The sequence below is a fragment of the Triticum aestivum genome, chromosome 1D (assembly GCF_018294505.1).
Source record: "Triticum aestivum cultivar Chinese Spring chromosome 1D, IWGSC CS RefSeq v2.1, whole genome shotgun sequence".
In the NCBI taxonomy this organism is placed as follows: domain Eukaryota; kingdom Viridiplantae; phylum Streptophyta; class Magnoliopsida; order Poales; family Poaceae; genus Triticum; species Triticum aestivum.
The window spans coordinates 225,547,050-225,618,818 of NC_057796.1; the positions used below are offsets into that span (position 1 = coordinate 225,547,050).

At 46.4% G+C, this 71,769-nt stretch overlaps 2 protein-coding genes, 1 long non-coding RNA gene and 1 pseudogene across 7 annotated transcripts; 3 read left to right on the top strand and 1 right to left on the bottom strand.

Annotated features, from left to right (window-relative positions):
• Positions 1-13,259: 13,259 nt before the first annotated feature.
• Positions 13,260-16,026, top strand: LOC123158581 (uncharacterized). The gene is made up of 3 exons (XM_044576501.1): positions 13,260-13,526; positions 13,694-13,830; positions 14,991-16,026. The coding sequence occupies exons 1-3, from the start codon at positions 13,260-13,262 to the stop codon at positions 15,667-15,669; spliced, it is 1,083 nt and encodes a 360-aa protein (XP_044432436.1). The 3' UTR covers positions 15,670-16,026.
• Positions 16,027-17,584: 1,558 nt separating this feature from the next.
• On the top strand, positions 17,585-29,979 carry LOC123181121 (endoribonuclease Dicer homolog 3b). Of its 3 annotated transcripts, XM_044593348.1 has the most exons (26): positions 17,586-17,827; positions 17,915-18,098; positions 18,219-18,332; positions 18,909-19,043; positions 19,203-19,272; positions 19,781-19,845; positions 19,930-20,061; positions 20,215-20,367; positions 22,045-22,180; positions 22,861-22,966; positions 23,060-23,252; positions 23,327-23,487; positions 23,848-24,069; positions 24,341-24,606; positions 25,103-25,377; positions 25,459-25,961; positions 26,059-26,156; positions 26,278-26,486; positions 26,570-26,779; positions 27,243-27,719; positions 27,865-28,146; positions 28,302-28,628; positions 28,878-28,964; positions 29,051-29,126; positions 29,289-29,400; positions 29,541-29,979. In XM_044593348.1, exons 1-26 carry the CDS (start codon positions 17,733-17,735, stop codon positions 29,737-29,739), a joined length of 4,887 nt encoding a protein of 1,628 aa, XP_044449283.1. In that variant the 5' UTR covers positions 17,586-17,732; the 3' UTR covers positions 29,740-29,979. The 3 variants fall into 3 exon arrangements, with proteins under 3 accessions (XP_044449282.1, XP_044449284.1, XP_044449283.1); XM_044593347.1 differs by having other exon boundaries at positions 17,585-17,827; positions 19,781-20,061; XM_044593349.1 differs by lacking the exon at positions 20,215-20,367 and having other exon boundaries at positions 17,585-17,827.
• Positions 29,980-30,208: 229 nt separating this feature from the next.
• On the bottom strand, positions 30,209-35,114 carry LOC123181122 (uncharacterized; annotated as a pseudogene).
• Positions 35,115-35,549: 435 nt separating this feature from the next.
• Positions 35,550-37,386, top strand: LOC123181125 (uncharacterized). Of its 3 annotated transcripts, none has more exons than XR_006491501.1 (4): positions 35,550-35,818; positions 35,908-35,994; positions 36,203-36,503; positions 36,992-37,386. It is a non-coding gene; the product is annotated as an uncharacterized lncRNA (long non-coding RNA). The 3 variants fall into 3 exon arrangements; XR_006491502.1 differs by having other exon boundaries at positions 36,209-36,503; XR_006491500.1 differs by having other exon boundaries at positions 36,257-36,503.
• The last annotated feature ends 34,383 nt before the right edge of the window (positions 37,387-71,769 follow it).

The following is a 71,769-nucleotide window of genomic DNA, read 5'->3' on the forward strand; positions in this document are numbered from 1 at the left end:
AGTTTGTAGTAATCTGAACATCTACCATACTTCTGTAACTCCAAAAATTCTGAAAAATTAGGACAAAATAAACAATTTGTATAGAATTACCGTGTAAAAATTTCAGAAACTTTTGGCATTCCAGTAAAAAATGTAAATTCACGCACTACAGCTAAAGTTTCCTTTTTTGCACTGCACAAACCAAACAAGCAATCTAATCATCCTAAAGGAAAATCTTGGCACATTATTTTTATAATACAATGGATTTGTACAAGTGGATAGTTATTTTTGTTGAAAAGTTTCTGTAATCAAGGTTTGCAAAGTTTCCATGGGCATGAACAAAGTTCAAGGAGCTCCCCCACTTCAACGGTGCTCGTCTTTCTTACTTTCACTTTCCTTTTTGAAAAGTTTTAGGTTCCCCAATTTATTTTTTTATTTTTAAACTTTTTAAAAGTTCTCAACAGAAATAAATGAATCTCTAAAACTTCCGTGTTGTCTCCCTCGATGCGCTTTCTTTAAAGCCATTAAGCTAGGCATATAGTGCTCAAGTAATGGATCCACCCGGATCCCAAGGTATATCAAAGCCAATTTTAATTAACAATGATTTGTAAATTAGTAGTGAGCACAAAGCAACATATATCATGCAATAACGAAGTCTAACTCTCTTCCTATGCATCGGCATGTCATAAAAGAACAACTCATGCACATCAAGTAAAGGGCAATGTATAGTATAAACAGTTTCTTGCAATTTTATCGTATTGGAAACATAGAGAGGCGGAGATGTAGTTCCTCTCTCATAATAATTGCAAGTAGGAGCAGCAAGCACATGCATATTATATTTCTCAAAATCATCACGTGTAATGGTAAAACACAACCCATCAATATAATCCTTACTAAGTGCAAATTTCTCCGATATAGTGTAGTTGGGAGAATTCAAAAAGATAATAGGACTATCATGCGTGGGTGCAATAGCAACAATTTCATTATTAACATAAGGAACTATAACAAGTTCATCTCCATAAGAATAATTCATATTGGCATCATGGCCACAAGCATAGCAAGCATCAAGTTCATCAGAAAGGAATATTTCAAACGAATTCAAGGGATCATAGCAATCATCATAGCATTCATCCTTCGGTGAGCATGAAGGAAAATTAAACAATGTATGGGATAAAGAGCTACTCTCATTAGAAGGTGGGCACAGGTGATCAATCCGCTCTTCCTCATTTTGTTCTTCGTTCTCCTCCTCATCTTTTTCATCTAATGAGCACACAGTCTCATCAATTTCTTCTTCCATAGATTCCTGCAAAATATTAGTCTCTTCTTGGACAGCGGAGACTTTCTCAATAAACTCATTAATATCGGCATTATATTCATAATTCTCATAGCAATATTTAAATATAACATAATTTTCAGGTCTGTAAACAGCATCATCAAATTTTTCACACTTTTCAAACAAAGATTCAATTTCATAAGCACCCTTAAAAGCAACAACTTCTTCTATTTGTTCCACATCATAGTAATCATATATACCATTAGCATAAGAATCCAAGGTTTCATTATCACTAAATTTACATGAATGGGGAAGGTGTGGAGCCTTCATCCTAGAGAAACAAGTATAATCATATCTCCGGCATAAATCCCAAGCATACCAATGCAACATATGAATTTGATCCCATAACAGTTTCCCTTTTAGAGTCAAGTGATAATCCCTTTTCTCGGGATTATCAAAGTAGTGTTTAATACTTTCCACATAGCGAGCATCGAGGATTTTAGGAGGTTCCCCATCTCCATGAGTAGCTAGTACACCTAATTTTTTTGGTATTTCGTGTTCCATATCCATAACTAAAGATAGAGAACAACTTAGAACAGAAAATAAAATCTACTAAGTGATAAAGCAAACAAGCACACACGAGAATATTCACCCCACGCTATTGCTCCTCGACAACGGAGCCAGAAAAAGGTCTTGATAACCCACAAGTGTAGGGGATCAGTTGTAGCCTCTTTCGATAAGTAAGAGTGTCGAACCCAACGAGGAGCTAAAGGTAGAACAAATATTCCCTCAAGTTCTATCGACCACCGATACAACTCTACGCACGCTTAACGTTCGCTTTACCTAGAACAAGTATGAAACTAGAAGTACTTTGTAGGTGTTGTGGAATAGGTTTGCAAGATAATAAAGAGCACGTAAATAAAAACTAGGAGCTGTTTAGATAAATAAACAATTAAATTAGTATAGCGAGTGTGGAAAAGTGGTGGTAGGAGTTGCGGAATTGTCCCTAAGCAATTGACTACGTTACTAGACCGATAGCACGTTTTATGTGGAGAGGCCACTGCTAGCATGTCATCCCTTACATGGAATTCTATGCACTTATGATTGGAACTATTAGCAAGCATCTGCAACTACTAACATTCATTAAGGTAAAACCCAACCATAGCATTAAGATATATTGGTCCCCCTTCAATCCCGTATGCATCAATTTCTATGCATGCTAGGCTGAAGTTGCTATCACCCTTGCCCTCCAATACATAGTCCTATCAACATACAACTAACCCTATGGTGTGATCCACACGCGCACTCATATGATGGGAACCAAAGGACAACAACATAACCACAAGCAAATTAAACCAATCATAGCAATTCACCAATCACTGATAGGACAACAGAAATCTACTCAAGCATCATAGGATGGCAACACATCATTGGATACTAATATGAAGCATAAAGCACCATGTTCAAGTAGAGGGTACAACGGGTTGCGGGAGAGTGGACCGCTGAATATAGATGGGGGAAGGTGATGAAGATGTTGGGGAAGATGATGGAGGTGTTGGTGTAGATCACCGTCACACGATGATTGCCCCAGCGGTGTTCCGGCGCCACCGGGAGAGAGGGGGAGAGACCCCATCCTTCTTTTTATTCCTTGACCTCCCCCTATGATCGGAGGAGGGTTTCCCCTCTAGTCCTTGGCCTCCATGGCGGCGGATGGGCGGGAGCCCCTCCGAGATTGGATCTCTCTCTCTCTGTTTTCTTCTGTTTCCGCATTCCCAGATTCTGGCCTTTCACCATTTCTTAAATTCCCAAAGATCCATAACTCCGATTGGGCTGAAATTTTAACATGAATTTTATCCGGATATTATCTTTCTTGCGGCGAAAGAAAGGACCAACCGCCTTACGGGGTGGCCACAAGCTCCCTGGTCGCGCCTCCAGGGCTTGTGGGCCCCTCAGGCATCGTCTCGCGTTGATTCCAATTCCCAAAAATCATATATATTCCAAAAAAATCTTCGTATGTTTTTATCATGTTTGGACTTCGTTTGGTATGGATATTGCGAAACAAAAAAATGAAACAAACAGGAACTGGCACTGGGTATTGGATCAATATGTTAGTCCAAAAAATAGTATAAAAAGTTGCCAAAAGTATATGAAAGTTGTAGAATATTGGCATGAAACAATCAAAAATTATAGATACGATGGAGACGTATCAGTGAGCATAAATTGCAAGATAGGATCGAGAACACAAATATATTCATGAAAACATAAAGGGTTCAGATCTGGAATCATGGCACTCGGGCCCTAGTGACAAGCATTAAGCATAACAAAGTCATAGCAACATCAATCTCAGAACATAGTGGATACTAGGGATCAAGCCCTAACAAATTGACTCGATTACATGATAAATCTCATCCAACCCCATCACCGTCAAGCAAGCCTATGAAAGAATTACTCACTCCTGGTGGTGAGCATCATGGAATTGGTGATGAAGAAGGGTTGGTGATGATGATTGATACGTCTCCGTCGTATCTACTTTTCCTAACGCTTTTGCTCTTGTTTTGGACTCTAATTTGCATGATTTGAATGAAACTAACCCGGACTGACGTTGTTTCAGGAGAACTACCATGGTGTTTTTTTTGTGCAGAAATAAAAGTTCTCAGATTTGGATGAAACTTTTTGGAGAATTATTTTGGAATATATAATAAATTATGGAGCCAAGACCCACTGGAGGGGGCACAGGTGCCCAAAAGACACCAGGGCGCGCCCACCCCCTCTGGCACGCCCTGGTGGGTGGTGGGCCCCTCGGGCTTCGCTGACCCTAACTCCGATGCTATAAAATCCTATTTTTCCAAAAAAAATAGGGGAGGAAGTTTCATCACATTTTATGACACGGAGCCGCCGCCACCTCCTGTTCTTCATTGGGAGGCCAGATCTGGAGCCCGTTTGGGGCTCCGGAGAGGGGAATCTTCGGTCTTCGTCATCACCAACCCTCCTTCATCACCAATTCCCTGATGCTCCCCACCGGGAGTGAGTAATTCCTTCGTAGGTTCGCTGGTCGGTGAGGAGTTGGATGAGATTCATCATGTAATCGAGTTAGTTTTGTTAGGGCTTGATCCCTAGTATCCACTATGTTCTGAGATTGATGTTGCTATGACTTTCTATGCTTAATGCTTGTCACTAGGGTCCAAGTGCCATGATTTCAGATCTAAACCGTTTATGTTTTCACCATTATATCTATGTTTTAGATCCGATCTTGCAAGCCATATGCACCTATTACGTGTTATGATCCGTAAACCCCGGGGTGACAGTAATTGGGATACTTTCCGGTGATGACCGTAGTTTGAGGAGTTCATGTATTTACTATGTGTTAATGCTTTGTTCCAGTTCTCTATTGAAAGGAGGCCTTAATATCCCTTAGTTTCCTTATGGACCCCGCTGCCACGGGAGGGTAGGACAGAAGATGTCATGCAAATTCTTTTCCATAAGCATGTAAGACTATTTACGGAATACATGCCTACATTATATTTATGAACTAGAGCTAGTTCTGTGTCGCCCTAGGTTATGATTGTTATAGGAAATCTAACGAATTCACCGATCCAATGCCTACGAGTTTTCCACATATTGTTTTTGTTGCGTTACTATTGCTCTTGCCACCATTACAACTGCTACAAAACTGTTACTGCTGTTACCATTACCATTGCTACTGTTAGCACTGCTATCGAAACTATCATATTACTGTGCTACTGATCACTTTGCTGCAGATATTAAATCTGCAGGTGTGGTTGAATTAACAACTCAACTGCTAATACTTGCAAATATTCTTTGGCTCCCCTTGTGTCGAATCAATAAATTTAGGTTGAATACTCTACCCTTGAAAACTGTTGCGATCCCCTATACTTGTGGGTTATCAATGATGCCGATGAATCTCCCTCTCTGGAGCCCCGAACGGACTCCATATTTGGCCTCCCGGTGAAGAACTAGGCATTATGCTACTGTTATGATTGTGTTTTAGTGTTCAAATTAGTTTTGTGCCAAGCAAAGCCTTTGGCATGATTTGGTTGATAGTTGCTTTGATTCTGTGCATAAACAGAAACTTTTGTGCTTAGTAGCAGAATTAATGTGATTTGCTGGAGCGTGATAAATTTCTGAAGTTTTACACATGATTGATATACAAATTGCCCACGTTGTCCTAATTTTTCAGAAATTTTGGAGTTACAGAAGTATGGTCAATGTTCAGATTGCTACAAACTGTTCTGTTTTTGACACATTCTATTTTTGATGCATTGTTTTGCTTGTTTTGATGAAACTATGGATTGTATCGGGTGGTATAAGCCATGGAGAAGTTAGAATACAATAGCTATAATGCAAAAATAAAATATGAATGGTTTGCAACAATAATTAAAGTAGTGATTTGCTTTATTATACTAACGGATCTCACGAGGTTTCGTTGAGTTTTGTGTGGTTGAAGTTTTTCAAGTTTTGGGTGAGATCACGATGGATGAAGGAATAAGGAGTGGCAAGAGCCTAAGCTTGGGGATGCCCGAGGCTCCCCAAGGTAATATTCAAGGACTCCCAAGCAACTAAGCTTGGGGATGCCCCAAAAGGCACCCCCTCTTTCTTCTACCAACCATCGGTAATTTTACTTGGAGCTATATTTTTATTCGTCACATATCATGAGTTTTGCTTGGAGCATCATGTATTATATGAGTCTTTTCTTTGTTTGCTTTTTAGTTTGTCACAATCATCCTTGCTGAACACACTTATTTGAGAGAGCCACATGTTTATCATGATTTGTTAGAATACTCTATGTGCTTCACTTAAATCTTTTGAGCTAGGCAGTTGCTCTAGTGCTTCACTTATATCATTTCGAGCACGACGGTGGTTATATTTTGAAGAAATATTTGCACTCTCATGCTTCACTTATATTATTTTGAGAGTTTACAAGATTAAATTCTGAAGAAATATTTGCACTCTCATGCTTCACTTATATTATTTTGAGAGTTGATAAGATTAAATTTTGAAGAAATGTTTGCACTCTCATGCTTCACTTATATCCTTTTGAGAGTTGATAATAGTGATGGTAATTTGCACAAGATATGAATTTGGTCCCAATGTGATGAATATCCAAGAGGGATGTAATAAAAACTTTCATATAGATCATTAGATGTGATAAGCTTGATTCCTTGCAATAGTTTTGCGATATGAAGATGATAATATGTGAGTTATGCTAGTGAGTAATTGTGCTTTAGTAAGAATATTGGTGTTAAGGTTTGTGATTCCCTATGCATGCACGTAAAGTATATAGTTATGCAACAAAATTACATCCTGCTTATGGTGCATTATTCAGTGTTAGTAATGTTCAATGCATGTTTATGACTGTTTTGGTTTTTTGGTTGGTCGCTTCTCAATCTATTTTCTAGCCTCCACTTGTACTAAGCGGAAATACTGCTTGTGCATCCAATTCCTTAAACCTAAAGTTGGGCCAAATGAGTCCACCATACCTACCTATATGCGGTATTTACATGCCGTTCCAAGTAAATTTGCATGTACCAGCTCTAATCATTCAAAGAAATTTTCCGTTTTGTGTGCCCGTACCGCTCATGAAGCGGCATAGAGTGGCCAATATTTTCCATGCTAGGTATGTTATTCTCATGGTGAGTGTTTATTCACTTGTCATTACACGAGAGTGTGGCAGGTAATAGGAATGCCCAGTCCCGAAATGAATAATAATAATAATAATAATAATAATAATAATAATAATAATAATTTCCTTGCGAAGTGTTGGTATGGAAGGCACCCATGGATACGGCTAGCCATGGATTGTGAAAGAATGGTGGAAAGGAAATAAACTTTACTTTTTGTTTGGGAACCGCCTATAATTTGTCTAGCATGGAAGATATTCGGAATTCTCGGTCGTTTTCGTTGACAGAAAAAGCATGCCTATCTCAAAAACAATTTTATCTCTATTTTAAACCTTGAGCTCTGGCGCCTCTGCAAATCTTTGCTTCCTTGTGCGAAGGGCCTATATATTTACTTTTATGCAATTTTTATTTTTATTTTGAGCCTTCATCTTCTCTTATAAAGCACCAACTAGAGAACACTATTGTCGTACTTGTGCATTGGATGTAGCTAATGTTGAGTGTGTTTCATGAATGGATCAATGACTGAGCATAATGGGCTAGGGATAACTTTCTTTAGTGTTGATATTTTGAAAGATATGGTTGCTTGTTGGTATACTTGAGTATTGATGTTTTCATGTGAAATTATAGATTATTGCTTTGAATCACTCAAGTACAAATATCCATGCTGCAAAAGAAAAGATTATATCATGAATGTGATAGGTAGCATTCCACATAATTTTTTTTATCATCTACCTACTCGAGGATGAGCAAGAATTACGCTTGGGGATGCTGGATACGTCTTCAACGTATCTATAATTTTTTTATTGTTCCATGCTATTATAGTATCAATTTTGGATGTTTTATATGTCATTATATGCAATTATATATCATTTTTTTGGGACTAACCTATTAACTTAGTGCCCAGTGCCAATTGCTGTTTTTTTTGCATGTTTTTGGCTTTTCAGAAAATCAATATCAAACAAAGTCCAAACAGAGAAAAACCTTTGGATTAATTTTTTCCGGACCAGAAGAGACCCTAGAAGGTTCGGGAGAAGGCCAAAAGAACCAGGAGGGAGCGACAAGTCCTAGGGGCGCGCCCCTAGGCTTGTGGGCCCCTCGTGGCACATCAAACCCTAATTCCACCTCTATAAATACTCAAATATTCCCCTGACATTAGAGAGACGGCCGAAATACTTTTTCAGTCGCCGCAAGTTTTTGTTCTCGCGAGATCCCATCTGGAGGCCTCCCCCGGTACTCTGCTCGAGGGGGAATCGATCACGGAGGGGCTCTACATCAACCTTGCCACCCTTGCGATGATGCGTGAGTAGTTTACCATAGACCTACAAGTCCATAGTTAGTAGCTAGATGGCTTCTTCTCTCTCTTTGATTTTCAATACAATGTTATCCTTGATGTTCTTGGAGATCTATTCGATGTAATGACTTTTTGCGGTGTGTTTGTTGGGATCCGATGAATTGCGAGTTTATGATCAGATCTATCCATGAATATTATTTGAGTTTTCTCTGAACTCTTTTATGCATGATTACTATAGCTTCGTATTTCTCTCCGATCTATTGATTTGGTTTGGCCAACTAGATTGATTTTTCTTGCTATGGGAGAGGTGCTTTGTAATGGGTTGGATCTTGCGGTGCTCAATCCTAGTGACAGAAGGGGACATGACATGTATGCATCATTGCTATTAAGGGTAAAAAGGTGGGGTTTATTCATACGTGAGTTTATCTTGTCTACATCATGTCATCTTGCTTAAGGCGTTACTCTGTTTTCCATGAACTTAATACACTAGATGCATGCTGGATAGTGCTCGATGTGTGGAGTAATAGTAGTAGATGCAAAATCATTTGGGTCTACTTGTCTCGGACGTGATGCCTATATATGATCATTGCCTTGGATAACATCATAATTATTTGCTTTTCTATCAATTGCCCAACAGTAATTTCTTTACCCACCGTATGCTATTTTCAAGAGAGAAGCCTCTAGTGAAAACTATGGCCCCCGGCTCTATCTTTTATCATATATTAAAACCAAAAATACCTTGCTATGTTTTTCTTTTATTTATTTTAGTTTGTATTTTTGTCTGATCTATCTATCAATCAAAAACTATACAATTTAATCTTGCTCATAACCGTCAAGGGATTAACAACCCCTTGTTCGCGTTGGGTTGCAAGGATTTGTTGTTTGCGAGCAGGTGCTGCTAACGAGTTGTTGGTTGTTCCTCCTACTGGATTGATAACCTTGGTTCTTAACCGAGGGAAATACTTATCTCTAATGTACTGCGTGATCCTCTCCTCTTCGGGGAAATCCCAACGCAGTTCACAAGTAGCACTAGGGTATAAGGAATACCCAAGTTATAGTCTGATATTGCCTCCATCCATCTTTGTTGATGAAGGTTCATATCTGGCTGAGTGAATAAGTACTCCAGACTTTGATGATTCGTGTAGATCTCGCAACGATTACCAAGAAGGTAATGTCGCCATAACTTCAGAGCATAGATAACTCCTGCAAGTTCAATATTATGCGTTGGATAGTTCTCTTCATGCTGACTCAACTGGTGAGAGCCATAAGCAATCACTTTACACTCTTGCATCAGGACACAGCCTAATCCTTGACGAGAGGTGTCGCAATAGATCACGAAGTCCTTGTGAGTATCTGGGGGAGCAAGCACTGGGGCAGAAGTCAACTTTTCTTTCAGAGTTTGGAAACTTTCCTGACATTTAGGTGTCAACTCAAAATTCTTGCCTTTGTGGAGCAGGTTAGTCAATGGCTTTGCAATCTTGGAGAAGTTCTCAACAAAACGATGACAATAACTGGCTAGTCCGAGAAAACTTATAACTTGCTTGACAGTTTGAGGAGGATTCCAGTCAAGAATAGCCTGAACTTGTTCTGGATTAACAGCAATGCTTGCTGTGGAAATTACATGGTCTAGATAGGCCACTTTAGGTTACCAGAACTCGCACTTGGAGTATTTGGCATAAAGCTGATGTTCCCGAAGCTTCTTTAGTACGGATAAAAGATGCTCGACATGTTCTTCTTCATTCTTGGAATAGACCAGAATATCATCAAGATAAACCACGACGAATTTGTCAAGGTATTCCATGAAGATGTAGTTCATCAATCGAGAAAAGGTGGCTGGAGCATTGGTTAAGCCAAAGGACATGACAGTGTACTCGTATGAACCGTAGCGAGTAACAAAGGTAGTTTTTGGAATGTCCTCTTTGCGAACCCTGATCTGATGGTACCCTAACCTCAAATCTAGTTTAGAGAAGATCAATGAACCGGCAAGTTGATCATATAGGTCATTGATTCTGGGAAGGGGATACTTGTTCTGGATCATTAGGTAAAAGAGAACTTGAGGATTTAATACATTTTTTGCGTCATGAAGATTCCAGAAAATGTCGGGACCTGCCGGGGGGCCATCCAGGGCCCCACGTGGCCAAGTGGCACAGTCAGGGCTTGACCCGCGCCACTAGGCCGCGTGGCCCCCCTGTGCACCGCTTTTCGCCCATTCCTTTGCCTATAAATTCTATAAATCGAGAAACCCTCGGTGCCAATTTTCTCTTTTTTTTGCACCAACGCAAGTTCCTGTTATGAGAAGATCCAACTTGGAGGCCTATTTCGACACCCTCTCGGAGGGGGGATGCATTACCAGAGGCTTCTTCATCAACCTTGCCAATTCCATGACCATGTGTGAGTAGTTCCTTTAGGACATTAGGGTCCACAACACTAGCTAGATGACACCCCTCTCTCTTGTGAGTCAATACAAAGTCCCCATGAGTTGCCTCACATGATCGAATTCATATGATATAATCGGTGGTGTGTTTGTTGGGATATGATAAATTGTCACTTTATGATCAAATTGTTCATTGAAATATACTGATTCTTTTAAAGTTTCTTTACTATATAATTAAGCAGCTTTGTATGCTCTCTGATTTATTTGTCTACTTTGGCCAAGTTTGACCCGTAGTTCTTCAAAGGGAGTGGTGCAAAGTAGTTGGTTCAATCTTGCGGTGATCTATATTCCAATGATAGAAACATACAAGACATGTATTGTATTGTTGCCACTAAGGAGAAACCAATGGTTTCTTTATCACACTTAGATGATAGTTTTACTGTCTACGTTATGCCATCATGCTTACTGCAATGCTCTGTTTATTATAAACTTAATACTTCGAGATGCATGTTGGATAACGGTCTTGGGGTGGAATATTAGTTGTAGATGCAGTTGGATAAGAGTCTACGTATCACAGACGTAATGCCTATATGAGATTATACCGTGCATGATCATAGTCATAAATATAAATATTGCAATTTAATTGTTGCCTAACTGTAATTTGTTTACCACGCTACACTTGTCAGCTTGGAGAGACGCCACTAGTGAACCTACGGCCTGAGGTCTATTTTACTTCACTAAAAACATCACCAAATATATTATTATTTTCTGTATCAAATTATTTATTCTATCTATCTATCAGTTCCTACTCTATCGTGCAATTTATTCATATAACTAGCAGGACAAGAATCTTGACAATCTTCTTGACGTGTTGGGGACAAGTTTGTATTGTGTTTTGTATGCAGGTACCCGTGACTTTGTTTGCTGGAAAAACTCTTTCTAATTTGATAAACCTTGATTCTCTACCGAGGGAAATACTTATTGCTAGGTTACTTCACCTTTATACTTTAGGGTTACCCAACGACTCTTACAAGAGAGTAGGCAGGGTGACACCGCGCAGCATATGCCAGTCGAATGTGGCGGACGCGCCCGGTCCACCCCATATATGAATTGGATATAAAGGGTGTCGATCAACCCAAACGTATAAGGGGTGTTTGAGGAGGTTGGTTGGGTCAGAAAAAACTGATCAATCACTGACCGGTCAAAAAAAAGAAGTCTGTAGATGCTCTTAGTGATGACAATATTCCTAATGACACGCATGTGGTGACTTTAACTCAAGCCTTCAATAGATATTTTATGATTTTTTTGCGAGATAATAGACATTGTATGATGATGTGTATATACTGGTGCGCGTGTGGATCGTTTATAGCTTTAGGTTTTAGGGCCCAAGAAGCTTAGGGTTTTGGATCGTTCGACGTCTTGGCTTCAGCGGGGGCGTCGACGATGCTGAATAAAGAAGCTCCGGATTCTTCTCCGGCGAGGCGATCGTCTCTATGGTTGGTGAAGGATCTGGGAACCAGTCTGTTCAAGCGGGGATGTCATGGCGGTGGCGGCATCCTTGTGGTGGACATGTGTCCTCGGGCTCTGCCGTTGCGACGGCGTCTGCTCCAACGTCGGCGCGGAGCTTGGGAGGTAGTCGAGGAGCGGATGCAGATTATGGTCTGCATCGACGACATCTGAAAGACGGAACATATGCTAGGCTCGTGGTTCGTGGATGGCAGGTATGGTTTCCTCCTCCGACGTCTTAGTCATGTGGGGGTGCCAGATCTGGAGTTCGATGGCGTGTCCGGGGTGTTGCCCCGGTCTGATTCGTTCAACAACAATGGTTTCATCTTTGACGAGCCACCTTGGAGGTCCGCAAAGCTGCATATCAGCGATGGAGCCGCGTTGAGCTCGGGTGAGAAGGTGATCCGTCATTTTTTCTTTCGGTGGCTGCTATGGTGGTGCCGGAGGCATATGACGGGGGTTGGTGTCAAGTTCAGAGACGTTCTGCTATCTTTTCAGTTTTGTCATGTCGGTCTTTATGTGACTTGTACTTTAATCTTTATGATATAAATGAGACACATATTACCATGAAAAAAAAAGAACTTTCTCTTCTAAAAACTTCGGTTAAAAAAAACTTTCTCTTCTAAAAACTTCAGTTAAAAAAAACTTTCTCTTAACAATGAATATCAGTTTCAAACCAGTTTGGCCAAAATACGCAACCAGCCAACCATCCGAAACTGCAATGTCAGGCGAGCGATATAGTAGCGGCCAGCTCAAACCATATCTGAACCACTTTAGAAAAATCACAAGCACATCAAACAGCCGAACGTTTTTTTTTTGTTTTATAAGTTTAGAGCTGAACTGTCAAATGCTTCACAAGAGGAGACGGAGGAGTGCCACGTTTCTCTTTCCTGCGTGCCCTTCTCCCCCGACCCCGAGCCGCGTCAAACAAAACAACCTCGTGGGAGCTCTCTCTCTCTCTCCTCCGCACCCGGCCTCCTCTCTCTCCTCTCTCCCTCCTCCCCGCTCGCCAATTCCTGCGCCATCATCCACCCCCGCCCTCGCGGCCACCGGAATCCGCCGCATCGGACGGCGAGCCCGCGGCGCCCCGCCCGCGAATCCGGGCCGCCCGCGCCCAGATCCGCCCCCCCCCCGCGGCGCCCCCGGATGTCATGAGCCGCCCCCATTTGCCCAAAGACCACGCCTTCCCGCGCGCGAATGGGTTCTTCGACCGCCGCCAGCCGCCCCCATTTGCCCAAAGACCACGCCTTCCCGCGCGCGAATGGGTTCTTCGACCGCCGCCTCTGCGAGATCGAGGAGGCGGACGCCCTAGCCGCCGACCAGTCCTGGTCGGGGTCGCCGTCGCAGTCCACCTCCCCGTCGTCGGCGTCGTCGCTGCCGATGTCGTCGTGCGGCCAGTACATGCTGCACCGGGTCGGCAAGTTCGACACCCTCGCCGGCGTCGCTATCAAGTACGGAGTCGAGGTAATGCGACGGGAGTACTCCTCTCTCTTCAAGGCCTCCGGCTTTCTATATTACTATATGCATACACATTGGAATACCAGAGGGGCAGAGGGGATATAAAATAGCTGTGTTTAACTTCTACTATAGTAAGGTGTTTGAATGATTTGTGTTTTTTGATTGATGCGTAGGTAGCTGACGTCAAGAGGCTGAATAGCCTCTCGACTGACCTCCAGATGTTTGCGCACAAGACGCTGCGGATTCCGCTCCCTGGAAGGCATCCTCCTCCACCTTTCCAGCAGAATGGTTCACACGAGTGTGATGACAGGTATAAGGAATACTAGTATGTTGCTTCCCTTTTTATTCTGGAAAGGCATTAACATGTGACTACTTCTAAACCATGCCCTTAGTGAGTTGGCAGTGCTGTTGATCAAGTGTTCAGCTTAGTGTTGTGTGTATCGATAGTCAAGAATTGTTACTACATCGCTACGAGTTTTTTCAAATGTGTATCAGGATCAAATGAGTATTCCGCGTTGGATTTTATTGGAGCACTGGTTAAGGTAGTTCTGGATACAAAATTGTAGCGTTAAGTGAAGCTGGAGTGGGGATTATGGTCTCGTAGTCGCATGCAACAACTACTTAGGCATTCAAAATGGAGCCAGAATTATTACCTTATTTTCTCTTAACCATGTCTCTTTTATGAAACTAAGGTTTTGCTTTTGCGCCCCTAAAAAAAAGGTTTTGCTTTTGCATGAAGCTTTTCCTTCACGAATGCATGCATGCTGTAAGTCCTATCACGTATCAGGAGGAGTTAAAGCTGAAACAAAATCTCAGTAGCCAATTTATCTGTGTGACGTGCCATTAATCAGTTTGGCGGTTACATAACTTCGGAATTTTGGATTCTGACTGTACGAATGGATGACTACATGTTTATTTTGGCATTATTTGCGTGTGCTATAAATTGTCATGCCCTGGAGTTCGTAAATTTACCATATTGAACGTAAGTTAAGCTGACACACCAAGGGCCTTGAAGGCAGGGAAAATGGAGAAAACAGATTTTGACGAACATGTGAACATGTCTCAAACCCTCAATGTTCTTGTGCTTACGCATACTGGCCACAGGTTTCTCCTTTGTAACAAGGCGTGTAGATTCTTGTCACTTTCTGAAACAAAGTCAACAAAATAGCATTCACTATGAGCGTGAGGTTCTTTTGGATAAATTCGATTACAGCAGTTTGCCTCCATAATATGTTGTAATATTCTTTTCTACTTGGGATCGCAAATGACTTCTGTTTCTGCCTTTTAGATTTTACAACACTTCATGAACCAACTACTCCCTCCATTCATAATTCTTGTCATGGTTTTAGTTCACACGACAAGAATTATGGAACGGAGGGAGTACTTGCTATGTTTTCTGTTTGCACTATTATGTTTTTTGCTGGCTCTACTTTATGTATCATCAGGTATTACAGTATAATATTATTTCAGGGAATGTACTCCACGGCGTCTTCATGATGATCTACTGGATTCAGTTTTGCGAACACCAAGACACAAAGTCTCGCCAGCCATGAGCCTTTTGCAGGGATACTATGGTCTCACACCACCTCCAAAGAGGAACCCGACACAGGAAGGCACCGAGATAGCAGTATATGGAAAAGGCAAGTCAATTTCCTTGGTTGATGAGCCCTGGTCTGCAGAGACACCAAATCCCAACACGTTCATGTTTGAGCATAGGAAACCCAGAAGCCAGACAATAGGTTCTCTTGTGAATGGTGAGTCTGAGGAGAATGGAGACGGCGAAAGGCCAGTAAGGAGGCGCCCGAAAGCTGACGGCGAGTTGCTACCTAGGGAGGAAAATGGCAGTGCCTTGTTGTCACGGGCGGGAAAAGGCCTCGCATTGAGGCCAAAGTCGGGCACTCGACCAGACATGAACAAGAGCCATCAGAATCTTATCGCGATGTCGGAGCCTTCGTTTGACGGCGGGCTTCAAACCGTAAAGAAATCGTCGAGCACCCCTGAGTTCCAAGAGCCAGAGAGCAACAGCAGCTCCTCGTCCATATGGTCAGCAAGCAAGTGGAGCTTGAAACCAGACGCTTTCGCCCTTCCTCTTTTTGACAGCATTCCAAAGCCAATCGCTGCTTGGAAAAACAAGGCGGCCCGAGATTAGCAGCTTTCCCCATCTCTTGGCCGCCCACCTGATTCTTTGCCTGAACTCTGGCTATATCCCATGTAAGCCTGTGGAGGAGCTTGAGCTCAGGCCGGCACCGGTCCTCCCAGCTACGAAAGCAAGGCAGGAAGGACCTCGATGGCAGCCTCTGATTTTGCATGGTTCGTCATGCTATATATGTTGGAGATGTTGTGGCGGGTAGAGGCGTTACTTGTCTTCACATAATCTTATAGAAGATGACACAGAGCCTTGGGTATTCTTTTGTACACATTGGAGATAATGTAGGATGAATAGGCGGGCTATATGTTGATCCCATTCCCATACACTAATATAGAAAAGATTGGTCTTATTTCACGAGTTTATTCATGTGCCTTTTGGCGTGTGCTAGCTGTTCAACTATACTGTGTATCTGAAGAAAAAAGAATAAAATGCAGCTCATTTCTCTACTGCTGGGTGTTCGTAAACGTGCTGGTTCGGAGATCCTGTTGGTGATGCGGGAATCTCCTCGAAAACTGAACATCTCATGTGAAGTTCATGCAAAATTAGGTCGAAAACATTCGTAATGCCTATCATTTCATTGATAGAAAGAAACAAAATGAGTACATGAAAAGATACAACACATGGCAAGAACAGATGAAAAGATACAACACATGGCAAAAACAGATACATGAGAAGGCGTGGGCATATCATTTAATTGATAGAAAGAGACATAAGAAATATTATATGAGAAGATACAACACATGGTAGGAACAAAATACATGAGAAGACACATTTCATTGATAGAAAGAAACAAAATGAGTACACGAAAAGATACAACATATGGCAAGAACAAATACATGAGAAGGCGTGGGCATATTATTTAATTGATAGAAAGAGACATAAAAAGTATTATATGAGAAGATACAACACATGACACGAACAAATATATGAGAAGACATAGACATGGTACCTAGAGCAGAGAGACAAGGGGTGCTCAGCCCGAACATAGGAAAAACACAAACTAAAACCATCAAGCCTAGGACCAGGGCGAACCGACATGACGTCAAACATCTCCAAAGCCAACATTGTCGACGTCGCGAGCAAGCAAGATAGCGTCTCCAAAAGGGGAGTGATGCCATGAGGCACCACCATCCGATTCGAAGAACCAGACCTAAGATTTCCCCCGTTGCTCAAAGAGGGGCATAGATAAAGGCCATGGCAGCGCCTCCATGAAGGAAAACAACACCCGCAAGCGGCGCCATTGCTGCCATCGTGGGCGAGCTGAGCTGGGATTTCGCCCTGGCCCGAGTTAGAGCAATCCCATTACCGCCAGATCAAGGTCCAGGGGTAAGAAAGTTAGCCTGCTGGTCGAGACCACCACCTCAGGATGGGGGAGGGGGGTTGCGCTTGTCGGCAGAGGGTGGCACCCGGGCATCCTCGAAAAAAGCGAGCTTTGTGACTGGCACACCATGAGATGGACATGGCCGAGAAGGCGTCAGGGTAGAGAGTGCCGACGCCACGGGCAAAGCCAGGAGCTGAAAGGGAAGGCAGATCCGAACTGTCGGAGGTGGAGCCGACGAGCCGAAGGCTGAAAAGGACACAACAATCGGAGTGTTGGGGTCGAAACCACACAGACAAAGAACGCTGGTAGGCCATGTACACTGAAGAACGTATGTCCATGGCCGAGAAACTGTCGTTTCTTCGAAAATGGAAAAGGGAAAAAGAACAAGAAAAACAATGGGTGCAAAGGTTTGAGACGCTCAGGCGGTTGGCATGATGACCCACAAAGAATATCGCGGACAAAAAGCATTCACGCTTTCTGACAAGATGACCCCACAAGTCAGCCGCTCGGATGAAGCCTCCATCACTCTTGAGTCATTTTCCTCCCCCCAAACCTCCTCTCCGCGCCAACGAACGCAGCGCAACCCACACCTCCACTTCACGCACTTTGCCTTCTCCCCTCCTCCGCCCAGTCTCCCACCTCCCGTCCCATCCCCGGCGCCGATTTATATACACGGCTGGCCTACAGACATGCGCTTCCCCCACCCCCGCCTCGCCCACTCGCCCGCACCGAACCCAACCCCATGGCCATGGCCATGGCCGACGACGACGGCCCCATCCCCCCGCCTCCGCCGCCGCCGCCGCCTCGCCGCCCCCACAGGCAGCTCCAGCCGAGGAGGTCGCGCATTACTCTCTCCGCAGTTCTCTGGCGCCCGCATTCCTAGAGCTGATGGGGGTTACCCATTCCGTGTCTGTGTCGGCGCAGGTACCAGGTGGAGGTGTTCGAGGCGGCGCTGCAGGGGAACACCATCGCGGTGCTCGACACCGGCTCCGGAAAGACCATGGTCGCCGTCCTGCTCGCGCGCCACCACGTGGGCCGCGTGCGCGCCGGGGAGGTGCCCCGCCGGATCGTCGTCTTCCTCGCGCCCACCGTGCACCTCGTCCACCAGGTGCGCTTCTGGACTCTGCAGCGACCGATTCGCGACGGCAACGTCTGCGCCGTTTTCTCGCTTCGCATTCGCAGCTGCCATGGCCCTGATCGCCGAATGCTGCTTGGGCTCGCGCTGTAGCAATTCGAGGTGATTCGGGAGTACACGGACCTCGACGCCGCTGAGTGCTACGGAGCTTCGGGGGTCGGCGACTGGAGTACCGACCGCTGGAACAAGGAAGTTGGGAGCAAGGAGGTAAGTGTCGGGGTTTACTCTATCCCGCGGCACGGTCATTGGTTGATCCGAATGCACACTGAATTGGTACACGTACCGTGCTCACCAAGTGCTTGATGAATGACTTGTTGACAAGGAACCAACATTGTTGGTTTCTGGGTGATAGCAGCTTCGGATCGCATGTAGATCGATGCCATTGTTATTTGAGTAGTATTCTTTAGCGTGAGGGCAGTCGACTAAAGCAATTTGCTGAAGGGCCGTGACTTTGAAATAGCTGGGGTCTCGAGTCTGGACACAAGTCCTAATAAAAGAAAATTTCCTTTCAATGCAGTCACTGCTAAATTTGGACACTGCTTTGAATCCGCAAGATCTCACAACTCCTGTAAATATGTTGCTTAAAAAAACTCTTGCAAATTTGCCACTTGGTAAAGTTATCTGGATTATGTGTCTTTCTAAATTCTAATCCAGTTTTGTGGATATTCCTATGTTTTTTACCTGCCGTATTGCGCTTATTATGCGTTCTATTGACAACTTTGATTGAAAATATGAATTTTCCTGGAACAATGATCTTATTATGCGTTCTATTATGTGTTTCAGATTGCTGTTATGACGCCCCAGATATTGTTGGATGCCCTGAGGCATGCCTTTGTAACAATGAGTGCAGTGAGCCTGCTAATATTTGATGAATGCCATCGTGCCTGTGGAAACCACCCATATACACGAATAATGAAGGTAATGGGATTTTTCTTGTTTTAACAACATCTGTAGATATGCTTTGGCTTGCCTCTCATGCAGTTTTTTGAAAGTAAAGAAGTTTCGTAGAATAGCAGTATTTTTCATAGTTTGGCATGTCGAATTTCCTAACGGTTTATTTCTCTTTTGAGTCTGTAGGAATTTTACCTTGGCTCTCAGTGGAGGCCAGCTGTATTTGGAATGACAGCATCTCCTGTTGCTACTAAAGGTAAGCATTCTACACATGACTCATGTGCTTCCTTTCTTTATACCCTCTGCGATTATTCTTCAGCAATATTTCCGGCAAACGACCACTATTTTGGTTCTTGAAATCAGCATGTTGTATGACTGTTATGTACCATGTGTCGTGCTCAGTGCTCTTATCTTCTCCCCCACAAGATCATACACTTCCTGAAGTGCGATACTCTGTTGTGCCAACAGTGCCCTACTGCTGTACACTATATATAAATTGCAGTTAGCTACCTGTACATGATTGCTTCCTTCTTCATCTGGATGACTGGGAACACAACTTGTACCTTTGACATGATTTTTATTGGTTTATTTCATTTTGACAAAAAGGAAAATTGTGCCTGCTATTCATCCTACCTGAAGGCACTTGTGACTTGGGACCAATTTATCAAATCAAAATTATTTTCCTGCACTAGGATGATTTGTTAGACGCTAACTTCAGTAGAGGAGAGGCAAGTTTCATTTCTAAAAATTACCGTCCTTTTCAGGCACTTGCACGGTACAAGATTGTGAAGCACACATTGGTCAACTTGAACTTACATTGGATGCGAAGGTTACCTCAGCATCCTCAACTTCTTTCACTTTGAATTTCATTGAGCCTTTGGAAATAGCCTCCATACCTTACATGCCATTCCAGGTATATATCATAAAAGATCGTAGTGAACTTGAGAGCTTTTCCCCTCCTGCAACAATTGTGAACAAATACTATGATGCTTACTCGATTGATTTCGAAGATCTGAAATCGAAGCTCCAGATATTGTATGAAGAGGTGATTTAATTTAACTATGTTTTGACTCATTCATAAGATACATCTGTAGTTTGGACTTTGGAGTAGCCACACCTATAATGCGTTGTATTTCTTGCTTTGCATCTATATTACTGTACAAATGTTTATTTGTTAAAAGTTGGCATTGTTGGGCAGTATGATGCTTTGTTGGCTAGTCTGCAAGAATCGTCACCAAATAAATTTGAAGACACGAATAACATATTAGAGACATCAAGAAAGACCTTGTTCAGATACCATGAGAAGATATTTTATGGCCTAAATTATCTTGGTCCAATCATCACCGCTGAGGTATTGTATAATCTAATAATTGAGTAGCTTTACCAAATTTTTCGTAAGAGTTACAATGGTTATTGTTCTATCTGATCTAGTTCGTTGACTTCACATAAGTCCCTGATTCCAACTGAAGTTATTCAAACTTTTTGGCCATGTGTAGAATATTTGCATTGGCAAATTCCTAGCCGATATACTATCACAATATCCCTTATGTTCAGCAGTTGCTGATAAGATCTCTGAATTAGCGATGATGGGCAGAAAATTTACCTAACATTAAGAAGATTAACTGCTTTGCAAGGTCATTTAATATGTTTTTAGTGTGGAGAAAATCATGCGCATGAAGTCTCTTGTACACTTTGAGGGAAGAAATGCTGCATCACGAGTAGACTAGCGATTTAGCTACCTATGAACCTATCATTTTCCTCTCAACGGAAAAGTATATTTCTTAGCATTATGCTGCTGTTGAGTTCGTCCCTAATCCTTGAAGGACAAAATAATGGAGTAAATGGACAGTTAAATTACCAGGATTGTTTTTTATTTGAGGGAAGGCCATCACGACTTAGCTTTATTAACTTCAAAAAACGTTTACATCGTCTATGAGCTTACTGACCACAAAGTCAGGTGGCTCGTCCAACCAACTAAAGGAAGACCTATTACAATAACTAAAGTTTGCTAGGACATGAGTCACTTGATTACATGAACTATAACAATGCTTATAAATGACCATCCCAATCAAGGAACTAATATCGACGCATTCCGCGAAAATTGCCACCGCCGAATCCCACCAACTAGTTTGCCCGGTGTAATAGTTAATGACCTGTAGGGAGTCTGATTCTGCTTCTACTCGATTAAATCTGAGAGAATTAGCAAGAGCAAGTCCATCTCTCATTGCCATTGCCTCCATTGTGATCACATCCGCTGCAAGAGGAATGAATTTACCATTGCCAGGATTGTTGGTTAACAAAGGATCGCTTTATGTTGAATATGGAACATATCCTTCTCATGAAGTATAAGTTGCATGTGAGGAGAAGCTTGAGTCTACTAAAAGGTCAACTGGTATTGTCATTCAAATGATTGTGAAGCGTATTAATTGGTCACAATACTACTTTTGCTGTGAACTGACCATTACACTTAGAGCTATTTATCTTGGTAATATTGCTTTGGTAACATGACGGATCGAATGTGTTAGATGAGGCAAAATAGCGTAGTTAGAAGTCGGACAGAATAATTTAGTGACGGATCGAATGTGTTAGATGAGGCAAAATAGCGTAGTTAGAAGTCGGACAGAATAATTTAGTTGAGGTAGTTGCTGAACCATCTGAGCTGCAACTGGAGTTTACCTATATTGAGTTGAGTGGTAGAGTTTGCTCCTGGGACATTGTACGAAACATCACGAAGAAACCATACACTGAGATTTCATGAGAATAATGGTAGCATTTTTCCATTTTCTTGTGCCTCACCATATAAATTGTAAATTGGGTCTCTTTAATGTATACTATTCGGAAAAAGATACTAGATTCTTCCCTACCATTTCCACAGTTCCAGTCTTATTAAGAAGGTTCTGGTCCAACCATTTCCCTTGCCTGTCGCAGTTAGCATACCTTTTTCATTATTCTTCCATACCATTTATTATAATATGAAATACTAGATTTTTTCCCCTGGAGAACAAACTGTGTATTGTTTTCTTAACAGGTAGTGAAGATATATAATGAAAGCATTAAGACACTGGGTGATTCTGAAGATTGCCTCTTCTCGAAAGCTAGCTTCAGCCTGCATGTAGCTTATTTTAAAGAAGCTTTAGATTTAGTTGAGGAAGTATTGCCACATGGTAAGCCACAAACAAATATCCATCAGTTAGATGTGTTATATCTGTCTGTTTTCACTTGTTATTGCTCATAAATAGTAATATACTCCCTCCGTTCCATAATGTAAGACGTTTTTTGACACTACACTAAAGTGAAAAAACGTCTTACATTATGGGGACAGAGGGAGTAGTATACAACTAGAATCTGCAGTATCTTTCTGTATATAATAAAGGGGTAGGTTATAAAATCAGTTGCAAACTGCATTAAGATCCTCCGAATCCTTAGATAAGTTGTATTTATTTCAGTACTTTGCCTGCTATATCTCGAAATAAAATAATGGTTCTACACAAACCTCTTAATTTGCACACTCTATAGAGGTGAGCTATGAGGAAGTACCTGCAACGTGTACAGTTTCTATAGCAAATAGCCGAATAGGGAGTTAAGTGGGTGACATCAACCATTCAGTAGCCATATGTGCTGCACATATACTGTCCATTATTTTGGGTTGAATGTACGGCACTCCTCGTTGTGTGAATCTATAGCCTTAAAGACTGAAATCGCCTGTTTCTTAATGCACCTATGTGTTTTGATTTCTGAAGCATTGTATTATTGATATCTCACTAGACTGTAAGCAGCTTGGAAACTACAATGTAGTGCATTGATAGTTTCTTTTTCTAATTCTGCTGATATAATTGCATCATAGGTTATGGTGAACTAATGAAATCAGAATCTGGTTCTGCGGAATTAATTAAAAGCGGGTATATTTCTTCAAAAGTGGATGCTCTAATCAACATTTTTAAATCATTTGGGTAAAGCCATATTCTGCTCAAGATGCTTAGTTTTGCCTACTTGTGCTCTCATGTCAGCAAAAAAGGGTAAATCCACATGTATTTTCTCCACAGGTCATCAAACGAAGTGCTTTGCCTAATTTTTGTAGAAAGAATTATGACAGCTAAAGCTGTTGAGAGGTTCATGAGAGGAATTGTTAATTTCTCTAGTTTTTCAATTTCTTACTTGACTGGAGGGAGTACATCAAAAGATTCTCTGAGCCCAGCAGTGCAGAGATATACTTTGGACTTGTTCCGATCTGGAAAGGTATGCCATTTAAATTGCAAAGATTGATTTAAACAGGATTCAAAATGATACATTAACTCCATGTCAATTTCTAGGTGAACTTGCTTTTCACCACAGATGTAACTGAAGAGGGTATTGATGTACCTAACTGTTCTTGTGTCATACGCTTCGACCTGCCCAGAACTGTTTGTAGCTACGTTCAATCTCGTGGTCGTGCCAGAAGGAGCAGCTCAAATTATGTTCTTATGATTGAGAGGTACAATAATCGTCGCACTTCATAAGTTGCGTGCTGGTATAGCATATTAAATTATAGAGAAATGTTTTGGCCACCATTTATTCTTATTCTAAGCACATTTATCATGCATATTATATTCATAGATTGGGTACAATTTATGCCTCATAATCATTAATTTTTCTGGAAAAGGATATGCTCTTCTACATAATTTGGTTTGGCATGAACGGTATGTTTTGTCAGTCAGCAGTCTGAGTTTCTAGCCCAGGAATTCCTGAATCCCGATCCTCTCATCTAAAAAACGTTACAACCATGTTTAAACATTGTTTTAATAATTTTTATGACTACCTATTCACCTTTTGATACTTCACATGAAATTTTCAGGGGAAACATGGATCAGCAGGAACACATATTCCGCATAATACAGACTGAGTACTATATTAAACACTTCGCTCTGTATAGGCACAGAAACCCCAATGTTTCATCCTCTGAGTGGCCTATGCAAGATAAGTATGCATACCATGTTGATTCAACAGGAGCAACTATAACTGCAGACTGCTGTGTTGATCTGATCCGTAAATATTGTGAGAAACTTCCTAAAGATAGGTACACATATGCTTACCATTCATGTAGCTTTTGTTGTTCTGTCAGCCAGCTTGGTAATGCATCTCATGCATAATCACTAAGAATGCTGGTGTGCTTAAGATTCCTGAACTGTGATGCAACCAATTACATGGATAGCATGTTGGTGAAAAAGTCGGTTAATTTGATTGTCACACACAGCACAACGAAAAACTATTTCTCGTACTTCCCATGGCACGATCTTACTGTCTTTCATTAGATAGAAGTGATTGATCATTGTAACATTCTTCTGCAGGTATTACATTCCAAAGCCTTCCTTTGCGGTGGCTATCGAAGATGGATCATACCAATGCACCTTGACTTTGCCTCCAAATGCGGCGTTTCAAAGGATAGTTGGCCCTTTATGCAGTACAAGTAATTTAGCCAAGCAGCTTGTATCCCTAGATGCGTGCAAGAAATTGCATCAGCTAGGAGAACTCAATGATCATCTTCTACCCTTCACCGAAGAACCTATTGATATTGATGTTGCTTTAAGAGATGGGAAATTCCTTTCTGGACCAGGTATGTGTATACCCTTTTTCAGTCTTGCTCTCATTAAAATTCTTTAGATAAGAACATTTATTTGCCTGTTTTTCTATTTTCTTTCACTCATCTATTTTATACACTTCATCAATATAACAGTGATCAGAGTAAGACTGAGCTTGCCCATTTGTCGTTCATGGTTAAACTTGTGCAACTAATGCTGGTGGGCTTTGTTTTTATTGTTTTGCACAGTAATGCAACTCTGTGTGTATGAGGTTGTCTTTTGGTCATGTTTGTGCAAGGTTTGGGGCAAATATGAAGTATCTCCCGACTGTTGAGATCTGCTGACCTTACATAGTTATTCTCCATTCTTTTACTTTACCATTTCATCTGAGTGGTGCTGTTACATTGCATACTGCTGTCTGTAGTGAACTGTGCAAGTTTCAACAGCAATCCCTTCTTCCAAAATGGTATGCGTGCTTCTCTCGTCGTAGATGATAACGATGTTCCCATTGTTCTTTTCTCATTTTGGCAGGAACGACTAAAAGAAAGGAGCTCCATGGAACAAGAAATGTTCTTGCCCTGTCAGGATCGTGGATTCATGAAAGTGAAAGTGTCACATTGAATGCTTATAGATTCGATTTTCTTTGTGACCAAGAGGGTGAAAACTATGCTGGGTTTGTTCTCTTAATGGAATCAGCACTTGATGATGATGTAGCTTGTTCAAAAATGGATCTATTCCTGATCCCTAATAAAATGGTCTACACCACCGTAACTCCGTGTGGAAAAGTTCAACTGGACAAAAAACAGGTTGTTCAAGGAATAATCGCATACTGTAATTCTCTTCTATAAAGTTTGTTTGGCCATCTCTTATTTTTGTCATTTCTTCAGCTACGTGACGGGAAGTTGTTCCAAGAATTCTTTTTCAATGGAATATTTGGTAGATTATTTCATGGATCTCGAACAAGTGGAGTGCAAAGGGAATTTCTTTTCAGAAAAGGTCATGAAATACAATGGAGCTCACAGAGCATGTACTTACTTTTACCTTTGAGGCATTCACCACACATCCAGCAAGATTTAAACATATACTGGGAGGCAGTTGAATCCTGCACCCAGGCGGTGGAGCAGTTGAGAAATTTGTATCTGGAAGATGAAAATATCCGTGCAAATTTTATTCAACATAGAAGTATCAAGGAGAAAGACATTATTCATCTGGCCAACAAATCTCTTCATTTTTCTAGCATCAAAGATTCAGTTGTGCTATCGCTTCATACTGGAAGGATATACTCTGTTCTTGACTTGATCTATGGCACAACTGCTGAAGACTCGTTTGAAGAGATGTATAATGGAAAAGCTTCACCGTTTTCTTCATTCGTGGACTACTACCGTGAAAAGTAATACCTCTATTACATGTCTTAAACTCTTAATTACTAGTAAAATTTATTCTGACATGCTTCCTGACAAACTTATCTTTTTACCACTCTTTTGTAGGTATGGTATTGTTATTCAACATCCAAAACAACCGTTGTTGCTGTTAAAGCAAAGCCACAATGCACACAATCTTCTTTTTTCAAAATCGAAGTACATAGGTACTAGCTATAAATCCTAGTCTGGTCCAGTTCCCCTTTTCCCATTATGATGAATTGCAAGATAGCTGTTGCTTTACTATTTGGTCTGCTTTTACATGAAACTCTACATAACCTATGGCAGATGGTTCTACGGGCGATCCTTTGCTCATGGAAAAAGAGCAAATACACGCCCGGGTCCCACCTGAATTGTTAATCCACATTGATGTGACAATTGAAGTTCTCAAATCTTTTTATTTATTGCCTTCTGTAATGCATCGACTTCAGTCTCTCATGCTAGCCAGCCAGCTCCGCAGAGATATTGGTTACACTCAACATATACCAAGTTACCTGGTCTGTTCTCTTTCGTGAGAATATAATTTTACTGCTATGGCTGGTTATGCATACCTGAATAATTTGATCCGTTTCAATGTCAGATTTTGGAAGCTATCACAACTTTAAGGTGCTGCGAAACATTTTCCCTGGAGCGTTTAGAACTATTGGGAGACTCAGTACTAAAATATGTGATAGGATGTGACCTGTTTTTAAGGTATCCTATGAAACATGAAGGTCATCTTTCTGATATGAGATCAAATGCTGTCTGCAATGCTACACTTCATAAGCACGGAATCTGGCGATCCTTGCAGGTAGATGGCCTAAATCCAAGCCTATTATAATGGTTTCCACTTCCTGAAGTTTATGATGAGTTCTAGTATTAGACAAATAATTTTGATTTAGTTAGTTCATGTGCACTTGGCCAGTCAAGCAGTTATATTTGAGTCTTCCCCGCAGTAAATAAATAAAAAATTTAGCCTGAGGGCCAACAATCACATATGAACTTCGTATAGCAAGTGGTTTTCTTCTGTTCTGTTCTTGAGTTTTAATTTTGTTTGAGCCCATGCCAGTCAGATGTTTTCTAGAGGTGCTTCGTCAATGTTCATTCAAAAAGCATGTTTGATGATATTGTAAAAAGGCAGAAGTTATATACGAGCAGAGTCAAGTTGCGTATAGGAGATAGAATATAACCTAGATACCGTTGAGATTTGCAAGGTTGAGAATACAATTCCAAGGTGTGTATATTTACTGGCTATTTGTTATTTTGCTTTCCAGGGTTACGTGCGGGATAGTGCATTTGACCCACGGCGTTGGGTTGCTCCTGGGCAGATATCTTTGCGCCCTTTTCCTTGTAACTGCAGAATTGAGACTGCATTTGTTCCAAGTAATGGAAGGTATATCAGCGACGACCCATCTTTTGTCGTTGGAAAACCATGTGATAGAGCTCACAGATGGATGTGCTCGAAAGCAATATCTGATTGTGTTGAAGCCCTAGTTGGAGCATATTATGTCGGTGGTGGCATAGTTGGTGCACTTTGGGTTATGAAGTGGTTCGGTATTGAAATAAAATGTGATAGGAAGTTGGTACAGGAAGTAAAGCTCAATGCGTCTTATATATGCTACTTACCTAAAATAAGTGTTATTGAGGAGTTGGAAGCAAAACTGAAGTACAACTTCTCAGTCAAGGGCCTTCTACTGGAAGCCATAACTCATCCATCTCTGCAGGAATTAGGGGCTGACTACTGTTACCAGGTCAGTGTATAGCAGCATATTTCTATATTGGTTTGTGGGGTTATCATTAGCTTATTGTGCTTCAATCAGAAATTGCTTCAAAACAAGATATATCCATGTCTTCTGTCCTTAACATTTTTGCGTCTAACTTGTGCCTTTATTTCAGCGTTTGGAATTTCTGGGTGATTCTGTGCTGGATCTACTAATTACACGCTATCTGTATGTTACCCATACTGATGTTGATCCTGGAGAATTGACAGACCTACGTTCCGCTTTGGTTAGCAATGAGAATTTTGCAGAAGTAGTTTTAAGAAATAACATTCACAGTCATCTACAGCATGGGTCTGGAATACTTTTGGAGCAAATCACAGAATATGTTAGATCCAATTTGGAGTGCCAAGGGAAGGTTAATAAATTCCTTCAACATGCTACATGTAAAGTACCTAAGGTTAGAAATACAGTTTCACTTATGTTCATTATCTTAACAGCCTACCTTTTCAATTTTGTGCTTTTATTGTTTCTGCGATGGCCTTTTCTCTGTGAAGCCTTTCCCAGCCAACATTACACGTAGAAGTTAATAAGATTATTTTGTTTGTTTTACAGGTGCTTGGAGACATTATGGAAAGCATTGCCGGTGCAATATTTGTAGACACAGATTTTAATGTTGATGTGGTTTGGAAGATTGTTGAACCGTTGCTTTCCCCAATGATAACCCCTGATAATCTTGTATTGCCACCTTATCGGGAGTTGTTAGAGCTGTGTAGTCACCTTGGTTATTTCATAAATTCAAAATGCAGTAGTAAAGGAGAAGAAGTAATTATAGAGATGTCAGTGCAATTACGAGATGAACTGCTGATAGCGCAAGGACAAGACAGAAATAAGAAGAGTGCAAAGTCAAAAGCAGCAGCTCGTATATTGGCAGATCTGAAGGTAGGTTCTTTAAACATAAGAGGAATGCTGTATTAGTGTGTAGTTCATGACAGTGCCTCGTGGTTTAAATTGTTGTTCAGTTGAATCGGTAGCAGAACTATATCCTGAGCATACTAGCTGATGTTTTCTGCTTAGAAATTACTCCCTCCGTTCCAAAATAGATGACTCAACTATTTTGGAACAGAGGGAGTAGATGATTTGTCTATGCCATTTATCTATGACAGAAACTGATGTTTAAGTTTGAAGCAGAAAAGAGGCCTTTCAATGAAACAATGTTCTTCTAAAGCTAAGCAGTTGGATATTATATCTTCGGACCAGCAGTATCCTTTGGCAAGTGTAAGCTTCTACATAGTTTTCCAGCAAATGCTTTAACAAAGTGGTGTATTTTATTATAGATAATGACTATTATTACTTTTCTGTAGTTGGAATCACCACTTGATTATTGTCACGTGGATGCCAATCCTAGCCTAGGAGGCCTTCCCTCACTGAAAGAAGCAGGTATCTGACGATTCCCATTTTGATCGTCCTTTGGTTTAATTGTGTTGCTTGATAGTTACAGCCTGTCAAACATGACATACTCAAATGTATATATACCTTTTTCTCTTTGCACGGATAAGATGCATGTCTACTCAGTAACCATGCAATTTTGTTTGTTTTCAGTTGTTCTTCGGCTTAAACTGGACAAAGGTGGACCACGGAGTGCTCTTTTTAAGCTATGCAAGAGGTTGCAGTGGCCAATGCCAGAATTCGAATTTGTGGAACAAAGGTTCAGGTATGTCCAGTAATTCAAGATATATATGACCTCTAGCAACCAAAGGCGAAAACTTCATTCCACTTGAATGTTGGCGATGCCGATCCTTCTGGTCTTTTCACGAAGATGTGCTAAATTCTTGTACTGGTTTGATGCAACAGGACTCCTATTGTTCTGGACGGGGTAACCACAACGAACTTCAATAGCTTCGTGTCAACCATCACCTTGCACATACCTGATGTAACAGCCATTACACTTCAAGGCGAGCGGCGAACTGACAAAAAGAGTTCCCAGGATTCAGCATCGCTGATAATGCTCCACAAGCTTCAAGAGCTCAAGGTCTGTATATGCAAGACTTAGCAAAGCATCATGGATCCACGTGCCAGCTAACTGCTAAGGCTCGTTAACCTGGGGATATGATCCTCCATCCCAAAGTGAATTATGTTGAAAATGTTTATGAGAGGCTCGGCGGTGGTGCTAGATTATCTTGCAGGATATCTTAGAAACAATTAGTGCTTGTCTTCCGAAAAAAACAATAGACAATTTCACTTGCTGGACAAAGAAAACATTTTGCAAGAATTGATATTGGTTTGGTTTGAATCCACATTTGGGTCAACTATCGACCTTAGGTTCTTAGTGGAATTGAGTGCAATTTTGCTAGCTCCTTAGCAGAGTTCGCATGTACTCCCTCCGTTCCAAATTACTCGTCGCAGAAATGGATGTATCTAGAACTAAAATACATCTAGATACATCCATACCTGCGACAAGTTATTCGGAACGGAGGGAGTAGTTACATTTCTCTACTTCACTCCACAAATGTCCCATCAAACCTGATTTCTATAGATTTTTTTTTGAGCTAAACCTGATTTCTATAGTTGGTAGCTCTCTTACGTACCGTACAAAGTTAACCAAACAATGTAAGAAACAAGCCCAACATGGCATGCCATGTCCCAAAACCACTCCAAACCCAGCAATTTACAACACCAGCTGCTGCTGCCACTGCCGGACATGATCACTATATACAAAAGCGCGACGACGGCCTCTTGCCGCCGGCTCTGCCCAGCAACCCACACATGACCACCTTCTTGTGCTCCTCGGCGCACAAGTAGTCCAGCGCCACCCGGTCGCCGAGCCTCCGGCTGCTGCCGCCCCTGGTGTCGGCCCGTGCCGCCCCGAGCCACCGCGCGCCGTACATGCACGAGCACAAGAAGAGCACCGCGGTGACGCGGCCGAAGAACACGATCACGCCCAGCGTCGTGGCCGCCGTCCACAGGCCGCCTGCGGAAGGCTCGGCGCCGCCACGGTCGAGCTGAAGCGAGTGGAACCTAGACGACGCGGCTCGCCACACGCCATCGGCCGGCCTCGGGAAAGGCGGGCTGATCGTCTCCGGCCGCACAGGCGCCGTCTCTCTAGCGCAGCTCGTGGTTGGTGCGGCGTCGTCATCGACCGTTTGCCATGGCTTGCTCCTTTTTTGCTTCTTGGCGCCGCCGGAGCCGCCAACCTGCAGCTGCAGAATATTGGCAATGGACAATTAGCCATTGAGTAGGACCATAGTTGGAACTAGCTTTTCTATATTAGTAAAACAAAGGCATATCATGTTACCCGGCAAAAAAAGAAAGAAACCATGTTAACCTTAGAAGGTGAACCTTAGAGGTCCATGTACCTAAACTACTTTGTAAAATGAAGGTACCTTGATTTTTTTTTCCTTCGTAGAGGCTTCGTCCTAGATAAGGACAATTTGGCAAGGCGTAACTAGCTTGGAAATAAGACATGCCGTTTTTACCGTAAGATGAGACAATTAGATCTCTCCTCTTCCAATAAAAGTTTTCCCGTGGCTTCTAACTTAAACCCACCCCGTAGTGTTGCTTTTATGTTTGGCAATGAGTTATGTGGACATGATCACAAGCTTAGAATCCTTAGGGCATTTCTAACCGATCCCCTAAAAGGCCATAAGGGACTAAAAATTCGGTTATACTCCCTTACGGCGCACCTAGCCGATTCCCTAACCGGCATAGTGGAGTAATTTTTTTACTCGAACTCCCAATATCACCCCAAATCTCTCTAAATACACTCACTCTCGCCGCGGCCTTGTAAAACTGGCACCTCTACCCCCGCGCCGCCCTGTCTCCCGCCGCCGCAGCCGCCACGCCCCGCCGCCGCCACCGATGACCATCCGTCCGACCGGAATGGGTAGCCCGGACTAGTCCTGGCCATGGGCAGCCTGGCCCAAACGGCCCGGCCCGAAAAAGCCCTACCCGGCCCGGCCAAACGTTGCTCCCAGGCCTAGATTTTGAGCCCGAAGGCCGGGCCAGGCCCAGGCCCAGCCCGTCGTTTTTTCGATTTCCTGAAGGGGCCCGGCCGAGGCCCAGCGGGATTTTACGTGTTCGGGCCGGGCTTGGGCCCAAAAACCAGGCCTAACGGCCAGGCTGGGCCGGGCCCGGGCCTGGGTTTTTTGCGTCAGGCTTGGCTAGGCCCGGCCCGGCCCGAGGTATGGCCAGGTATAGCCCGGACCCTTCCCTCACCCCGCTGGCCACCGCCGCCGGCTTTTCGCCGCCAAAAGTCACCCACGTGCCAAGAACGCAGAGGAGCGTAGGCTTACACTTGAGGAGGAGAGGATCTGTGATGCCAAGAAGGCCAAAGAACGTGCTATCATGTTCATGAATCCAAACACAATAGATGAAACCGCAAGAAAGTATTGGGAGCTCACTCATGGAGAGATCTTGGAAGCCTCTCTTCGAAATGTTGGTGGTGGCTGAGGGGGTGATGGTGGTAGCCGAGGGGGTGGTGGCGGTGATGGTGTTGATGGTGGTGGCCAAGGGGATGGTGGCGGTGATGGTGTTTATGGTGGTGGCCGAGGGGGTGGTGGTGTTGATGGTGGTGGCCGAGGGGATGGTGGTGGTGATGGTAGCCGAGTGGATGGTGGAGTTGATTTCTTCGCCGAGGACCTCGTTTGAGTGGTGCTGGCCGAGGGGGTGGTGGTGCTATGCTTGTGGTGATTTTAGATCAAACATTGTGTATGAAGTGATGTCTTTTGAGTGAACTTTGCATGTTTTAATTTGAAAAACGCGATGATGAAACTTTATGTTATGATGGTTATGATATGCATGTTTTAATTTGAATGTTTTAAAGATATGTATTATGTAGTGTTTGAAGTTCATGCGGCTAGGACACAAGATCTACATAACTTTATTTTTACTCCACTAACTATAGGGGATCGGCTAGGTGCGGCCCCCGTTAGTGGAGAAAAATTTACTCCACTAACTTTACTCCTCTGGATACTCCACTAACTTTTAGGGGATCGGTTAGAAATGCCCTTATCTGGATGAGAGCTACAATTGGTTTGGTCGTTTTTAGCTATGTAGAAATGATATAGTTTTTAATAATTAAAACTTCCCCAACAGAGGCTCCGGTCTTGGTCTATTCTTCCGCCTCTAGATTACCAACAATTGTTTATGGCGGTGTGTGTGTATGTAGGCATGTAGCATGCGGCCAAGAAGGTTCTTACCTAATATGGATGGCGGTGTAGAAAACAGATCGACCCTCTTCCTTAGTACGCATTATTTAGTCATGCATGTGTAGCAATATATTTTGCTACTTGTCTGTATGCATGTGGTGGTTGTGTCCACCATATTTATGCAAAGGCCGATGTGAACTTGTTATGTTTGTATCTCTTTGACGTGACACAGTGAGTCAATAGAAGCTCCCCTATAAAGAAAATAAGTGCTCAAAAAGTTAAACGCAAAACTGAAGTGGGCCACAATATTTCTATAAGAAGCTCATGCGACGGGAAGGGACATGGGGCTCAGGGCTTTGGTCCTGTAGTTCTAGGAGTAGGACTAGTTTAGGGTATGTCTTCGGATTGGCGAGCGCGACGAAGGCGGCGCTGTCAACATGGAATAAGGTCTTCCCGACTTGCCCTTATTCCATTAGTGCTTCATACCTTCGAGAAGCATGTGGAGGATGGTGTGGTCTCGCAGATGCGACACCTGGCAGATGGTGGCGCTTCATCGTCGATGGTCTTCTGGGTTTCGATCCACCTCGAATTCGTCCAGTGAGACAGAATCGACGGAGCTCCACATAGATTCCTTTCGTCGCCTCGAGACAACAAGGTTAGAGTTTCTCGTCATGCATGTGTGCCAACGAGTTCCGGTATGTCATCGGCTCTTGCTGGCGGCAACCAGTAGTGATCCTTCGGTGGTCTAGGTGCCTCGATGGAATTTTTATTATGTTTGAGGTGTTTATACTTCTTGTGGACCTTTATAACAGATCCAAGTCCTTAAAAAAACAAATAACATTGATCTCACCACTAGAACACAGTTCCAATGGTTAAAAAAGGTGTCAAAAAGGATAAAAATGGGGATTGATATTTCTAAGTTGCTTAGAAATAGTTATTTTTGAATTGATTAAGTCGGATGCAACCTACTGTCTAGCTAGCCAGATATTTAATTTCTGTTAGTTGGATATGAAATAAGCACTCATGATTGTTGACTTTTTTCGTGAGTCGGCACCTATTAATCGAAACACACACAAAAAACATTGCGTATGAACCACATATATTTTGCCCAAGTATTGTTTATAGAGTAAAAATATAGCTAAGAAAAATGATAAAGTTACTTCGGCGTACACAGTTTTCATAAAGTTCGGATTGCTTACCCGTGCGCCACGTGGTACTTAGGCATACGATTGAGAAAACTGAATTGTCACCATGCACCACTAAACCACACACATCCCCTTTAGTATCCTTGCAGTATTCAGCAAGGCATGACATCCGATTGTGTGTTATGATAGTTTTTGTGCTTTTCTAGAACAAAATAATATGCCATTTTAGAGGTCCTTCCGCCATAAGGCAAGCTGCCAAGCACGTTGGCGCATGTTTTCATTAGTAAACGCCCACGTGATGCGCGGGCTAAAAGTCGCTAGTCCAAAACCTCATAACAGTGACACGCCGGAGACCCAAAACCTCGTCGCCCCTCTGTCTATGTCTCTCTTCTTCCACGGAATGGCCGGCGTTGGTTGGTCAATCACGCTGCCCCGGCCCCGGCCCGGCCCGTCTCCATCTCCATCCCGTTAAACTACCAAGTACCGTACCTGCTAATTAATCAACCAACCACGCAACGCAAGCAATTGCGAAGCCTAGCGCTTGCTGATAACGCCGTACCAGTCGGAAGATTAGCGGACAAATCAATCTAATCAAGTGCCGACACTGCATTACTGCTAGCTCAAGATCATTAATGGCCATGGCGGTCGATCGATGTCCATGCTTGCATGTGGCGTATGCTGTGTGGTGTGTACCTTTGGCAGGAAGCTGCTTCCCGACGATACGGACGCGAGCGCCTTCTTGACCTGCAGCGACCTGAGCAGGAGCAGCAGCAGCTTCCTCCTCCGCTTCCCCTTGTTCTTGCCGCCCGCCTCCGAGCTCTTGCCTCCGCGGCTCTTCCGGAGCCACGGCCACGAGAGCCACGACAGGCTGAGCCTGAGCCTGAGCCTGAACCTGCGCCGGCGACGCCTCCGCCGCTCCGGCGCGGCCGGTACCCGGGAGCCCCAGAAGCAGAACGGCAGGCAAGGGCAGCCTCCACCCCGGCCGCGGTGCCTGCCGGCGACGTCGTCATCGTCCATGTCGACGGCGGCAGCACAGGCACAGCTCTGGGTCGATCGGCACGTATGCACTGGTGATCCGGCCGCGCGCGCTAGAGGAGCGCGTGGTCGTGACGCGGCAGGGACGACGGCGGCGGCATGCTGCGCGGCCCAGTCCGGGAACAAGAAATTCGAGCTCGGAAGTGCTTTGGATTCTTGATGGACGCCCGCTGGTCTGATCATGAGAAGCTTTTAGGCGATGCGATTGCGAGGGTTTTCCAAAGGGAGGGGGGGACAGACGCGGTCTCGCTCTACGCTCTAGGCATCACGACGGCAGCTCATGGAAACAGCCCTGGCACGTTGAGCTTGCTAGCTAGCCTCCAGTTTGCAAAAGCTAAGAGGAGCGCAAATAAACAAAATTCTAGGTCGTGGTCGCCTAACCCGCTCAAATTCTGTGCACACCAGCTGCAAATCAAATCCTGTGCATACCCGACCCCGATGGGTGACACGTGTACAGGCACAACATCTGACGGCCGCCTGGTAGAGCGCGCCTCTCCACCGCGACGGCTCGCTCGCTCGGCTCGGCTCGAACGGATACCACGCATCACACAAGACACTGTGGCTCGCTGGACTCGCGGCTGGACTCATGTGACGATGCCACCGCCGTCGCCTTTCTCTCTCCACGGCGCACCCCTGCTCCTCGCCGTGCCGTGACGCTGCCTGGGTCGCAGTCACCTTCGCTTGCACGGCGCCGCCCCAATCTGCGCGTGGTCGCCGTCGATTCCTGCTTCAGTCGTCTGTCCCGGCGTCACCTCCCTCCCTCCCCCCAGATCTCTTTCTCCTCGTCCCCCACTAGACCATGGAGGTAGCAGATGCAAATTTCCTTTGCATATAATGCTGTAAGTGAATTGTTATGCTGGAAATTGTGTATAATCAGAGAATTATTTTACCTAGGAAATTGGTTGGGATCGATATCCCAGATTGAATTCTGGAGCATCTGAAGGTGGTGCAGCCGTACTGAACTGTCCATACTCCATACAGGTATCATAGTTTAGTACTCCATAATGGGTGTGTGCTTGATATTCCATAGTGTTCTGTTGTGAAATGGGTGTGTGCTTTCCTCAAGCAATCTTTCAGTACAAGATGACACTTCAGAAATTGGATGTAGTTACCAAGTGTAGTAGTTCTTATATTCCATAATGTTTTTTATGAAGTTGGGGTGTGATATATTCCACAATGTTCTTGCAAGGTTCAGTGAAACTTCATATGAACTGAAGGCCCTTTGGTTTGTCTCCTTTCCTAGAATTAAGCTTTGGGGCTAATATCGAACAATGGAAACAGATGGGCTAGCAAGGGAAGTACCGTCTATAGATTTTAGGTCTTGTATTTACCCTTTGTCCCAATTACTATACTTGATATCAGTATTTTTGTCGCTGAACTAAAGAACCTGAGATGTATGATTTTTTTATTTACTTTTTTGCCATATTTGCATACAGAGGTAGAGGCTTCATCTCCTTGGACAATTTATTGTTCTTCGCGGGAACTATCCGGTGAGTTTGAGTTGTCAAATCTGAGGATGTGCGTGTGTCTTATGATTCATTTAGTCACTGTTTATGCCTTTATGGATTGAAATTCTCACAAAGTCCTCACTCTTTAGTGCTACTGTTTGAGCATAACAGACATAATATAGATGGCTTGTTGCACAGTGTTGCAATCTAAAAACGAAATTTGGCACCAGTTGCTTCTGGATGTAGGATATCTAGTATTCCTCGTATAATTTCCTTGGTGTAGAGAAGTGAAGAAGAAAAGGTAGAGTATGCCCAGTAGACTAAATAAAGCTAGTCCAAAGTAGTGCATGCTATGCTTGTACAGATGGCTGCAAGTACAATAACTGATTTACCACTTACCAACAGATTCTCGTGATTAGTCCTATCTGAATTCTCTTTAATCATATGTTAAAATTTTCCGCTCAAATGAACAATGTATGCTTTGGTTGGACCCACGTAAGAATCCGTCTAACCATTATCAATGTTGACAGTATACTTAAGTTAGAACGATGGCTAATGGATCATGTGCTTCCTTGGCAAGTTGACATCATTGATCCTGCCCTGGACAGTGTGAGAAGCTCCAAAACCTAGATCAGCGAGCAGGGTCGGCAAGGCAAAACAATGTGAAGATCATGACAAACTAGGTTGTCCAACTCCAATCATCAGAGTCAGAGGTTCACATACATCTGTCATTTACAGCACAAGGGTGATGATAACAATGATGCCACCGATACTCCATGACTGATTTTGCTTTGGTCGATTTCATAAAATTGTACATTGATCAGACTCTGGATGGTTTGACATGATAATAGAAAATGTAAATTGTAGATTGTAATAGTTGAACTTCCTATCACATGATCAATGTACAATGCCATTTTATGTGATATACACATGGATGCCTTGAAAGGAGGTATTTGTACTTGTTGTTTGATTAGTATAAAGACTTCTAAACTAAGATTCTTTCTCTTATTCCTTTGAAAAGTAAAATATGATATGACAAACAGCTCAGAAATCTGATGTCTGGAATGACGAGACTTCAAAACTGAGATTGTTTCTCTTGTTCCTATCATGAGATGCTTGTTAAACGACAAAAAAGGGTTCCGAATAGATTACAAAGGGATCTATGTTTCTATTACAATCTTCGCAAACTTTCAGATTACAAAGAAAGGCTAGAATCATCAAACTATAAGTCTTTCAATTTATATACACATGTTTGAGCATTTGTCATGGAACCACCCTGATTTTATCTTCGAGTTGGTGGCCGTATACCCAGCTTCTGCTCCTGTCTTGGCATTCTGATTTTAGATACAGTAAAGAGCATGTGTTGCTTGATTATATCTCCCTGGACGAGTAAATCAGAAGTGTAGTGTTCATATAAACCTTGTTACAAGGAAAGATGTTGAAATAAACAAGTTTTTATAAATCTGGTAAAGACGGACCTGGGCTGAACCTGGCATTGAAGTCAGGGCGAAGAGCTCCGTCTCCTTGCCGGCTACCGCAGGCTGCTGCTGGCGCTGGCGCTGCGCCGCCTTCTTCTGCTGCTTCTTGCTGAGCGTGACTGGGGCGGGGAGGGTGGAGTCTCAGGCAAAAACGTTGTGGCATCGGTCGCCGATCCTGGGCGTGGCAGCGGCGGACGAGGGGGCCGCTAGCGCACGCGGCGACCACGACGGCGTGGACGAGGGTTTTCTTGTGTGGTGCGTGGAATCCTTTCAAGCCGAGCCGTGAACGAGCCGTCGCAGTGGAGAGGCGCACTCGACCAGGCGGCCGTCAGATGTTGCGCGTGTACACGTTTCACCCATCGGGGTCGGGTATGCACAGGATTTGATTTGCAACCGGTCTGCACACAATTTTTTTCCTGTAGCTATCGGCAAGCTTGCAACTAAAACGTTTAAAACAGAGGAATGGAAACGAGATGTTTAAAAATGCGGAGTTGATATAATTCTGACGTCAGATTTATAGGACTTGGGGAGAACCTGTCGCGGGCCGTCCGATCAGATGCACAAATCTTGATGCGTGGGGTCCCACCATGTCTCGTTTTCCTTGAGTTCGATCTGGGATGGTCTCAGCCTGAACGAACCTTAGAGCATCTCCAGCCGCGCCCCCAACAGGTCATCCCCAGACGTTTTTGTCACACCCCCAGAAGTCCGTTTTTCGCCGGCTCAGGCCGAAACTGGTGCCGGCGGACCCAGGCCGAACCCGGCGCCCTGGGGGCGCCTGGGGCGCCGGCACAAGCGAAAAGGGCGCGTGGGTCCGCCCTGTCGGCGAGTCGAGCGCCTCTTCCCGCCGTTTCTTCCCGCTTTTCCCCCACTTCCCTCCCATTCTCTTCCTTCCTCCCGCCAATCTCCCTCCCGCTCGCCTCCCAGCCGGCCGCCATGCCACCGAAGAAGTACGTCGTCCCCCGCACCGCGGCAACCGCGACCGCCTCCGTCGCCCAGCCGAAGCAGAGGAAGCCGAGGGCGCCGCCGTCCAAGCCACCGGGCATGTCAAACGCCGACTGGAGGGTGGAAGTTCAGCGACGGGAGACTGTCACCGCCGACCAGCGGAACAGGGCGATCGCCAAGAAGGCCCGTGACAACGCGGCGCGTGCGGCTGCGGCTTCGGCAGAGCAAGCCGAGGCCGAGGCGACTCGCGCGGGGATGATGAATCCACCCGGCAGCCATGCCCAGTACGCGCCCTGGGGCCGGCAAGGCGTCGGCTCTCCGTCGCCGCAGCCATGGGGATCGCCCTCGTTGGGCTACGCCGACGGGGACGCGCACGGTGGGTTCAACCCCAACGTCACCTTCCCCCATGGGCACCCGACCCAGCGCACGTCGTCGCCTGCCTTCGCCGGCGTGCAGTACCCTCCATACAACTACTCCCCGCCCGCCTACGCGTCCTCCCCGACGCCACCTTTCCGCCGTGGCGCGCTTCCCTTCTCGCACCTCGGCGACACCGACGAGACCGAGGCCGACATGGAGAACATCATCGCGACCGGCTCGACCGCGGCCGCCGCGTCTTCCGGGTTCGTCACCCCGGACGACACGGTGGATCTCAGCGGCGGCATGGACGACAAGCTCGGCTACGTCTACGGCGAGGAGGAGCAAGAGGAGCAGGAGGAGGAGGACGAAGAGGAGCAGGCGACTGTTCCGGCGAGGAGGCGCAAGAAGAAGAAGCGGGCGGCCAGGTCCGGCGAGCCATGCATCAAGTGGGCATCCAAGGAGGAGGAATGCCTCCCCGAAGCATGGAAAATCGTCTGCCTCGACCCGACCACCGGCACGAACCAGAGCATCGACACGTACTGGGAGCGCATCAAGGCCGAGTTCGACGAACGCAAGCTCGTTGACCCCTACTTTAAAGGCGTCTACATGCAGCGCGGGGTGAAGGCGATGGCGAACCATTGGGGGCGTATCCAGGGGGCGTGCAACAAATGGCATGGGATCGTCGAGGAGGTCGTGGCTCGCCCGGAGAGCGGCGTCAGCGTTGAGGATCAGGTATGGCATGCCGGTCTCCCGCCTCTCTTCACCGTGTGCGCCCGCCAACTGTTTGTTCCTCCGCGCAGTTGCTGCACATGTTCGGCTTGTATCGGCAGGGCAACAACGACGCCGAGTTCAAGTACCTCCACATATGCGAGAAGTGGGCGGAAGTCCGGCGCACCCTCGACAAGGCCAAGGAGACATACAAGCCGGACGCGCCAACGCCGGACGCGTCAGAGGGGCGGCCAGACGGCAACAAAGGGGCCAAGAAGGGGAAACACGCCGACGCGGATACCGCGTGAGTGCAGGAGTTCATCGAGCATTGCCTCGCCGACGCACAGGCCCGGGCCGTCCTGCGTGAAGAGAAAACCGCGGCGCAGTGGTCGTCGTTGATGACGAACAGCGCCATCAAGCTCGACCTGCTCCGGACCAACGTCGCCGCGAAGAAGAGGAACACCGACCTGGCTTTTCTGATGGGCGGGACGGACATGCTCCAGAGCACCGACGAGAAGCTCAAGGCGTGGTACATGGCGGAGCGCGGCCTCATTCTGAACCAGCTGCCGACGACGCTGCCAAGCCCAAGTGATGACGCCTCCACGACGCCCAGCAGCACCGAAGCCGCGCCGACACCGCCCAGCACCGAAGCAGCTCCGACACCGCCGAGCCCGCGCACGCCGACGACACCGACGCCTGAGGCCGACCCCGCCGAGTGATGCGTTGCGCATGCGAACTTGTGGCGCTCTATTTTTTGTACGCCAGACTACATCCGATCGTCGAACTGTGACTTGTGATCGCCGGACTTGTGGCGTCTTTTGTGAGCGAGAACGACCAAGTTCGAATTTTCCGCATCCTGGGGGCGGCGCCTGGGGGTGTGACTGGGAGCTAGGTCGCCCCCAGGGGCCGAGCTAGCGCCGGTTCGCCCCCAGGAAGCTCTTTTTAGGTGCCTTGGGGGGCCGAACGGCTGGAGATGCTCTTAGAGCATCTCCACTCCTGCCCCCAACAGGCCCCCCTCAGGGCAAGTTTTTTTGCGCCGGCGTCGAAAAAACCCCATTTACCCCCCACCCAGGACGTCGAGTTCTACCGGTTCGGCCCGGTGATCCCAGGCCGAACCCAGCGCATTGGGGGCTCCGGCGGAAGGAAAAACCGCGCCCGGGCCACCACTGTCAGGCGAAAAAGTATCTTGCACGTCTATATCCTACCCACTGATACGTCTTCATTGTATCTACTTTTCCAAACTCCTTTGCGCTTGTTTTGGACTCTAATTTGCATGGTTTGAATGGAGCTAATCCGGACTGACGCTGTTTTCAGCAGAATTGCCATGGTGTTATTTTTGTGCAGAAATCAAAGTTCTTGGATTGACCTGAAAATCTACGGAGATTTTTTGTGGAATAAATAAAAAATACCGGCGGAAAAATATACCAGAGGGGGGCCACCCAGAGGCCAAAAGCCCCGGGGGCGCGCCTACCCCCCGGGCACGCCTTGCTGGCTCGTGGCCCCCCTGGACCGTCTCGGACCCTAATTCCAACTCTATATATACCTATTCGCAGAGAAAAAAATCAGAGAGAAAGATTCATCGCGTTTTACGATACGGAGCAGCCGCCGCCTCCTGTTCTTCATCGGGAGGGCTGATTTGGAGTCCGTTCGAGGCTCCGGAGGGTGGAATCCGTCGCCATCATCTTCATCAACCTTCCTTCATCGCCAATTTCATGATGCTCACCGCCAGGAGTGAGTAATTTCTTCGTAGGCTTGCTGGACGGTGATGGGTTGGATGATATTTATCATGTAATCGAGTTAGTTTTGTTAGGGTTTAATCCCTAGTATCCACTATGTTCTGAGATTGATGTTGCTATGACTTTGCTATGCTTAATGCTTGTCACTAGGGCCCGAGTGCCATGATTTCAGATCTGAACCTATTATGTTTTCATGAATATATTTGTGTTCTTGATCCTGTCTTCTAAGTCGTAGACACCTATTACGTGTTATGATCCGCATACCTCAAGGTGAGAATAATTGGGATTCTTTTCGGTGATTACCGGTAGTTTGAGGAGTTCATGTATTCACTAAGTGCTCATGCTTTGTTCCGGTTCTCTATTAAAAGGAGGCCTTAATATCCCTTAGTTTCCTTATGGACCCCGCTGCCACGGGAGGGTAGGACAAAAATGTCATGCAAGTTCTTTTCCATAAGCATGTATGACTATATACGGAATCCATGCCTACGTTACATTGATGGATTGGAGCTAGTTGTGTGTCACCCTAGGTTATGACTGCTACATGATGAATATTATCCGGCACAATTATCATTGCCGATCCAATGCCTACGATCTTTTCACATATTGATCTTTACTAAATTACTTTGCCGTTGCCACTGTTACAATCACTACAAAACTGCTACTGTTACTTTTGCCACTGTTACCGTTACTTCCATACTACTTTGCTACTAAATACTTTGCTGCAGATATTAAGTCTTTCAGGTGTGGTTGAATTGACAACTCAACTGCTAATACTCGTGAATATTCTTTGGCTCCCCTTGTGTCGAATCAATAAATTTGGGTTGAATACTCTACCCTCAAAAACTGTTGCGATCCCCTATACTTGTGGGTTATCACCCATTGTCTAACCCACCGCTGCTAGAAAGGCCACCCCTGCCGGAAAAGAGAGGGTTCGCCGCGGCAACCTCCACCCCGCTCCTGGGCGAGCTTTCCGGCGCTCCGGCCACCCAGGCGGGGCTACCGGCGGCTGCGCACCTCCCACGTTCGCCAGGTGTTCGGTGTATTGTCTGCTCGGTGATGGACTCGGACGACGAGGAGGTGTTTGCGGCGCTGTTGGAGGAGGAAGCCAATGCCGATGCCCAGGACGAAGAGCACCTCATGGTCCTCGCCGCTCTAGCCAGCCTATTCGCGAGTAATGCAAAGCCACGGCGAGGTGGCTCGGTGCTGGGCCGGCAGAAGGCAAAGCAAAGGCAACGACTAAAGGGCTACTGCTTGCTCTACGCCGACTACTTCACCGACGCTCCACTGCATGACGAGAAAGTATTTCGGCACCGTTAACGGATGAGCCGAAAGTTCTTCCTCGGGATTGTGAATTCCATCCGGGAGTTCGGCAACGACTTCAAGTGCAATAAGGATTGGGCCGGCACACTTGGATTCACCTCACTCCAGAAGTGCACGACAACTATGAGGATGCTTGCATACGGAGCTCCCGGTGATATACTGCAAGACTATGGACGCATGGCCGAGTCCACCACCATTGAGTGTTTGTACAAGTTCTGCAGGGCAGTGGTGGCAGTGTTTGGACCACAATACTTGCGATCACCCAATGCTGAAGACACTGCTCGGATCCTAGCATATAATGCAGCAAGAGGATTCCCTGGGATGCTTGGAAGCATCGACTGCATGCATTTGGCATGGAAAAACTGTCCATTTGCTTGGCAGGGGATGTACAAAGGCGCCAAAGGAGCTTGCAGTGAGGTACTTGAGGCAGTGGCCACACAGGACCTCCGGATTTGGCACTCCATCTTTGGTATGCCAGGAACTCACAATCACATCAACGTACTGCAGTGCTCGAATGTCTTTGCAAATCTTGTTGAAGGTCATGCTCCTCCGTTGAACTTCGAGGTCAATGGGTGCTGATACGTCCATTTTGCATCATGATTTTCTACCGTTATTTATAATGTTTTTATGCATAATAATGCTTTATGGAGTAATTCTAATGCCTTTTGTCTCATAATATGCAAGGTTTACACAAAGAGGGAGAATACCGGCAGCTACAATTCTGGACCTGAAAAAGTTACGTCAGAGATACCTATTCTGCACATCTCCAAATGAGCTAAAAAATTACTGAGAATTATTTTGGAATATATAAAAATACTAGAGCAAATAACTACCTGAGGGGGGCCACCGGGTGACCACAAGACACCAGGGCGCGCTAGGCCCCCCAGGCGCGCCATGGTGGGTTGTGGCCAGCCCGGCCCACCTCCAGTGCCCATCTTCTGGTATTTAAGTCATTTTGACATAGAAAAAAAAATAAGGAGAAGACTTTCGGGATTGAGCGTTGCCGTCTCGAGGCGAAACTTGAGCAGGAGCACTATTTACCTCCGGTGGAGCGATTCCGCCGGGGGAACTTCCCTTCCGGAGGGGGAAATCGAAGCCATCGTCATCACCAACAACCCTCTCATCTTTGGGAGGGAAATCTCCATCAACATCTTCAATAGCACCATCTCCTCTCAAACCCTAGATCATCTCTTGTGTTCAATCTTTGTACCAAAACCTTAGATTGGTACTTGTGGGTGACTAGTAGTGTTGATTACATCTTGTAGTTGATTACTATATGATTTATTTGGTGGAAGATTATATGTTAAGATCCATTATGCTATTTAATACCCCTCTGATCTTGAGCATGAATATCATTTGTGAGTAGTTACTTTCGTTCTTGAGGTCTTGGGAGAAGTCATGTTGCAAGTAATCATGCGAACTTGATATGTGTTCGATATTTTGATGATATGTATGTTGTGATTCCCTTAGTGGTGTCATGTGAACATCGAATACATGGCACTTCACCATATTTTTGGCCTAAGGCAATGCATTGTGGAGTAGTTATTAGAAGATGGGTTGCTAGAGTGACAGAAGCTTAAACCGTAGTTTATGCGCTACTTCATAAGGGACCGATTTGGATCCAAATGTCTAATGCTATGGTTAGATTTTATCTTAATAATTTTCTCGTAGTTGCAGATGCTTGTGAGGGGGTTAATCATAAGTGGTAGGTTTGTTCAAGTAAGAACAACACCCAAGCACCGGTCCACCCACATATCAAATTATCAAAGTAGCGAACGCAAATCAAACCAACATGATGAAAGTGACTAGATGAAATTCCCGTGTGCCCTCAAGAACACTTTGCTTATTATAAGAGACCGTTTTGGCCTGTCCTTTGCCACAAAAGGATTGGGATACCTTGCTGCACTTTATTTACCATTACCATTACTTGTCCGTTACAAATTATCTTGCTATCAAACTACCTGTTACTGACTATCTCAGTGCTTGCAGAAAATTGTTGAAAACCACTTGTCGTTTCCTTCTGCTCCTCGTTGGGTTCGACACTCTTACTTATCGAAAGGACCACGATTGATCCCCTATACTTGTGAGTCATCAAGACTCTTTTCTGGCACCGTTGCCGGGGAGTGAAGCGCTCTTGTTAATTGGAAATTGGTAAGGAAAAATTTATATTACGTGTTGAAATTTATTGTCACTTGTTACTATGGAAAACCATCCTTTGAGGGGTTTGTTCGGGGTATCTTCACCTCGACCGGAAGCACAATTAGTTGCCCCTCAACCTACTACACCTACTGAAAATATTGGTTATGAAATTCCTTCGGCTATGATAGAACAACTGCTAGCTAATCCTTATGAAGGAGACGGAACTGAACATCCTGATATGCATTTGATATATGTGGATGAAATTTGTGGATTATTTAAGCTTGCAGGTCTATCCGGAGATGAAGCTAAGAAGAAGGTTTTCCCTTTATCTTTGAAGGGAAATGCATTGACATGGTATAGGCTATGCGACGATATTGGATCTTGGAACTGGAATCGATTGAAATTGGAATTTCACCAAAAAAATTATCCTATGCATCTAGTTCATCGTGATCGAAATTATATATATAATTTTTGGCCTCATGAAGGAGAAAGTATTGCTCTAGCTTGGAGGAGGCTTAAGTCAATGTTATATTCATGCCCCAATCATGAGCTCTCTAGAGAAATTATCATTCAGAATTTTTATGCTCGACTTTCTCGTGATGATCAATCCATGCTCGATACTTCTTGTACTGTTTCTTTTATGAAGAAGACTATTGAATTCAGGTGGGATATTTTAGAAAGAATTGAACGCAACTCTGAAGATTGGGAACTCAAGAAGGTAAAGAGTCAGGTATTAAGCTTGAGTTTGATGGTGTTAAATCTTTTATGAATACCGATGCTTTTCACAAGTTTAGCACTAAATATGGACTTGACTCTGAGATAGTAGCCTCTTTCTGTGAATGATTTGCTACTCATGTTGATCTCCCTAAAGAGAAGTGGTTTAAATATCACCCCCCCTATAAAATAGAGTGTTTTCTACGGTCGCTCCATGAATAGCGCATAGCAGAGCCGCACCTAATACTCCGGCAACTCCCATCATATGAAATGGGAAATTAAAGAACCGATTAAAGCTAGAGATGAAACTATCATTTACAATGTTGATCCAGTTGTGCCTACTGCTTATATTGAAAAACCACCTTTCCCTGTTAGGATAAAGGAACATACTAAGGTATCAACTTTGGTTCGCAAAAGTAATATTAAAGCACCTAATCCCTCTGAGCAAATTAAAGTAGAACCTAGTTTTGCTATGGTTAAAGATCTCTTAGTAGAAAATATTGATGGGAATGTTATTTACTTCTGTGATGAAGCTGCTAGAATTGCTAAGCCCAATGAAAAAGATAAACATAGACGTGTTGTTGGCATGCCTGTTGTCTCAGTTAAAATAGGAGATAACTGTTATCATGGTTTATGGGACTTGGGTGCTAGCACGGTGGGATCTTTCTACCATAGCTGATAGTAGTGGTAAGAACTGAAATATTAAAACTTGGGTGCTAGCGTGTTGTTGGCATGCCTATTAATACGGGACCGCCGTGTCTGTAGCGCCTTGTATTTCGTACACGATCACTCAAACCGGTAGAATGCGATTCTATGCATAACTTTATTTTGCAGGGTTTGATGTGAATAGTATGGCTCATGTGTATGTGATGCATGTGTGTAAATTATACATGGCCTACGTGTCATGTTTGTCAGCCGGCAGGAGCCAAAGTGTTGTCATTATAATGTATAATGACCTGCGTGTCGACTAGTGACTCTATGTAAAATTCATTACTAGTTGTAGTAGTTGGATAATAGAGATCAGGTTGGTGGCTTGGCGTCTCGGCGTGACAAACAAGATGGAGTTCCTAGATGGTCATCGGAGTCGGAGCCGACCAGGAAGAACATCCATGAAGGAGCCATACCATTTCACAATATATGTTTATTTGTGATTGTCATGCTTCTTGTTTTCTATGATGTTAGAATGATAGAAAGATCCCTCGTTAATATCAAGCAATTTGCCATTCCCGATGTTGCACCTTCGCACGTCAAGTACGTCTAGTAGTGGGCTCATAAAATTGGGGTGCTGCTAGGTGTCCTTGAATTGAAGGGTTCTTGTCGGACACGGACATGCACTGCATCAGGTTATCTTGACAAGGCTATCAAAATGGTTTTAGGCTTTGTGGCAAAGAAGGTTGGGAGCCGGGGTATGAGATACCTTCCCGACCGACAGGAGTCGTGTAGAGATACGATTAGCAAGGAGTTGCTTACTGGATAGGTATGTTGGCTTGCAGTGATGCTAAAGCTCACTAGTCGCATGCGCTAGTCGGATCCTGAATCACTGGGAATTTGCGGAGGGATGCCGACTTCAGTGGGAGTATTTCTATTTAAGGCTTGAATTACTCTACATAAACACATTGCTTAGTGATTGCATATTTTTCTATTGTAGATCAATGGCACCACCTGCTCAACCCAACTTTGCATTGAAATCAATTCCGGAAAAGGATAAACTGAATGGAACAAATTTTACCACCCGGTATAGAAATCTGAGAATTGTTCTCAAGCACGATAAAAAGGAACATGTTCTAGAGGATCCACTTCCAGAGGAACCTACCGATAATGCTAATGCCACAACCAAGAATGCCTACCATAAACTCATTGATGAGTCAACGGAGATCAGCTGTCTGATGCTGGCTTGTATGGAGCCCGATTTGCAACATAATTTCGAAAATGTTGAGGCTTACGATATGATTGAGAGTCTCAAGAGCATGTTTCAGACACAGGCTAGGACCTAAAGGTTCAACGTCTGGCGATCTTTGATGGATTGCAAGCTGAAGTAAGGTGATCCACTGAGCCCACATGTGATCAAGATGATCGGATATGTGCAAGCTTTGGATCGTTTGGGCTTCCCGCTCTTGGATGAGCTGGCGACTGATGCAGTTATGGGTTCTCTTCCGCCCAGCTATGTGACGTTCATCTCGAACTATCATATGCATGGCATGGATAAGAAGCTCACTGAATTGCATGGGATGCTCGAAGTAGCAGAGCAGGATATTAAGAAAGGCACACATCAAGTGTTGATGGTGCAGAAATCGGCTAAGTTCAAGAAGAGCTGGTCCAAGAAAAAGGCTAAGGCAAAGGGCACGGAGATGGTAACCTCTGTCGCTGCGCCGAAGTCAGGACTGGACTCAAAGACCATTTGCTATCATTGTAAGGAGATCGGTCACTGGAAGAGGAACTGTAGCAAGTGGCTTGCAGAGCATGGAAAGAAGGTCGGAAATGCTTCTTCAGGCAAAGGTACACTTGTTGCATATGTTATAGGCATTTACCTTGCTGACATACCTAGTAGCTCTTGGGTATTTGATACCGGATCGGTTGTTCATATTTGCAACTCGATGCAGGGGCTGGTAAGAACTAGGCATGTGGCACAAGGGGAGATTGACATTAGGGTTGGCAACAAAGCAAGAGTTGCTGCGTTGGAGGTCGGCACGATGCGGCTCCAGCTTCCTTCTGGATTTATTTTGGAATTGAATTGTTATTACATTCCTACACTTAGTCAAAACATTATTTCTGCCTCATGTTTGATGAGTCAGGGTTATGAATCCAATTTAAAGGACAATGGTTGTTCATTTTATTTGAATGGTATGTTCCACGGCTATGCACCCATTGTTGATGGGCTATTTATATTGAATCTGGAACAGGAACCGGTCTATAACGTGAATGTCAAGAGGCATAAGCCTAATGAGATAAATCTGACATACTTCTAGCATTGCCAGCTTGGACACATTAGTCTGAAACGCATGAAGAAGCTCCATGATGATGGGCTCCTAACTTCGTCCGACTTCGGGTTGTTCGAGACATGCGAATCATGCTTGCTCGGCAAGATGACTAAGTCTCCTTTTGCAAAGAGTTGCGAGAGGGCGTCCGAGCTATTGGAGCTTATACACAGCGATGTGTGTGGTCCAATGAGCACAAATGCTAGAGGTGGCTATCAGTACTTCGTGACTTTTACCGACGACTTGAGTAGATATGGATATATCTATTTGATGAGGCCCAAGTCAGAAACTTTTGAAAAGTTCAAAGTGTTTCAAAACGAGGTTGAGAATCAGCTCGGCAAGACTATAAAGCTTCTACGATCCGATCGTGGAGGTGAGTACATGAGCCAGGAGTTTGATGATCATCTGAAAAGCCGAGGTATAGTACGTCAGCTCACACCTCCGGGTACGCCACATAGAAATGGAGTGTCGGAACGGAGGAATATGACCTTGTTGGACATGGTTCGGTCAATGATGAGCAAACCGGATTTACCCTTGTCATTCTGGGGATACGCTCTAGAAACTGTAGCTTTCACACTTAACAGGGTACCATCAAAATCCGTAGACAAGACACCACATGAGATGTGGACCGGGAAGAGTCCCAATTTGTCTTTTCTAACGATTTGGGGTTGTGAAGCATTTGTCAAGCGACTTATGTCAGGCAAGCTTACACCCAAGTCGGAAAAATGCATATTCGTGGGATATCCGAGGGAAACTTTGAGATATAGCTTCTACAACCGGGAAGAGAACAAAGTGTTTGTTGCTCGGAACAGGGTTTTCCTTGAGAAAGAGTTTCTCAGTCGGGAGGCCAGTGGGAGGACGGTCTAACTCGAAGAAATCCGAGGACCACTCGGGGATGGCTCGGCTGGTGATGAGATCATACCGGAGTCAGTCAGGGAACCCATAGTGGAAGCGGCACCAGAACCACGGAGGTCGGAAAGATTGCGCAGAGTGCGTGATGTATTGTAGCTAGAAAGCGACGAGCCAGACACGTATGCGGAAGCGATGGTGAGCCTAGATTTCGAGGCATGGCTGGAGGCCATGAGATCCTAGTGAAAGTCCATGGATGAAAATCAAGTCCGGGACTTGGTTGATCCGCCGCCTGGCGCAATGGCCATTGGTTGCAAATGGGTCTTTAAGAAGAAAACCGATGTGGATGGAAGTGTTCAGATCCACAAAGCTCGGCTTGTCGCTAAAGGTTATGGACAAGTTCAAGGAATTGACTACGACGAGACTGATGGTAGCTGAAACTACGTCGGTATTTCCCCGGAGAGGGAGGGATGATGTAGCACAGCGACGGTAGGTATTTCCCTCAGTTATGAAACCAAGGTATCGAACTAGTAGGAGAACCAAGCAACACAATGTAAACAACACCTGCACACAAACAACAACACCTCGCAACCCGACATGTTAAAGGGGTTGTCAATCCCTTCTGGGGTACGGCGCCTCAAGATAGGCAAGCGGACGTGAGGTAAATTGTAGTAGATTGATATATCGAACGCCAAATAAAATAAATAAAGATAAAATGCAGCAAGGTATTTTTGTATTTTTTGGTTTAATAGATCTGAATAAAAATGCAAAGGAAAAGTAGATCGCAAGGCAAATATATGAGAAAGAAGACCCGGGGGCCGTAGGTTTCACTAGTGGCTTCTCTCGAGAAAAATAGCAAACGGTGGGTAGACAAACTACTGTTGGGCAATTGATAGAACTTCAAATAATTATGACGATATCCAGGCAATGATCATTACATAGGCATTACGTCCAAGATTAGTAGACCGACTCCTGCCTGCATCTACTACTATTACTCCACACATCGACCGCTATCCAACATGCATCTAGTGTATTAAGTTCATGGAAAAACGGAGTAATGCAATAAGAACGATGACATGATATAGACAAGATCCGTTTATCTATATGGCGGTAGATATAAATCTCATCTTTTTATCCTTAGTACCAATGGTACATACGTGTCGGTTCCCTTTCTGTCACTGGGATCAAGCACCGTAAGATCGAACCCACTACCGGGCACCTCTTCCCATTGCAAGATAAATAGATCAAGTTGGCCAAAGAAAACCAAATATCGGAGAAGAAATACGAGGCTATAAGAGATCATGCATATAAGAGATCAAAGAAACTCAAATAAATTTCATGGATATAAAAAGATATAACTGATCACAAACTCGAAGTTCATCAGATCCCAACAAACACATCGCAAAAGAGTTACATCATATGGATCTCCAAGAGACTATTGTATTGAGAATTCAGCGAGAGAGAGAAATCCATCTAGCTACTAACTACGGACCCGAAGGTCTACAAAGAACTACTGACGCATCATTGGAGAGGCACCAATGGAAGTGGTGAACCCCTCTGTGATGGTGTCTAGATTGGATCTGGTGGTTCTGGACTTTGCGGCGGCTGGATGAATATTTCGTCGACGCTTCTAGGGTTCTGGTATATAGAGCAAAGAGGCGGTCCGGGGGGTACCCGAGGTAGGCACAACCCACCAGGGCGCGCCTGGGCCTCCTGGCGTGCCCTGGTGGGGTTTGCCCCCTCGGGGCACCCCCCAGGTGCAACCAGGGCCCATTGCCTTCCTTCTGGCCCATAAAAAATCACCATGGAGTTTCATGGCATTTGGACTTTGTTTGATATTGATTTCCTGCGATGTAAAAAATATGGAAAAAACAACAACTGGCACTTGGCACTATGTCAATAGGTTAGTACCAAAAAATGATATAAAATGACTGTAAAATGATTATAAAACATCCAAGATTGATAATAAAACAACATGGAACAATCAAAAATTATAGATACGTTGGAGACGTATCAGCATCTCCAAGCTTAACTCCTACTCGTCCTCGAGTAGGTAAGTGATAAAAACAGAATTTTTGATGTGGAGTGTTGTTCATCAAGTCATATCATATTCTTTTCTTTATAGCATGGACATTTGGACTTTATGTGATTCAAAGCAATAGTCTAGTTTTGACATAATAATTTAGATACTCAAGCATATCAACAAGCAACCATGTCTTTCAAAATATCAATGCTAAAATAAGTTATCCCTAGCCCATCATGCTCAAACATTGATCCATTCATGAAACACACTCGAATATTAACTACACCCAATACTTGAGCACAATCATATTGGCTCCTAGTTGGTGCTTTTATAAGAGAAGATGGAGACTCAAATTCAAAATAAAAATTGCATAAAGTAAAAGAAAGCCCCTTCGCAGAGGGAAGTAGGGATTTGTAGAGGTGCCAGAGCTCAAAGCGAAAAATTTGAGATAAAAACATTTTGGGAGGTGTATCCATCCCACCAACGAAAACGACTCAGAGCTACGAACACTTTCCATGCTAGATATGCCATAGGCGGTTCCCAAATAGAAAATAAAGTTTATTCCTTTTCCACCATTCTTTCACTTTCCATGGCTAGCCGTATCCATGGGTGCCCTCCATACCAACACTTTGCAAGGAATTTATTATTTGACAACATAAAGTAAATATTTTTTTTGCATTTCGGGACTGGGAATCCCTAAAACCTTCGCCTTACTCTCGTGCAATGACAAGTGAATAAACACTCATCTTGAGAATAACACATCTAGCATGGAAAATATTATCCACCCGTTACCGTTCCGCGAGCGAAACAAAAACACAAAAGAGAAGTTTATTTTGAAAATTAGAGATGGCACATGCAAATTTGCTTACAACGGCAAAAGAATACCACATATAGGTAGATATAGTGGACTCATGTGGCAAAACTGGTCTAAATTATTTTGGATGCACAAGTAGAGGCCATACTTAGTGCAAAATGAAGGCTAGCAAAAAGATTGAGAAGCGAACAACCAAGAAACGAATAATATCATAAGCAAGCATTAAGCATAATTAACACCGAATAATGCACCACAAGTAGGATATTTTCATTGCATGATTATTGACTTTCGTGCATGCATAGGGAATCACAAACCTTAACGCCAATATTCTTACTAGAGCACAATTACTCATCAACATAACTCACATATCACATCATCATATCTCAAAACTATTACTAAGAATCAAGTTTATTTTGTCCAATGATCTTCATGACATTTTTTTCTTTATCCTTCTTGGATATCTATCACTTTGGGACTAACATTTATGTGTTGCTTTTCATAAGCTCAAACAAATATAAGTGAAGATCATGAGCATAACAAAATTTTCTTTCTCTCAAAATAATTTAATTGAAGCAAGAGAGAATTTCTTCAAAATTTTACTAACTCTCAAATAAATCTAAGTGAAGCAAGAGAGAATTTCTTCAAAAATAACAAAGCACACCGTGCTCAAAAAGATATAAGTGAAGCACTAGAGCAAGTCCTAGCTCATAAAAGATTTAAGTGAAGCATAGAGAGCAATTCTAACAAGTCATGAAATAATTTTAGCTCTCTCAAATAGGTGTGTCCAGCAAGGATTGATGACTTAAAACACAAAATAAAACAAGCAAAGACACATATCATACAAGACGCTCCAAGCAAAACACATATCATGTGACGAATAAAAATATAGCCTCGAGTCAAATACCGATAGTTGTTGGAAGAAAGCGGGGATGCCACTCGGGGGCATCCCCAAGCTTAGTTGGTTGCTCATTCTTGGATAATAGCTTGGGATTCCGGGGCATCCCCAAGCTTAGACTCTTACATCCTTCCTTCATCCATCGTAAGATAACTCAAAACTTGAAAACTTCAATCACACAAAACTCAACAGAACCTTCGTGAGATCCGTTAGTGTAACAAAACAAATCACTACTATAAGTGTTGTATAAAACCAAATCATATTTTGTTTTTGTATTATATCTACTGTATTCCAACTTTTCTATGGCAAAAACTCATCAAAGAAAACCATAGAGCCATCAAAATAAGCACACAACACAAGAAAACAGAATCTGTCAAAACAGAACAGTCTGTAGTAATCTGATTTGTTCGAATACTTATGGAACTCCATAAATTCTACCAAAATAGGAATACCAGGGTAATTTGTATATTAATCTTCTGAAAAAAGAATCAAAGAAAAATCCCTTTTCTGTGGTTTATGAAAATTATTTTTGTGAGCACAAAGTTTCTGTCTTTTTCAGCAAGATCAAACAACTATCACCCAAGAAGATCCTATAGGCTTTACTTGGCACAAACAATAATTAAAACATAAAAAACACACTCATACCAGAGGAATAATTGTGTAAACACTCAAGAACAGCAAGCAAAAAGCAAAAATAAAATTTTATTCATTGGGTTGCCTCCCAACAAGCGCTATAGTTTTACGCCCTTAGCTAGGCGTAAGGCAAGGATCTAAGTTTTTTCATCCTTCTTCTTCTTAATTTTCTTGGGGGTATTTTTATCAGGAGGTTTTGTAAACACAACATAAAACATATTATCCATAGAAACTTTAGCATTCCTTAGTTGGTTTTCATCATAACCCCTTTGATTTCCCGCAACAATCCAAGAGTAGTGTTGATTAACATTATAAAAAACTTGTTGGATTATTTCTAGAACGGGAACCTCCTTTTTATGATTATCATCAAAGATCTTATTATCCCCAAGCAAATGTCTTAGTGCATAGTCACTATTGTAAAGAATTTCATCTATCACGGGTTTTTCACAATTCATACCATAAAAGTCAAAGATTTCCCTAGCTTCCCGAATTATGTAGTCAAACTCGTTCATAAGAACGAGAGTGGCCAACTTTTTGGCTCTAGGGTTCTTTATTTCGGGAAGCTCAAAAAACAATATTTGCAAAGTAGGATGAGTGCTGATAAATTTACTTTCAAGTTTCAGAACTAGTGCTGAAATAGCATCCGCATAAGATCTAGTAGTTTTAAGTATAGGAGCATCATCAAGACTTAGATTTCCAACACAATTGAAAAATTCTTGGATACGTTCTTTTCCCATAACGCTCCCTTGCCCCAAGATAAAAGTTTTAGCATCCAGATTGCTTGTACGTCCAATCTTAGGAGTCAGGCCATTATTTGTTGGTGCCATACCGAAATCACTCATGATTGCAAGCAAAGAATAGATCTGATGAGAAAATGGCGAACGGAAAAAGAGAGGCGAATAAAACGGCAAATTTTTGTGAAGTGGGGGAGAGGAAAACGAGAGGCAAATGGCAAACACTGGTGCGCGTCGGTCCTAAACAAACGGTTTAAAACCCCTTTCCGTGACGGCATTTGGAACCGTCGCCAAGTGAGTGTGGGCGACAGGGGGGTCCTTCCCACACGACCCAGAAACCGTCGGGGATAGGGCCCCTATAGTACTCCTACTCGTTTCTGCTCGCATTGCCATCACAGTCCGTATTCTGTGGTGCTACGTTTACGATGCACGGTCCATTACAAACAGTTCACTATTATAGAATGTGTATGATGCGCGGCCCATCACAAACGGTTCACCGTTAAGAAGATTAGCTAATCGTCGTACGAGTGTTGGACAGGATTACGAAACGTTGGGCCGTCGTAACATCGTCGTACAAGACAACTATCGCACACACTATTCTGTGGTGCAACGTTTATGATGCATACTTCATCAGAAACAGTTCATGGTTGCGAATCATGTACGATAAGGCAACTAACACAAACGTTTAGTTTGCCCGCACCGTTTGTGATATTGTCTGACATCGCGCATGCTTTGCAAATGGCAACTGTGTGCATGCTTGCACACGTTTCCTCTCTGTGAACCGTCCCGAATTATGGTGGATATCGCAAACGTTTGTGTTTTACCAACCGTGTGTGCCGTAACAACTTGGAGAGCGTAATTTCACCATAATTTAATTGCCGCTTTTCCAAATTGTACCGGATTTGGATTTGAATTTGAATGTATGCTACAGCTTTATTCATATCCATCAGGTTCAAACAACCAATGCATTATTCGATTCATAGGTACATATGTTCAAGAATTACATAAGAACCAAATAAAGAATGATGAACCACAGTTGTATACTTGTACTATTAAAGACGGTAAAGAAAGAGGCGAAATATATTCTGGTTGCTGAAGAAGGTGAAGCGGAATGCCCATATTGTGCCCTCCTCCATGCAGAAGGCATGCATGACTCTAGTCCAACCCCTTGTAATGGCCGACCGCCCATCCTTCACGGTCTTCATGAAAACATCTAGATAAACATCATGTTCTGGTAGAAATACTTTAACCTTTGCATGCCCACCAATCATGTAGTTTGAGAGGTAATCTTGAGTAAACTGCTTTGGCAACCACTGCAAAGGAATAAGATTTCAGACATTGTCATCTAACACAACTAATTATGGGCAGGAAAAAGAAGGCTGCAGAGTTCTTATTACCATCCTGCAGTTCGCTGTTGTCTTGGATAAAGTGTAAACAAATAGTTTAATTGCCATCTTTGGACCCATTTTACTAACAATCTTTATCAGCTTCCTCACTTGATGCTGGTTCATCAATATCTCATTGCCCCATATGCAGAAAGGGTCGAAACACGGATCTTTACCAATGACATATGTACCTAAAAGCACCAAGTTAATATTAGAACCTAAACAGCAATGGCACAATGATGTAGTACAACACTCTTTTATAATATGTCTATATACAATCCGTATGTGGTAGTCCATTTGAAATCTCTAAAAAAGACAAATATTTAGGAATGGAGGGAGTATCTTATAACATCCAATATACTCACATATTAGATGAATTAACATCTTATATTATGGGCCGGAAGGAGTTTAGTTCATTCTTAAAAATTATCTGCTGCTGTATCCACGGGTTACAGTTAGTTTGAGCTAGTTCGGGCTCAAATAGCCCTAAAGTATATCTAAACATGAGGGCTAGTTTGAGCTAGTTTCATCTATAACCCACCCAAAAAAACTAGTATCCAACCCAAGAGGTGCTAATTGGAGCTAGTTCTCCTAGTGCATTTATTGTCAATCTAACCCTGCCATCCAAACAACTCTTTGGATGGAGTTAGTTCAGGGTTAGTAATGAGCTAGAAACTAACTCTAACCTCTAGCTAAGTTGAGTATCCAAACAGGGCTGTGTTGTTGCTGTTGCTGCTGCTACTGCTCTTCTACGTATATCTAGACATCATTAGAACATTAATGTAACACTCTTCCTTGTTGCTATGTAGCCTAGGATTGCATATTTAGACATTAAGTACAGTGCATGTTGCTATGTAGCCTTAGATATATTACATATGGCCCTAGTTAACCTAAGGAAAAATGGGTTGCAGATATATTCAGTTAAAAGTCTGATTCACCGATTAGTCCCTTATCAGCCGCCGGCCTATATGGTACGAGCTATGGATATCCTGAACGGTAAGTAGATATAAGCCATGGGATGAAACTAACCTTGATGGAAAACAACAATCGTTCCCAAAATTGTCCTGTGTAGGTACATCAAGAAGCATGTTAAGCACAACAGGCTAAACATCAACCAAAATTGTCGGGGGTTGGGTGCGACATATGCCAAAGGATGGCTTATCATGGTGGGAGCGAGTAGAACGTCGCCGGTGCCTGGAAGCGGGATGAGGCGTAGACACGTACGCCGGCGAACTTTACCCAAGTTCGGGGCTCTCCGTGGAGATAACAGCCCTAGTCCTGCTCTGCGGGGTCTCTGCATGTTCACTAAGGCACTAGTGGTACAATGGTGCTCCTTGAGCTGTTTACTAGAGGTGGAAGAAGGCAGGCACACTCTCTCCTCCTCTAGGTATGAGTCTAGTTCTAATAGGTTGGAACCCTTTGCATGGGTGCCCTGGGGGGTTTATATAGGCCTACCCCCAGGGGTACATTGGTAATCTGCCGGGTGTAGGACCCGGCTGTCAGTGTCTCTGGCCGCCGGCTTCTCCACCGGCTGCTGGGGCCCGCCGCCTGGTGGGCCCCGCCGACTGGTCTGGTATGAAGCCGACAGGCCGCTCCCGCCGCTCGCGGGTCTTGCCGGCTGCTGATCACTATAGCCGTGATGCTAATGACGCAGGCTTGGTCGGGGGAGCGTGGCTACAGTCCCGCCGCCTGGCGAGCGATTACTGTAGCCACACCACGTCTCATCTGGTTGATGGCGCACGGGGCCCGAGGGAGGGATAAGCCGCCTGCTAAAAGCCAGCTTCCCTCAGGTCCGGCTGCCCTGGCTTCCTCCGTCTTCAGGGCTCTCACTTCCTGGTAGGGCCCGCCGCCTGCAAGCCATACCGACAGGCCGTCGTGGGAACAGGGCTCCGCCTGTCAGGAGTGACGTTTAGGGGGGAGAGGCAACAATGCTGCGTCGTGCGGAGATCTCCGCCTGTACGGGGCACTGTGGCCACGCCCGGCCCTGGATTCGGGGGGATGGGCTATGTTGTAGCCATACCCTGTCTTGTCTCCTTAATGAGGGCGCAGACTTTGAGGGCGCCACGGGCCGACTGCTAGGGGCCGGCCTCTCTGGAGGCCGCCCACTAGGAGTCGGTCTGTTGTGATGCCGTCTTCTAGAACTCGGCCGCCTTCTGACAGTCGGTCGTTCAGCCAACCGGCCGTCAGAAGGCAGGGATCCATCTTGACGTCTTGAGGGCGCAGCCGGTCCCGATGTCTTGAAAGGTTCGGGGGCTCGGGTTAGGCTACCCGTGGCCCATTACTCCGACAGTAGTCCCCGAAGCTGGTGAGGGGCCACGGTTGAAGAGCCGGGGAGCCTCAGCAGTTTCCTCCTCCGGGTGCTCCGAAGGAAGCTCCATCCGACTTCTAGGGAGCCGGTCGGCAGGAGTCGGGTACGTCTGGCCGGATCCTTCTCGAATTTCGAATGCATCGGGGGGAACCAGGTGGCGTGCTTGCTAAGCTTCTCGGCCCGCTGCCCGTCGTGGGCGTGCCACATGGCACCAGCCAGCCGGGTCGGCCTGCCAGCCCACGCGCGTGACGGGATGCGACCGCAGGCCGGGCCCGCCACCACCGGGCCTCGGCCTGCAAGCGGATCCGCTGTGGCCGAGGCGGGCGGTTGGGTTTCCCCGCGGAGTTACTGCGCGCAGTAACCCGCGTGGTAAAGGCGGGAGCGTGGGGTCATGGGCATAGTTAATCCCACGATCCCACGCCCACCCCCTCGGCTTCGTAGCCCGTAGGCTATAAGTAGGGCGAGGAGAGGGAGCGGCGAAGCACGCGCGCCCCTCCACCCCACTCTCCCTTCTTCTTCTTCCTCTCGCCGCAGTGCCCCGAGCCCCGCTGAAGCGCTGCCGCAGTTCGTCTCCGTCGAGTCCGTCCATCAACCTCTCGCTCCCATGGCGCGCTCCGTAGCCTGGGACGGCTCCACAGTCCACGAAGACCACATCGACTTCCTACGCCAGACGCGGCAGCTGCCTAGCAAGGACTATGTGAGGGTTCGCCTCGCGCCGGAGGGGGAGATCTCGCCGGCGCCAGAGGAGGCCGAGCGGGTCGTCTTCCGCTTGCACTGCCTGCGCGGCCTCGGCCTGCCGGCAAGTGGCTTCTTCCGGGCCTTCCTTGAATTCTACAATCTCTAGCCGCACCACCTCACCCCGAACACGGTGGTGCTGCTGTCCGCCTTTGTCACTCTGTGTGAAGGCTTCCTCGGTGTCCTCCCCACTATCGAGCTTTGGGGGGAGTTTTCTACACCAAACTCGGCACCGTCGTTGCGGACGTGCCGGCTCAGTGCGACGCCTTCATCGCGGTGCGGAGGCCGGGAGGCGACAATCCATTTCCTCCCATCACGCTGGTCCAGTCGGTGAAGATGTGGCAGCAGTCGTACTTCTACGTGAAGAGCATCTTCGCGGAGGGTGACTGGGTCAACCTGCCAGCTTACGCTGCTGGCCCGCCAGCCGGGAGGCGGCCCAACTGGTCGTACCGGGTCAAGACACTGTCGCCTTCTGGAGCCGCCGCCATCGCGCGGCTCCGGGTGTTGGTACAGTCGGAGGGTCTGACCGGGCCCGACTTGCTGTCCGCCTTTGTGGCGCGCTGGGTGCTCCCGCTCCAGGGCCGCCCTCACATGATCTGTCAGATGAGAGGGCATCGGGACCCAAGCCGGCTGTGCACCAAGAAGATGCCTCACGCAGAGGTAGCTCATATGGTGAACTACCTTGCGAACTGCAAGCTCACGGAAGAGTGGCGGTTCGGCAAGGAGCCGTATTCTCGCGCCAACCCCTCGCCTATGGTAAATTACCTTTCCTTCTCTCTCTCTTCTTTTTGCCGAGTTCCATTTGTCCAACCTGACCAACCGGCTCTTCGAGCAGAGCTCCCTCCTCCAGTCGGCAGCCGGCGCCGCAGGGCCGGAGCGTCAATTTCTCCCCGACCGGGCGGAGAGTGATGTGGATGACCCCGACTCGGGGGCGGCGGCCTTGGAGGACGACGCCGAGGGAGGGGGCGGCGCAGAAGGCGGCTCAGGGCTCGGAGCCGGCCTCGAGGACTGGCTAGACCACGACGCGGGGGAAGTCGTCCCGCGCCGCCAGCCGGGGTCCAACCAGCTGGATGCGAGATCGTCTGATGCGCCGGCGGCCCGAGGTGGCGTGAAAAAGCGCAGGGCCACGCCGAGCCTGTTCGGCAGCCGGCCGAAGAAGCCCAAGGGCTCGGCCGCGGCAACCAAGCGGGATGAAGCGGCCGCGAAAGCCATCCGCTTCCGCAAGGCGGCGAAGGAGCCGCAGCTAGTTTCCGCGTAAGTACTGTCTTCCTCTCGTACTTTCTCCTTCCTTGTTGATCTTGTCTGAGTTTCTTCGCTTCGCTTCCCTTGATCTAGGGCCCCGCTCTCTCTTGAGAAGTCGGCCGCCACCTCCATCGTGGGGTCGGTGGAGACTTCCACTACCACCCGGCGGATCGATCCGACCGTCGACCTCCGGGAGGCGACGGAGCAGAACGCGCGGGAGGCGCGCGAGGAGCAGGAAGCCGCCCGCCTGGAGAAGGCGCAGGCAGACAGGGCGGAGGCCGCCGCTTTGAAGAGGCTGGCGGAGGCCGAGGCACCACCGCGGCGAAGAAGCAGGCCGAGGAAGCCGCACGCCGTCAGTCGGCGATGTTTGTCACCCCCCTGAACTCTGCGCTGCCACCACCGGAGTTCGTGGCGCAGACTGGGGAAGCTAGCGGCGAGCACCCTATCATGGAGAGGGACAGCGGTGACGTCGCCATGCCGGACGTAATCATGCCCCCGCCACCACCTTCTGAGGAGGCGCGACAAGCAGCCGGCCGACCCGCCGGCGCCACCAGCTGGAAACGAGATGGTGACGGGCCCGACTCCCGGGGTCTGCACACCCTTACGCCGCCGGCTCGCGAAGGCGGTCTCGGCGCCACGCCTGCTGGAGACCGGCGCCGCAAGCTCCTCGATCCCGGACACCGAGGCGACCAGCACCGCGCCCACTGGGTGTCGGAGTAAATGGCCACGGGTAGCCAAACCGACTACTCCTAGTTCTTCAGAAAAATTATCAGGCTTTTGGGCCTCCCAACACTCCAAGCATTGGACCCCCTTCCCTGGCCGGCTACCTCTGAAGCCGACTCACGGAAGGCGGCCCGGCCTCAAGCGACCTCCCTCCCCAAAACAACCACGGGGTGGCTGACTCCAAGGAGCCGGCCTCCAAGAGCACCGAATCCAAGAAGCCGGCCGAGACCGCAACCACCAAAGCTACTCCCACATAACGGTGACAAGACGGGGTGTGGCCACAGTGCGGCCCACTACCCCCGAAGCCCGAGGCGGGCATGGCTACAGGAGGCCGTACGGGACGGCCGTCTCCCGTGCGGCTCGGCACTGTAGCCATGCTAGCCTCAACGTCATCCACGACAGACTCCCGTACGGCCCACGGGCGGCGGGCCCCTTCAGCCAGAGAGAGGCGTGAAGGCGGCCCGGCCTTTCCCAGTCGGCCAAGGGCGTAGCCGGCCCCCAGAAGCCGGCTACTCCCTTCCTCGAAGCAGGAGCCCCATTAAGGAGACAAGACGAGGTAAGGCTACAGTGAGAGCCCCCGAGGCGGCCCACTGTAGCCACGCTTACCTCGACAAAGCCCTCGTCATCAGAGGCGAGGCTACAGTAAGCAGCCGCCGACAAGACCCTAGGCGGTGGGGCCGGCCTGTCGACCAAGAAGCCGGCAGCCGGCGGGACCCACCAGTCGGCGGGACCCAACAGCCGGCGGAGAAGCCGGCGAGCGTAGACACTGACGGCTGGGACCAGCGCCCAGTTGGATTACCATTGTACCCCCGGGGGTAGGCCTATATAAACCCCCGGAGCACCCATGCAAAGGGTGGGCTTCTAAGCATAGCACACACACCACAGATAGAGAGGAGAGAGAGCTAGCCTTGTTCTTCTTCTCCCTTGAACCCAACAACTCTAGGAGCGATTGTAGCTACTTTCACCGATCTAGTGATCATGCGGAGACCCCGCAGAGCAGGACTAGGGGTGTTATCTCCTCGGAGAGCCCCGAACCTGGGTAAGATCCGCCGGCGTGCATGTCTTCGCCTCATCCCGTTTCCAGGCACCGGCGACGTCTTATTGGCACCCACACAGATAAGCCATCCGTTGGCATATGTCGCACCAACCACCCGACATTTGGCACCCACCGTGGGGCCAGGTGCACCGTCGTCCGGAGACCTGTTCTGGACGGGAACCCTCTTCCTGCCCCGCGAGCGCAGCCAGCCTGCTGCGCCCGATGGCGTTTGCCTCGATGCGCTGCAAGGCATCGACGACGCCTGCGCAGCAAGCCGCCTCGCCGACCTGCTCGGCGAGGCTCGCATCTCCGACGAGCCTGCGTCCGACGCAGGCACGGACTACCCCGAGAGCCGCCTCGTCAGCCTCCTCGACCAGCTTCACGTCTCCAGCGAGCTTGCTGCAGATGTGGAGTCGGTCGGCTCCACCGACCCGATGCTTGTCGACTCCGACACCGCATCGCTTGACGCCTACCCCTCCGACGTGGTGGTCTTCGACGACCCCCTCCCACGAGCCGACAACGGCAGCAGCGCTGTCACCGAAGTGCTGGTCATCAGCCACGTCGCCAACTCGGGCGAGAACGCCCACGACGCCCTGCAAGCGGCAATGCACGACCTCTCCGTCCCCATCCCGGCCGACGCCGACGCCGAGACCTTGGAGGCACGCCGCCTCGCTCTCATCACGGAGGGCCAGAAGATAGCCTCCATGAGACGCCTCACCGAGGCTCACCAGCGCGAAGTCGATCACGCCGCGTTCGGTACGCCGCCGCCTAGCGGCCCGAGCCGAGCCGGCTTCGTCCAGAAGCGCGGCGCGGCCGTCGCCAGCATGCTGGGGGCAGATCGCCCCGTCTGCGCCACCCCTCTCGAGAACTTGCGAGCCGCCCAGGCGGCCGCAGAAGAGCTCAATAGGCTGGGAGCCGACGAGCTCCCCTACATGACAAGACGGATCCAGCAGCTGATCGACGCGGCTACGGAACGGCACGAAGCCGGCGCCCGTGCTGATAGCCATCCCCCGCGCCGGGAGCACGCCGCGACGTCCCGCTCGCCGACTGCGAGCGGCGCACACCGGAAGAAAGACAAGGAGCCGGCTGCCAGCCGCAGCCGGACTCGCATCACTATCGAGAGCGATGCGGAGGGCCGCCCTCGAGCAGTAGAGCACCAAGGAAATCTGCCCCCTCCTCCGCCTCGAAGAGAAAGACGCCTCACTCCGCCGCCTATCACACACCCAACCCTTGGCGACCGACTCGGCCGCCGAGAAGGAGTCGGCGAGAACGACGCCCGCCACAGGATCGACCGCCTTGCTCGATCCTTGGCGTTAGAAGAAGAAGACGATGTCAGCCCGCCATGTTTTGGCCCCCGCATCCACGACGAGCCCTTCCCCAAAGGGTTCTCGCTCCCCAGAGACACGCCCAAGTACAATGGCTCAGTGAAGCCAGAAGATTGGCTCATCGACTACTCCACAGCCGTCAGCATAGCCAACGGCAATCGACGAGTCGCCGTGAAGTATGTCCCCCTCATGCTGCAGGGCACGGCGCGCACGTGGCTCAACAGCCTCAAGCCTTACAACATCAACAGTTGGCTGGACTTCACAGAAGTCTTCGTCCGCAACTTCACCAGCACCTACAAGCGGCCTCCCAAGCCTCGCCAGCTCTCCCTCTGCGTCCAAGGGCCCAACGAGTCGACCCGCGACTACCTCACGCGGTGGGCCGAGCTCCGCAACTCCTGCAAGGGGGTGCATGAGGTCCAGGCCATCGAGTACTTCACCACCGGGTGCCGAGAGGGCACTCTCCTCAAGCACCAACTCCTCTGCGATGAGCCGGCTACCCTCAACGAGTTACTGGTCATCGCTGACAAGTACGCCACAGCTGACTCCTCAATGAAGACCGAGCTGCGAGTAGACGCCTCGGGGAAGGTGATTGCTCCGACTCCCAAGACGCCGGCTGGCGACCCTAATCGGCGCCCCTACCAGAACGACCACAAGCGCAAGGGCCCCATGCCGACTTCCTCCAGTCGACAGGTGGCCACCGTTGAAGATGAGCAGCCCGAAGAACGGCCCGCTCCCAAGAAGAAGGGTTGCCGGCCGCCCTGGCAGCCGGCTTTCTCCTACGAGCAGGCTCTTGATGCCTCCTGCAAATTCCACAGCGGCGCGAAGCCGTCCAACCACACAACCCGGAAATGCCATTGGCTCACCCGCATCACCAAGGGCGAGGGGATGCTGCCGCCTCCGCCTCCCGGCCCGCCGCCTCCAGGCCCCCAGCAGCCGGCGGCTCGGCCGGCAGTCGGCGCCATCCAAGACGAATTCCCCGAAGAGCATGCCGCCTACGTTGTCTTCACCAGTCAAGCCGACGACAAGCGCAGCCGACGCCGACAGCATCAAGAAGTGAATGCAGTCACCTCCAGCACCCCCGAGTTCATGCACTGGTCAGAGAAGCCGATCAGCTGGAGCCAGGCTGACCACCCAGAGGTGATGCCTTCGCCTGGCTCCTATGCAATGGTCTTGGACGTCACCCTCGCGACGGAGAGGCGAGCAGCCAGATTTTCCCGCGTCCTGATAGACGGCGGAAGCAGTATCAACATACTATACCACGATACCATGGAGAAGCTGAACATCAAAGCAAAGCAGCTCATGCCGAGCCGCACCGTCTTCCATGGTATCGTCCCCGGCCTGTCTTGCTCTCCAATCGGCAATATCAAAATGGATGTTCTCTTCGGAGACAAAGATCATTTCCGCCGGGAAGCAATATGGTTCGAGGTAGTGGATTTGGAGAGCCCCTATCATGCACTGCTTGGCCGACCTGCTTTGGCCAAGTTCATGGCTGTGCACCACTACGCCTACCTGAAGATGAAGATGCCGAGCTCGAAGGGGATCATCACGGTAGCCGGCAACTACAAGAAGTCCATCGAGTGCGCCATGGCCAGTAGCCGGCTGGCCGAGTCCCTCGTGGTGGCAGAAGAGAAGAAGATGTTGGAACGGGTTGTGGCCATGGCCGGCAAGCAGCCGGCCCTGTCCCCCAACCCCAAAGATGGTGATGCGCAGGGCTCCTTCCAGCCTGCTAAAGACACAAAGAAGATACCTCTGGACCCGGAGAACCCGGAGAGGTTCGCTGTCATTGGAGCGAACTTGGACAGCAAATAGGAAGGCGAGCTCGCCGACTTCCTCCGTGAGAATCGGGACATCTTTGCATGGTCACTAAAGGACATGCCGGGTGTCCCGAAGGATTTCACCGAGCACAAATTACATGTCCGAGCTGATGCAAAGCCGGCCAAGCAGTGTTGGGAATCGTAGCATAATTTTAAAATTTTCCTACGTTCACCAAGATGCATCTATGGAGTCTACTAGCAACGAGGGGAAGGGAGTGCATCTACATACCCTTGTAGATCGCGAGCGGAAGCGTTCCAATGAACGTGGATGACGGAGTCGTACTCGCCGTGATCCAAATCACCGATGACCGAGTGCCGAACGGACGGCACCTCCGCGTTCAACACACGTACGGTGCAGCGACGTCTCCTCCTTATTGATCCAGCAAGGGGGAAGGAGAGGTTGATGGAGATCCAGCAGCACGACGGCGTGGTGGTGGATGTAGCGGGTCTCGTGCAGGGCTTCGCCGAGCTTCTACGAGAGAGAGAGAGGTGTTGCAGGGGAGGAGGGAGGCGCCCAAGGCTGTTGTGTGCTGCCCTCCCTCCCCCCCTTTATATAGGCCCCCTGGGGGGGCGCCGGCCCTGGAGATCAGATCCAAGGGGGGGGGGGGCGGCCAAGTGGGGGGGAAGGGGTGCCTTGCCCCCCAAGGCAAGGGGGAACTCCCCCCTAGGGTTCCCAACCCTAGGCGCATGGGGGAGGCCCAAGGGGGGCGCCCCAGCCCACTAGGGGCTGGTTCCCTTCCACTTTCAGCCCACGGGGCCCTCCGGGACAGGTGGCCCTACCCGGTGGACCCCCGGGACCCTTCCGGTGGTCCCGGTACAATACCGATAACCCCCGAAACTTTCCCGGTGGCCGAAACTGGACTTCCTATATATAATTCTTCACCTCCGGACCATTCCGGAACCTCTCGTGACGTCCGGGATCTCATCCGGGACTCCGAACAACTTTCGGGTTTCCGCATACATATATCTCTACAACCCTAGCGTCACCGGACCTTAAGTGTGTAGACCCTACGGGTTCGGGAGACATGCAGACATGACCGAGACGCCTCTCCGGTCAATAACCAACAGCGGGATCTGGATACCCATGTTGGCTCCCACATGTTCCACGATGATCTCATCGGATGAACCACGGTGTCGAGGATTCAATCAATCCCGTATACAATTCCCTTTGTCAATCGGTATGTTACTTGCCCGAGATTCGATCGTCGGTATCCCAATACCTTGTTCAATCTCGTTACCGGCAAGTCTCTTTACTCGTACCGCAATGCATGATCCCGTGACTAACGCCTTAGTCACATTGAGCTCATTATGATGATGCATTACCGAGTGGGCCCAGAGATACCTCTCCGTCATACGGAGTGACAAATCCCAGTCTCGATCCGTGCCAACCCAACAGACACTTTCGGAGATACCCGTAGTGCACCTTTATAGTCACCCAGTTACGTTGTGACGTTTGGCACACCCAAAGCACTCCTACGGTATCCGGGAGTTGCACGATCTCATGGTCTAAGGAAAAGATACTTGACATTGGAAAAGCTCTAGCAAACGAAACTACACGATCTTTTATGCTATGCTTAGGATTGGGTCTTGTCCATCACATCATTCTCCTAATGATGTGATCCCGTTATCAATGACATCCAATGTCCATAGTCAGGAAACCATGACTATCTGTTGATCAACGAGCTAGTCAACTAGAGGCTTACTAGGGACAGGTTGTGGTCTATGTATTCACACATGTATCACGATTTCCGGACAATACAATTATAGCATGAATAATAGACAATTACCATGAACAAAGAAATATAATAATAACCATTTATTATTGCCTCTAGGGCATATTTCCAACAGTCTCCCACTTGCACTAGAGTCAATAATCTAGTTACATTGTGATGAATCGAACACCCATTGCGTCCTGGTGTTGATCATGTTTTGCCCTAGGGAGAGGTTTAGTCAACGGATCTGCTACATTCAGGTCCGTGTGTACTTTACAAATATCTATGTCTCCATTTTGAACACTTTCACGAATGGAGTTGAAGCGACGCTTGATATGCCTGGTCTTCCTGTGAAACCTGGGCTCCTTCGCAAGGGCAATAGCTCCAGTGTTGTCACAGAAGAGAGTCATTGGGCCCGACGCATTGGGAATCACCCCTAGGTCGGTAATGAACTCCTTCATCCAGACTGCTTCCTGTGCTGCCTCTGAGGCTGCCATGTACTCCGCTTCACATGTAGATCCCGCCACGACGCTTTGCTTGCAACTGCACCAGCTTACTGCTCCTCTATTCAAAATATACACGTATCCGGTCTGTGACTTCGAGTCATCCAGATCTGTGTCGAAGCTAGCGTCGACGTAACCCTTTACGACGAGCTCTTCGTCACCTCCATAAACGAGAAACATATCCTTAGTCCTCTTCAGGTACTTCAGGATATTCTTGACCGCTGTCCAGTGTTCCTTGCCGGGATTACTTTGGTACCTTCCTACCAAACTTACGGCAAGGTTTATATCAGGTCTGGTACACAGCATGGCATACATAATAGACCCTATGGCCGAGGCATAGGGGATGACACTCATCTGTTCTATATCTTCTGCCGTGGTCGGGCATTGAGCCGTGCTCAATTGCACACCTTGCAATACAGGCAAGAACCCCTTCTTGGACTGATCCATACTGAACTTCTTCAATATCTTGTCAAGGTATGTACTCTGTGAAAGACCAATGAGGCGTCTTGATCTATCTCTATAGATCTTGATGCCTAATATATAAGCAGCTTCTCCAAGGTCCTTCATTGAAAAACACTTATTCAAATAGGCCTTTATACTTTCCAAGAATTCTATATCATTTCCCATCAATAATATGTCATCCACATATAATATGAGAAATGCTACAGAGCTCCCACTCACTTTCTTGTAAACACAGGCTTCTCCATAAGTCTGTGTAAACCCAAACGCTTTGATCATCTCATCAAAGCGAATGTTCCAACTCCGAGATGCTTGCACCAGCCCATAGATTGAGCGCTGGAGCTTGCATACTTTGTTAGCATTCTTAGGATCGACAAAACCTTCCGGCTGCATCATATACAACTCTTCCTTAAGGAAGCCGTTAAGGAATGCCGTTTTGACGTCCATCTGCCATATCTCATAATCATAGTATGCGGCAATTGCTAACATGATTCGGACGGACTTCAGCTTCGCTACGGGTGAGAAAGTCTCATCGTAGTCAACCCCTTGAACTTGTCGATAACCCTTAGCGACAAGTCGAGCTTTGTAGATGGTCACATTACCATCTGCGTCCGTCTTCTTCTTAAAGATCCATTTGTTTTCTATGGCTCGCCGCTCATCGGGCAAGTCAGTCAAAGTCCATACTTTGTTTTCATACATGGATTCTATCTCGGATTTCATGGCTTCTAGCCATTTGTCGGAATCCGGGCCCGCCATCGCTTCTTCATAGTTCGAAGGTTCACCGTTGTCTAACAACATGATTTCCAGGACAGGGTTGCCGTACCACTCTGGTGCGGAACGTGTCCTTGTGGACCTACGAAGTTCAGTAACTTGATCTGAAGCTTCATGATCATCATCATTAACTTCCTCCCCAGTCGGTGTAGGCACCACAGGAACATTTTCCCGCGCTGCGCTACTTTCCGGTTCGGAAGGGGTGACTATCACCTCATCAAGTTCCACTTTCCTCCCACTCAATTCTTTCGAGAGAAACTCCTTCTCTAGAAAGGACCCGTTCTTGGCAACGAAGATCTTGCCTTCGGATCTGAGGTAGAAGGTATACCCAATAGTTTCCTTAGGGTATCCTATGAAGACGCATTTTTCCGATTTGGGTTCGAGCTTTTCAGGTTGAAGTTTCTTGACATAAGCATCGCATCCCCAAACTTTTAGAAACGACAGCTTAGGTTTCTTCCCAAACCATAATTCATACGGTGTCGTCTCAACGGATTTAGACGGTGCCCTATTTAAAGTGAATGCGGCAGTCTCTAAAGCATAACCCCAAAATGAGAGCGGTAAATCGGTAAGAGACATCATAGATCGCACCATATCCAATAGAGTGCGATTACGACGTTCGGACACACCATTTCTCTGAGGTGTTCCAGGCGGCGTGAGTTGTGAAACTATTCCACATTTCCTTAAGTGTGTACCAAATTCGTGACTTAAATATTCTCCACCACGATCTGATCGTAAGAATTTTATTTTCCTGTCACGTTGATTCTCGACTTCACTCTGAAATTCCTTGAACTTTTCAAAGGTTTCAGACTTGTGTTTCATTAGGTAGACATACCCATATCTACTTAAATCATCAGTGAGAGTGAGAACATAACGATATCCTCCGCGAGCCTCAACACTCATTGGACCACACACATCGGTATGTATGATTTCCAATAAGTTGGTTGCTCGCTCCATTGTTCCGGAGAACGGAGTCTTGGTCATCTTACCCATGAGGCATGGTTCGCACGTGTCAAATGATTCGTAATCAAGAGACTCCAAAAGTCCATCTGCATGGAGCTTCTTCATGCGCTTGACACCAATGTGACCAAGGCGGCAGTGCCACAAGTATGTGGGACTATCGTTATCAACTTTACATCTTTTGGTATTCACACTATGAACATGTGTAACATCACGTTCGAGATTCATCAAAAATAAACCATTGACCAGCGGGGCATGACCATAAAACATATCTCTCAAATAAATAGAACAACCATTATTCTCAGATTTAAATGAGTAGCCATCTCGAATTAAACGAGATCCAGATACAATGTTCATGCTCAAAGCTGGCACTAAATAACAATTATTGAGGTTTAAAACTAATCCCGTGGGTAGATGCAGAGGTAGCGTGCCAACGGCGATCACATCGACCTTGGAACCATTCCCGACGCGCATCGTCACCTCGTCCTTTGCCAGTCTCCGTTTATTCCGTAGTTCCTGCTTTGAGTTACAAATATGAGCAACCGCACCGGTATCAAATACCCAGGAGCTACTACGAGTACTGGTAAGGTACACATCAATTACTTGTATATCACATATACCTTGGGTGTTGCCGGCCTTCTTCTTGTCCGCTAAATATTTGGGGCAGTTCCGCTTCCAGTGACCACTTCCCTTGCAATAAAAGCACTCAGTCTCGGGCTTGGGTCCATTCTTTGACTTCTTCCCGGTAACTGGCTTACCGGGCGCGGCAACTCCCTTGCCGTCCTTCTTGAAGTTCTTCTTACCCTTGCCCTTCTTGAACTTAGTGGTTTTATTCACCATCAACACTTGATGTTCTTTTCTGATCTCTACCTCAGCTGATTTCAGCATTGAATATACCTCGGGAATGGTCTTTTCCATCCCCTGCATATTGTAGTTCATCACAAAGCTCTTGTAGCTTGGTGGAAGCGACTGGAGGATTCTGTCAATGACCGCGTCATCCGGGAGATTAACTCCCAGCTGAGACAAGCGGTTGTGCAACCCAGACATTCTGAGTATGTGCTCACTAACAGAACTGTTCTCCTCCATTTTACAGCTGAAGAACTTGTCGGAGACATCATATCTCTCGACCCGGGCATGAGCTTGAAAAACCAGTTTCAGCTCCTCGAACATCTCATATGCTCCATGTTTCTCAAAACGCTTTTGGAGACCCGGTTCTAAGCTGTAAAGCATGCCGCACTGAACGAGGGAGTAATCATCAGCACGCTGCTGCCAAGCGTTCATAACGTCTTGGTTCTCAGGGATTGGTGCTTCACCTAGCGGTGCTTCTAAGACATAATCTTTCTTGGCTGCTATGAGGATGATCCTCAGGTTCCGGACCCAGTCCGTATAGTTGCTGCCATCATCTTTCAGCTTGGTTTTCTCTAGGAACGCGTTGAAATTGAGGACAACGTGGGCCATTTGATCTACAATACATAGTGTAAAGATTTAGACTAAGTTCATGATAATTAAGTTCATATAATCAAATTATTTAATGAACTCCCACTCAGATAGACATCCCTCTAGTCATCTAAGTGAAACATGATCCGAATTCGACTAGGCCGTGTCCGATCATCACGTGAGACGGACTAGTCAAGATCGGTGAACATCTCCATGTTGATCGTATCTTCTATACGACTCATGCTCGACCTTTCGGTCCTCCGTGTTCCGAGGCCATGTCTGTACATGCTAGGCTCGTCAAGTGAACCTAAGTGTATTGCGTGTGTTCCGAGGCCATGTCTGTACATGCTAGGCTCGTCAACACCCGTTGTATTCGAACGTTAGAATCTATCACACCCGATCATCACGTGGTGCTTCGAAACAACGAACCTTCGCAACGGTGCACAGTTAGGGTGAACACTTTCTTGAAATTATTATAAGGGATCATCCTACTTGCTACCGTCGTTCTAAGCAAATAAGATGCAAAAACATGATAAACATCACATGCAATCAAATAGTGACATGATATGGCCAATATCATCATG

Bases quoted from the DNA above. Each gene is read 5' to 3' on its own strand.
- LOC123158581 (XM_044576501.1), top strand. From the start codon at position 13,260: ATGGGTTCTTCGACCGCCGCCAGCCGCCCCCATTTGCCCAAAGACCAC. The intron at 13,527-13,693 runs GTAATGCGACGG...ATTGATGCGTAG, and splicing joins CTATCAAGTACGGAGTCGAG to GTAGCTGACGTCAAGAGGCT. The intron at 13,831-14,990 runs GTATAAGGAATA...ATATTATTTCAG, and splicing joins TCACACGAGTGTGATGACAG to GGAATGTACTCCACGGCGTC.
- LOC123181121 (XM_044593347.1), top strand. From the start codon at position 17,733: ATGGCCATGGCCATGGCCGACGACGACGGCCCCATCCCCCCGCCTCCG. The intron at 19,273-19,780 runs GTAAGCATTCTA...CGTCCTTTTCAG, and splicing joins ATCTCCTGTTGCTACTAAAG to GCACTTGCACGGTACAAGAT. The intron at 29,127-29,288 runs GTATCTGACGAT...GTTTGTTTTCAG, and splicing joins TCCCTCACTGAAAGAAGCAG to TTGTTCTTCGGCTTAAACTG.